Source organism: Ascaphus truei, chromosome 10 (assembly GCF_040206685.1).
Source record: "Ascaphus truei isolate aAscTru1 chromosome 10, aAscTru1.hap1, whole genome shotgun sequence".
Classification (NCBI taxonomy): Eukaryota; Metazoa; Chordata; class Amphibia; order Anura; family Ascaphidae; genus Ascaphus; species Ascaphus truei.
The window spans coordinates 31,864,900-31,936,988 of NC_134492.1; positions in this window are offsets into that span (position 1 = coordinate 31,864,900).

Sequence of the window (72,089 nt, forward strand, 5' to 3'; positions counted from 1 at the left end):
CACTGCCGCGGAGACTGTGACGTCATCACGTCACACCACGTGACGGAGTGGCATCGTGGCACGCTGAGTGAGCCCCTGCTAGCTGCGGTCTGGCGTCCGCACAGCGGAACTGTTTGCTGAGCCACTTCAACGGCTCTGGACTGCTTTGATATTTAAGTGGCCGTGAGGAGCAGTGAATCCTTACAGGAGAGATGGGTTATTCTAGGGGAAATTCCCCCAAAGGCGGCATATCGCCGGATGAGGAGCGGTCCCACTGAGCATTTGAACCTGCAGTGAAGCCAGGCTGCTTAAAGGGAACCCCCTTGAGAGTGACGTCCTGCCGGAGGGGAGTGAGGGAAGGATCCCATGCCCCAGAACCACCACGGAGGCTCCTGCAGAGAAAGCCAAGTACCAGACCTTCCTGCTTACAGCTGCGGAGTGGTAAACCAGTGTGATATACACTAAATGCACATATTTTATCAACTTGATGTACGCAGATTTATTACCCCTTTATTATTATAATATATATTAATACTTGCTTCACGATTTGGCGTTGTGCGCTGTTTTCTTTTTGTTTCCATTTCTTAGAGTGTGTGGGGTGCTGAGCCACCCCTAATGTTTATAGCAGCAGACGCCTTTAACAACCACACTGTTATGATATAATTTTATTATCTTATCACTTATTCACTGTGGTATTGTGGTTTATTTCTATATTCTATGGTTTAGTCACTGCACTGTATCCATATATATGTAAAAGTTAGATAGTAGCGCACAGTTTATTTTTGTTTTTTCACTATCTCCCTGTACCTCAGGCACCGAAAACATAGTTTATAAGCTCCACATGGTAGGGACTGCGTCTGCAAAATATCTCTGTTAAGTGCTATGTAAAACTATCAGCGCTATACAAAAACAAGCAATTATTATTATTAATACTTCACAAACTCCTTTTTCAATTCTAAGGAAAATAATCCTTACAATGGTTGCTGTTGAATATTTCAAGAGAATCTAAAAAAAAATCTGGAGAATGTTGACAACGAATCTGTACAGTATGGAAATGTAACTTATTGATTATTTTATTTTTTTCTAGGTCCACCATGTTCTTCACTCATGGGCTTTCTTGCTGGAGAAAAAAAGTTGCCATTTACAGGAAGAAAACAAAAATAAATATAAGTAAAATAAAAAAACGTACTTTACCCATTGTTCTACTATTCACTGAAAATGATAGTGTTTATAAATATTGAGGGAGAAACCTACATTCAAACTGATCTTGAAAGTTTTTGGAATGCATTAGATTGTATAGTCAGGAATAGGATACATTTTCTATTATTGTCATTTTCACTCATCTATAAGGTACCAGCATATTTCACAGGCAATGGACAAAAGGGGGAAATAAAGTGATTTAAAAGTAACATAATATAATAGCTTTTTACAAATAAATATGAATGGATACAATAGACAGGCCCCTGCTCATGCTATCTTGCAATCTTAACAGGGCATAGTCTTGTTGCTCCACAGAGTCATAGATAGATTGTTCAGATGCGAGGAAGATGAGACTATTGTAGTCAGCATTGTATTTACTGCAGCCTCTGTAATATCATTATGTCAGTCCCTTAGAAGGCATCACAATATTGAAAGCATCGAGAGACATAAAAAACAGGGTAATATTGTGCAAAGTTTTTTAATCTAAAAGTAACCTAACTGTGGAGTTCTACTAACATTGCTATAAAAGGTATAAATATGCTTTAAAACACAGAGATTGAGAAATACATCAATAACTTCCCTTCTCTTGGTTTAAACACATGCACACATGAGAGATAAGACCACCAGAAAATTATAGTGAGGGGGTACAACCAGGCCTCATAAATGTTGCTGGGTGTTTCCTTTCTTAGTTTTATTTTGGGCATTTTATTCAATGAATTTTCTTTGGGTTACCTTCCCTTGGGATACTATTCCCTCTGACCACCTCCCTCCTCCCCATCTGGGTACCACTTGGGTTTGATTTTTTTTTTGCACAATTGTGTGATATTCTGGAAAATGTTGATGCTCATTTTGTATCGCTGCAGCAACTCACACAGCTGCAGTATGGTTGGGTTAGATGGAACCTCATTAAAAGGCTAGGTCACTAGGGATCTAGATGATTTTAAGTTATGTTAGGACATATTGAATTAGTGATTAAGTTTCCTTTGTTTTTCCTAACTTTATTTAGTGCATTTGCGGTTTGTTTATTTGGTGACTCACTGGTCCATTGGGCCGGCAATAGAGCAGCAATAATGACTTATGGCTCGTACATGGGGAGAGAGAGAGAGAGAGAGAGCGCGAGAGCGAGAGAGAGAGAGAGAGAGAGAGAGAGAGAGAGAGAGAGAGATCACAAATAGGTATGTTGGGTGCATACCATCCGAAGAATAAGTATAAAGGCAAGAGTGAGGACAGGTACTCCAAAATAGCAAAAACGGTGTGGATTAATACTCAATTTTATGGCTCTTGCATGACCCTTTTGTAAGTGCTCTTGCAAATGTGCTATGCGGCATGCAATATGTATAAGAGAAAAAGGAAAAGATCCCCCAATAATAAGCACTCAGGATATATCAATAAATAGAAAAGGTTTATTAGACAGACTAAATAAAAAACACATAATTAAACTAACGTCCTCTGAATGACAGGGAAGCAGAAAATACAAAACCCATAGATTTGATCCAATCAAAGTAGCAATAAAAATCAACGTAAAGATGCAAATAAAGGCTAAAGATATGTATCCCAAAAATGTAATGCTTCTGAAGGAAAATTCCTCCACAAATTCCTAGACCAGCTGGTCCATTGATTAACAGATAAACCAATTTATATACACCTTCAAATGTACTCCTAGCTGAGCTAAATTAAAGAGTACATGAACAGATTTATTCACATGCACGGAATACAATAATAAAATGTAGACCTATGAAGAAAATTTGGGGTTCATAGGACGAGTACCATAGGACGAGAAAGCATGGAAACGTCCTTAAGTAAGGGCTGCTGGTGAAGTGATTAGTCATTTGGTTAAAAAAGTTATTTTGCCAAAATTTGGAACAAACAGAACTGCTTGTTTGGGATAAAGTGCCAGCATGCAAGCTGATATGCTGTAGGTCACACATTACCCAAGTCAGAGAGGGCATGATTTAGACCCGCCTCAATGCCCATTTCTCAACGGCTTCTTCCGGGGGCTTGAGTGGCAGCTGAGGGGACCAATCTTCTGTTCACTTCGGAGTGAGTGAGAGCATCCTAGGACAGGGGAGCGCAATCTTTTTTCCCTGTGCCCCATGCCATCTGTCCCCCTCTCCTCGCGCCCCCCCCTGCTTACCTTGCTTCAGACGTCCTGGCGTTATGACGTCACATTGCCACAGCAATGCGACGTCACATGATGCCGCATTGCCATGGCGAGGCGTGACCAGGAGCATCTAAAACAAGGTAAGTAGACGTTTACAGAGGCCCTGCAGCTCCCCCGGCATTAATTTAAATGTATTCAGGAAGCGTGCAGGGGCCTCTGTAAACCCCACGCCCCCCGCAGCGAGTCTCGCGCGCCCCCCACTTTGCGCACTGCTGTCTTAGGATACACTGCTGACATCACAACATTGGAAAATGGCAGATGTCTGAAATACAAGAGATACATATAAGGATCAATATACAGCAGATTCAGTCATATACAATAACCTTTGAAACATACCGTTAGTCATTATAAAAACATCGAATAGTTCAGAGCTTCATTTAGACCCACTGAAATAAGTTGGCCAAATTTGAAAATCCATTCACATTCTTAATTTGACAATCATGTGAAGATGGGATGTGAGGAAGGTGGAGGTCACCCAGGTGTGTGTCAAGTCACAAGGCTCATAAGTCAGGCACAGGATCACAGCAGCCATTTTGTCTGTAAAAATTCTAGTTTACCCAGCGGAATATATTGGCTTTGTGGAAAATGGGCCTACAGAGTATTACCATGTGGTTGGACAGGATCATGCTATTTACCCACTGGCAGAATCAGGAACAGGAGAGATACACCTAATACACAAGAGTTAAAAAGTAGTGTATGGAAGGAACAATTTTGGGTTAGCCTATTCCCAAATGTAGGAGTTGGGTTACTATATGACAGGCTCAATGTACTTATGGATGTACTAGATTATGTCCTCAATCATACAACCACAGCAATTAACTCACTAAACCAGGCACAGGTTCAGATAAGATTAATGTCCCTACCGAATAGAATGGCTCTAGACTATATTTTGGCCTCAAAGTGGGGTGTATTTCCCCTAGTTAAAGAACAATATTGTGTATTCATCCAAGATAAGAGTGGTAAGGTTGCACATGAATTAGAGAAAATAGGTGAGATACAGGAAAGACTGAGGAAAGGATGAGATGAAAGTTGGGATCCTCTGGGACTTGGTGGTTCGGTTGGTTCACTGGGAGCAAAGCTTGTGAATGCTCTTGTACAGTATGTGTTAGTCCTACTCATTACTCTCTATGTATGTGTTTTGTGCAGCAAAACTTTGATCCAGAAGTGCATTGCACCCCCACCGATGCTATGCCTCTTTTCGGTGATGAAGATGTCGGCAGTCCCCCAGAAGAAGAGGCCGAAGAAGAAATCAACTTGGCCGATATAATGGCTGGAAGTGAATCAAGCTATCTAAGTTATGCACAATTGGACCATTCCTTGGTCCAGCAGGACTATGGAATTATCAACAGTTATCCTGATATAGACTGTCTCTATGAGTAGTATATAAAGTAGGTGTTAGGCCACAGAGAAGAATGTAGTTGGGAGAGGGAGAGATCTTTGTTTGTGCTTTGTCTCACCTCTATGCAGACTCAGTCCTGCAGATGTTCACCCTTCTATGGGCAGGTTTTTGGAGCTTCTCCTGCTCTGCATATATCACTTCCCCTCGATCCTGGCTACACACCAGAGGGCGTATTTACTCCCCCCTTGACTGGGGTACGCAAGGGCAGATTAGCTGTCTCGGGGCCCGCATTCTTCACCTCTTGTTGTTGGAGGCAATGAGCAGCCCTCCCGCAGCCAGGTTAAAGTTCTCAAGATGGCCGCCAACCTCCCTTTTGTAGGGCCACCCCATGTCCTCCCAAGTATGCCCTCCATCTCACAAGAGGACTCTCCCATCCGGGACGGGTCCTCTCCCCTCACCAGAAGCAGCGAGGACCTCAGATCCTGTGGCGCGTCCATCAGGGGAACCCGGCACTTTACATGCGTCTCGGCGGTATCTGACACTCCCGGCTCAGCGTGAGTTTGATTGGAGCTGCTATGGAAGGGGGGCCCGACTACCCCTCTGCTTTCTATGGGGTTTAGCTTCCCACCAGCTACCGTATGTTTCAGGGCTCCCCCTTACCTTCCTCCGGTTGGTGTAACTCAGGGATCCAATTAGCTGCACCGCACGAGTCCGGCGGCCATCTTAGGTCTCCTGGGAGGCAAGGGGGGACCAACAGCTCCCGTTCTTTGGTTAGAATTGATTTTGGAGGTGCCAAGTGTCCTCTGTGCCTTTGTCTTTTTAAATGTTTGTCCCCGGTTTTTGGGGTGTCTGGGTTGGCTTTTCCCCTGCGATCTGCGGATCTGGATCTGCGACCAACCTGTTCAACCTCCTGGCCGCACCCTTTCCCATTTAGTTTTAACGTTATCATCCATAATTTAAAATGCTGAAAATATTTGGATTTTCAAACCTCTGGGAACCAGTCCATTTTGTATATGCATATCTGTCCAAAGCAGTCGTATTCCACCATGTACGTATCCCTTTTTTGTAACAAGAACGTATTCTCCTTTAGAATTTCTGGCCCTTTGCTAATTGGTCTAATCTGACTAACCTCAGCAAGCTGCTCAGACACTGAAAAGATATCATCAGCATTAACTAACCAACGCTGTTCACTTAAATTAAAATCCATAATAAACAATCAATATTCACCGTTACCGAGCAGGTCTCAGAAACTACCAAAGGGCTGTACTTATATATATATGAAGCAAACAAGAAAGAAACAACACAGGAAACTGATTATAACAGAACCCAAACAAATCAGAGAAATACTAATACTATACACCTAATATTCACAATATCAACTCCAATGGTGCTGTGGGGTATACAATATGTATAAGAGAAAAAGGACAAGAGCCCCCAATGATAAGCACTAGGGGTATACCAAAAAATAAAAAAAGTTTATTAGACAGACTAAATAAAAAACATAATACAACTACTTCTTCTCAATGACAGGGTAATGGGAAACGCACAACACGCAGATTGCATTGTGATTGCCACTTGTGATGTGGAATCATTATATACCAGCATTCATCACAATGATGGAATTGAGGATGCTAAGCATGATCTATTTATGCAGAATTTGGGTTCGAATAGGATTAATTTTTTGATTGAACTTTTGGAATTTGTTCTTACACATAATTATTTTTTGTTCAAAAATAGATTTTATTTACAAATTAGGGGGATGGTGATGGGTCCCACATGTTCACCTTCAGTGCACATTCTTTTTTTCATATTAAGGGTGTTCCTTTCAGCGAATTCCTCCGATTAAGACGCAATTGCTCTGCACCAGAGATGTTTTAATATAGGGCTACAGAGCTTAAAAAATGTTTCCTGTCACAAGGCAACAGCAAAAGAAATATTGATCAAGATCTTCGTAGAAGCAGGGCCCAAGATAGAGAATCTCTATTGATCCCAAAAACTTGTCATGAACAAGGGAACAAGAGAGAGAAAAAATCATAAGGTTCATTGGTACTTACAATGATCAATGGTCCAAGATGCGGAATTTACTTCAAAAACACTGGCATATCTTGTTAATAGACAGGGATTTGAGAGATGTATTGGGCAGCCATATAAGTCTTATACGGTATGTTTCAAAAGTTATTGTATATGACTGAATCTGCTGTACATTGATCCTTACATATGTTTCTTGTATCTCAGACATTTGACGATTCTCAATGTTACTGTAAGTGATGTCAGCAGTGGTTGGCACTCTCACTCACTCCAAAGCAAATTAAATATTGGTCCCCTTAGCTGTCACTCAATCCCCCGGAAGAAGCCTTGGCAAAACGCACGTTGGGGCGCCCCAAGCCTCAGAAGCTGCTACAAAATAAGTCTTAAAGATCAAAATCTGAAATTTTATTACTATAAAGGTGTAATAGAGACATTTGTGGTCTTAACAATAAATATGCTACAATGCTTAAGAATAATATAAGTCGTCTTCAATTAAGTTTGGTTGACTAATGCTACATAAAATGCTAATATGCGGTTAAATTATTTACGTACATTATTTTATTTATCGTTTCATGGGCTTGTTATTCACCATGGTTATTTTTTATTACCATTCCATTTTTTAGGGCAAGGCTTTAGTGACTACTGAAATATAATAGCAGCTTTCTGTCTCGGTACACAATTTGACAGCATTTATTCTTTCCTTCCGTGAACATAATTACTTCACATATGGAACCTGCGATAGCCCACAGGCTTTGAAGAGAAACTAGAATCATACAATCTGTCCCCCTTGTGAGCTTAATTTACATTCAGAAGTGTCATTATGACAGCGCTTGCAATATGTACGATTCAAATTACAGGTCAGTTGCAACATGACGCAAGGAACTGTGTTTAACTAAATAAAAGGGTAGTATTACATTCTAAATAATTCTACAAGGTTGATTTCACATGGGTGTTTTGACCTGTATATATTACCTTAACTTTTTTTCTCCCCTCAAATTGTCATTCATTTAGAATTGAATGCTGTACAAAGCTACAAAGAAAGGAACATATCTGGTATAGGCTAGCTAATATTTGTTGTGCATGTCATATCCTTCAGTATAATCTGTGTAAATTCACATACGGCCATCACAAGTATGACATGTTCTAAAGATTACACTGTAAATTGTTATTAGTGTTTTCTTTTGATTTGTGTAATCAAAATGCCACGAGTCATAGGTTCCTGCCCTTTAATTTTGCTGTATGTGACAGTTGAGCTTTGAAACATTTCATGGCTGACCAATTTCATCTTTACCTATTTGCTTAACATTTTTTTTTTATTCAAAAGCCTCCAGTTACGAAATGCAAAGAGTGAGCAATTCTGGCTGCTTGACTATCTATCTATTATAACTACAGCATTTCTGTAGGACATTATCTTCCTGCATATTACCATGTCAAGAGGAAACACCAAGAATATGAAGTCTTGATTTAAACAGCATTTCTTATTCAAGTGGAAAATTATGCTGAGTATCTAAATATATACAGTCACCCAATGAAGCACAGACCTTTTTCAGGTATGCCGTTTATTATTGTATTGACTCCTAATAAGAAATGGGCGGAACAGTCCAAATCCATTTCCCGAAATTCCACAGATCGTTTGGACAAAATCCGTCCAGCCCACTAAAATCCGTCTGCAGATTAGATACTAAAAAATTTGGATGGATTCTTTCAAACCCGTCATTGAACACAATCCAGATGGATTTTTAAAAATCCAGATTGTTAAAAAAAAAGGAACACACAGAGATATTTTTCAAATGTAGCAAGTTTCGACAGTTGTATATATATATATCCCCTCAAACGTCTCCAAATAAATTAGGGAGACATGCCTCTGCTGAAAAAGGAGCACAGCTGAGCAATATGCTAATGGTTATGAAAAGTATATTTAAATGAGTCTCATCCAACTGTTCCTAAATGGATTTTCATACCAACTACAGTATATAGAGTTGATAAGCGTAAGGCACCAATCTAATGATTGGAATGGTGTCCGACCCAACAGGACTAGAACCCACAACCACTGCTTTTCTAGCATTATACAAATATAATCCGGCGCATTCGTTGGAAGCCTGCCATACACGATAGAGACTATCCTTAACGCTTTTTGGAATCCTGCTGGTTGTAAGTAGGATTCCAATTTTTCTCACTTGATGAGCATCATCTAAGTCATTTACTACCTGTGATCAAGACATTTGTCTGTTTCATAGTAAGGGTGTTGTCTAGTGGTTTGTTTGTTTGTTTGTCTGTCAGTGTCTGTATTGTTTTACCAAATTGTTATCAGCAGTTACACACTATGGTAATCTGATGTGTTTATTTTCACATATTGTGAGACCGCCTCCAAGGCACACCTGAAGGTTCCCAGACCATTCAGACTGGACATTATTATATGGTCAGATCTCATTGTTTGATGTTTGGACATTTTTCCAGGCGCTGGATTATATCTGTTTTATGCTATTCTGTCTGATTGGCATCGGTCAGTCTTTCCTGGCAGCCTTGCTTATATTGATAAGATTCTGGTATTCACCATAGTGTTATAGTAACACTAAGTATATTTCACAGCATTAGCGCTATTAGAACACTTCTTTTTTTGCATGGCGTTTCTAGGCATCAGCTCTAGCTGTGTGAGCTAAACCAGCGAAAGTGTAGTGCCACTGTCACATTCTACTTTTAGGCTGCTCATACATGTGGCTAATATAGCTATTAGAATATCTCACATGTATTTCAGGTGTGCTCCACATGGAACATTAAACTGTTAACCAGGAAGTGGAAGTGGACTGCTTTTACAGGAAGCCAGGGGGAGGGAACTATTACAGGTATTATATGAGCACTCATTTTGGTGTTATATGAAGGACATGCACACAGGTGGCTGTGGTATAACAGAGCAGGGACAAAAATACTGTGCCATCTGCCAGTGTGCCAGGCAATTACTGAATTGAAATACTTTATTTTTAAATATATACAACTCTATAAACTGCAGGAAGTGATTTCACTTGCTTCCCACAGCACACAAAAAACGTTATTGGGTTGACAAGTCTAAGACAATTTAGGTGTGGGGTATGGTGTCAGGATCAGAATTTGAACCTACACAATGTCTGTTATTAAAAACAACAGTTCTAACAGTGTGAACTAAACCAGCTGATGGCTAACCCCACTGTCACAGTATACTTAGTTTTGAGCTTTAGTTCACATTTAGTGCTTATACCTTCATAAAGCACTATACCCCCTTCAGGGATAGAGCATATTGAATGAGCAGTCTTCTGCCATGGAAAAAATACCTTACAGTCCATTTATTTGAATAGACTTATGTATTCCAGCACCAAAGGTGCTTTATTGCAGAACACTGCTTAGTAAATATGGCCCATTGTCTTTCTCCTTTATAAGATTAGAAGTACTAACTCAAGTCACAAGCTCAATTTCTTATAATGTACTACTTTCTCTCTGCATCTGTTTTATTTGCTGTGCTTCACCTTGTTGTTACTTGTGTCAGAAAGCGTGTTTTAGTTCATCTCTATTAGAATATAAAGAGATAGAAAATGCAATCCTTTATAGGAGATGTACTCATAAATTCTCCAAGTGGGCAAAATACCCATGGGAGATGTATAATGATCTTGACAAAGTAACTTTTAATACATTCACAATTAAAAATAATGAGAAAGAACCTCCAAAGAGCTGGAAAATGGAGGATACATTAACGTAATACACTGTATCTGTGATGTATTAACTTAACTTAAAAAGTTAGACATTTGTTAAGCGACAGAATGGTGAATAATAAAAAAAAACTAATTAGCACAAGATTTGAGGGAGAAAAAACCCCACAATATACTGGTCCTAGCTATGAGACCTTGTACTTAGTGGTAATTTAAGCAAACTAATAAGCAATGAACAAAGCCTGTATGTTTATATTTGCAGAACAAAAGACTCCTGATTTAGAGATTGTTTGATAATGCAGATTGAAAATTAAAAATGCATTAAATCACAGGTTGACTTCGTCAGAGGTGCAATCACACTGCATCCTGCAGCCATTCGGTGGTGCTGTGTGGCTCAGGCAGCTCCTCTCCCTGGCTGCAGTGTGTTGCATTAATGATCAGGTTTGTTTGTGTGAGTGCAAGTGTAGAGGGGGAGAGAGGATGGAAATGGGGAAAGCGTGGGAGAGGGGGAGATTGAGGCGGAAGGATGGAGAGGTGTCCATGCAAAACAACTGTCTGCTGGGAATGGAGGGTTCTGCTTTATTTGAGGTTTATTAATTGGGACTCCAACCTCACATGCTGAACTGAGGAAGGGGTGGGCTATTTTACTGTGGCTGGATCTTTTGTAGTTTAATTGGATACAGGGAAATCCGGTGACCAGCTTGAACGCAATACAGGTAAAGTCTAATTTTTAGACCATGATTTCTCTCAGTGCTAGACAGAAGTTTGGGTGCCGTGGACTTGCATTTGAAAGAATGGGCATGTGTGTAGAAGCTTACCTTTCTCTCTCTCAATGTTATTCAGAAACACGTTGGTCAATCCTAATACACAAATAATTAATGTAGCTAAACTGGATGGATCAACCCATGCTTATTCATTCCCAATATCTATGACTTATCCCTCTCTGAAGTGGAATTGCAGTGCAGAGAAGGCTCATTCCAGATAAAATCAGCAGCCAACTACTGAAAGTCAGATACTGTACATACAAAACATGCAATCGACCTTGTGTAAATGTCACTAATGCAACTTTACCCACTTGGCTCTTGTCTGGCTCCACGAAGATCTGTGACATGCTTACAAGAAAATGTTCTGCACATCTCATTGTGTAAAAACTGGTTTAACAATATGAAAGTATTAAATTGTAAATTTAATGTATGAAATAGGGCATTTTGTATGCTTTGTTTCTCAGCTGTCTATTGGCAGAGAAAAGTGTACAGCTATGACTGCAAATTTCTGTCTCCTGCTCCCATTGGGTAAAGTTTGGAACATTTGTAACATTACTGTCAATTAAGCTGCAGGGGACAGATGATACACTTACTAGATGAACACAGTTTTATTATATACATACTATATACAGTATATCAATCTAATTGATGGGCATAGAAACTCAGATAAATGCTTACTAAAGCAGTGTGTGAATATAATTAGTACCCATTTAGGCTAAGACCCCGCTTTTTGCGAGCGGGGGGGTTGCCAAATGGGTCGGGGGGCGTGGCCATGACAGGGGGGCGTGGCCAAAGCCACAACAAAGCAGGGCTCACAGCCCTAGCTGGCTTGCCATTGGTTGATGGGAGCCAGTCTGTGATTGGCCCCTTCGCGTACCATGTGACGCGTCGCCGCACGGGAACACAATTCTCTTGTATCCCCTGCTGGCTGATGCATCACAGTACGTAGTCAGTTGGCAGTGAGGAGGGACTGGGACCGGATCGTGAGGCTACAAGGCAATGGTGAGTAGCGCTCACGTGGCCGCCCGCGCCGCCGGGCGCAGCGGGTCCCAGCCCTTAGTTTACTATAAATATAATTGTCTGAAAGATTTGGAAGAGATTTATCGATTTGATTTTGTGAAATCTGATTTGTAATCCATTTGTGAGAATTTGCAAAGTCGTCCATAGGAAGGGATTTTTGCTTTGTTCATATTATGTATCATTGTGGCTTATGTTGTGGTTTGCATGGGGACAAAAAACGACATGTAAATCAATAAGAAAAGCTTAATTGAACCTGTAGATGGTACACTATGTAGAAACTAGTATATCTTGTTACTGCTGGCTATTGTCCCACATTAAACAGTGTAACATGTAAAACATTCCATACTGTATAAGGTTAATGAATATAAAATTGGGACTTTAAATAATCTTTGAAAAAATTCTCGTCAATTAAACTAAAGATCAGCAGCAAAACAGTACTACTGACTTGTTTACAAACCGTTTAATGTCTTTCTTTTTGATCTGATCCAGCTGTAACTTTCACTTTAAGGAAGAAATTATTGTGGTTGAATGTCAATGAAAATGAGATGCCTAATCAAAGTGAAAGTCAGGTGTGACACACAAGAGTGCTGTACATTTCAATTCCTTCTGATCACTCGAGACACACAAGATTTCACAACCTCGCCTTTGAACAAGATGTCTCTAACTTTGTTCTTTTCAATTTTGCTTCATTTCACAGAACCAGTAGTTGCTGAAACTTGCAATCGTTTAGATGTTATAAGAACAGGACATTTAGAACAGTACACACTTGAAAACGAGCGGTAACTCTCAATGTGTTATTTCCTGGTAAAACATGCTATAACTAAAAGGAATGACTACAGTGCACAACAATCTGTAGATATTACGATGCCTAAAATAAAAACAGACAATTTTTTTTTACATGTAGTTACATACATAATGTAAAAAGTGAAAATGCAGATGTCTTCTGAATTCCATTTAAATAGTATCCCATTGGTATTTCCATAAAAGTTCTTTGATGCCTTGGGAAGAAAGACCTCAGGACTTGGAAGTGAGTGTGGACATCCTGAGGGGAAACAGGGAATCCATGATCTTCATTGGCAAGAGTTTCCTAGGAGTCTGATGGAAAGAATGGACCCTATTTGTATTATTCTGTTTGGGTATGGATAATATATGAATAAAATATAATACTCAAAAAACATTCCCATTTGCATGACAGAAATGTACCAATTTAAAATATTTAGAAATAACACTGCTCAAATATTTTTTAACATGCAGGCAGATTAGAAGGCATGAAATGACATGGATCACTAAATGAGTACTGTAACTAGGATCATTCAAAATAATTGAAATCTATTTCTAGATACATGTATAAACATAGTGACATGGAATTGGAATTGTTGATATGATAATCAGGCCTTTATACCCATGCCTTAACTCATGACAGCTGCCTTAACTCATCAGATATCACACAACAGCGCGGGCGTGGGATATCAACTGAGAACCACCCACACCTGTGATCTTTTTTGTTTTCTTGGGACTATATAAAGGACACTTGTATGTTTGTTACTAATGCCACTTCACTTGAAAAAGGCCAATAGAAAGGCCGAAACGTTGTATATTAATGGCACAATAAAGTTTAAATCTGTTCAAAAATCCATATGCCTTGATTCACCTTTTTATTGGATCTATACTGGATTGTTCACAGGTTTTCCCTTGAATCTGGAGCACTGGTAATTGCATCTCTTTTTTCCCCTTTTTTATGGTGTGCAGCATAATCCTTTTACCTTGATTAACTCATCAGAAGTCATGTCCAGGTAAATAAATATACAGTAAAAAGATGTTTTTTTATTGACCACCCTAATACATACTAATACATTCTGCAGAAATAAAACACTCTATCCAAACGGAAGTTATTATTCACAATATATATTTATAATGCAATTTTTTTATTTTTTTTATTTAACAATGTCTAAATCTGAGTATGTTCTCAAAACTGGCATTGCACTCACATTAGCTGTTCGTGGAAATATTACCCCATGCCAGTACCAATATCAAGTGCAATATAATCCTAAACTGCTATGTTTCTTTTAACACAAATGCATAGTTTGTATTACCACAATACTAATATGTAATTCATTTAGTAAGGCACCAGGGTAACTCCATGTACTATCAATCCTATTAGCAAATAATCTTTTGCATTATTTATTAATGTTGGCATTTATAGGTGTGCTGAGCCTCATTGCTACATCAAATCTTCAGTTCTACATGACAACATATTTTGTATCTGCCAGAAAGTGAAAGTACATGTAACACCTTGTCTTTAAATTACACAGAATATACAATACATTTTACTTTTGTTAATGGTTAGCACTGTGATGGAAAGGGCAGTGGAGTCCAGCATACTAAAGGTTAAGCCTGCTCATTGCCCCTATCAGTCAAGATGGTGACCCAGTTACAGGGTCAGAGTGGCCATCTTAAGCTACAAAATAGCTGACAGCTCTGTTAATACGTGACACCAAGTAAGATATCTGTGTGTAGCATTTATTATGTCTCTCTGTGATTTCTATGTGTTTCTGTGTGACTCATTATGTACTTGATACATTATCACGGGTTAAGTGGTTAGAATACAATCATTTGTGTAGGGCCAGGTGCAGTTTCTCCAGATAATGGTAAGGTGGGGGAAGGGCAGTCCCTCCTGCTGGGAAGGTACACTCTCCAAAAGTGGAGCATTATTCTCTCTCTGGTAGTCAGATGTCTACCCTGCAGAAGGTATGGAGTTGTAATTGGGAACTGAAGCCTGGGTCCTTGGCCCAGCGGCTGGATTCCCATTGATCAGTTCCAATTTCCCACACTCACCAAGCCCTGCCCCCTGGGACTGTTTTTACCAATCCCCGGTTCTGATTGGTCTGTTCAGTTGAGCCCCCGACTCCTGATTGGCTCAGTGGCTGACAGATCTCTACTGATTGTCAGCACCCTGGTTTCCATGTTTACAGATCAAGGCCGAGGTCCTATACAAGCCGATGTCAATCAGGGCTCCACAGTTGTTCATGGTTGTTCTCGTGACTAGAGACCGACCTGAAAGTGAACTGTGGACCACCCTTGTTACTGGAATTGAAGAGCGGACGGTTCAAGGTGGCATACTGGGTAAGCTTGCTCTGGCGGTTCCCAGCACTTAGTGAGCTAGGAGTCCACTGTACCCCGAGCTTGTGGTGATCTATTACCTTGCTTGTTCCCTGTGTTGCTCCCTGTTAGCTCCTGCTAGAATAAACATGTGATATTTAACTCTCTCTTTCTGCCTGGTCTTTGCAATCCCTGTTACAACCCCCTCCTTTTTTCTCTTCTATCCTCAGACCTAAGTCAGGTTTGAGCCTGGCAGGGCCCAGCTTTGCATTGGCCCAATCCAACCTATCTCAGTTGAAATTATATGCACATTTCATTCTAGTAAATAGTCAAAGTTGTATTCTAATTAGACAACTCAGAAACTGGTGTAGTGATGTGTAAATCTGCTTCAATTAATTTAGCGATCCAGAATGACAAATTTGTTAAATTAAACCATTTGCCAGATGTGAAAATGATCGGAAATTGAAGACTGAAAATAGAAACAATATGGTGCCATATCTGGGTCAGCAACTACAATCCAATGGGATTTTTTTGCTGTCATATTCCATTTACCTCGGAATACTAAATAGATTTGTAGATAAAGCTGTGCTGCTGTATCTTGGAAATACTTCATTTAGTAAAAGCGTGTGTCTGACACTCCCATAATTTCATGTTCCTAACAAAATATTAAGTGATTGATGTTGAGTAATTGAAATGAGTGTCAGTCAAGTTTCACTTGTGGTGGGAATCCTTAACACTTTATCAGCAAGGTGATAACGTGTGTTGGTGTGTGATTACCTTCAATAAATATTACAATTCAGGGCACACTGACTGTGTGTTACAGGATATTCAAGTTGTTAGGTTTAGGAAATATGACAAATGTATTACCAGGCAGGAGGTGTAAAATAGTGGGTATGGTGTTGTCTTTGTCAATATAAACTATTGGATCAACCCCAATGAAGAGGTGGAACCTTACCCTAATGCACCCTGACTGCCACTCTGGTTAAATGGGAGGACACTCTTCTAAAGGTTCAATTCCATCCTCGGCTACATTGGGTTGCTTTATGTACCTTGCCACAAGCACAACAATTCTCCATCTGACTCATTGTGCATCTTAATGTTAAGAGCTATATTTGCTAGTAGAGCTATATACATTTGTACAGTACAGTATGTTTGCGGAATACATAGTGATTAAGAGTAACACACATACTGTACAAGATTTTGAAAGCTCCCTAGATCTTATCTTTATCCATTTTGTTCTCTTTTAGCAATTCATAATGAATTCAGAAGAAATCTATTTGTATTTTTTTGATTCTGCTCCATGAACAACCCGATGAACACATTAGTCAAAATTAGCCCATGCTTTTACAGTTTATATTTCAATAGAATGAAGAGATTTGTTTTTCTGATCAGAATAAATTAACAATCGTTTGCAGTAAGTGTGACTGGTCTGGGAGTTTGGTGTGCTTAATTTTACCAATTTCATCTTATATGTGCCGTGTGTACAATCTGTCCTGGATAGGTTTAAAGCCTGTAGATAAAATAGTTGCACCAATTAAGCAATTATTGCTGCTAGAAAGGCCAACAATGCTTACAGTGAAAAGGTTAATCTTAACTAGTCTCAAGTACTTTGGCTCTGGGACACTGCTTCCCAGTGCTTGAGAAGATTGTAGTCCCATATAATTGAATGTAGGTGACCTCTCCTTCTGCACTAGGAAGCAGCTTCATAACAAATTAAATAGAGATCTCTGTGTCTAAAATCCCTAAAGAAACTGTAATAGAGCAATATCATACATTTCACTGAAAGAACACTTTTATTGAATCCAGTGTCGACTATGCTACATAATAAACCTAAATGATCCCTGGATATCATCCCTTACCCAGAGAGACTGCTATTTTTACAATTCTACTCACATCCTTACAAATCCTTGCAAATGATTTTTCTTTTGCTTGCGGTTAAATGAACATTTTCAGAGGCAGATTATAAATCATCATGGACGCCTAGGTTAGTAATTATTTATTGCTAATGAATACATTAAATGATGTGCTCTGAAAGAAAACCTTCCAATTTTGAGTGCAGACTGGCTTACGCATATTGGGAGCACATTATTGCAGTACAAATATAGTTATTCAGCTTCTACATCAGTAGAGATGGTTAAAAAAAAGGATTTTCTACAACAGGAAATAATTCAGATACATTGGGTAAGCATCACAAAACCGGGTTGGGACATGCAGAATCAAAGCAAGGAATTCTTGTTGCTGACTCCAGGAAGGGGTCTACAAGATGAGTCAGAATGGTGTTGTAAACTCCGATGACCGAGGACTGAAGAACAGCCACACCATATTCCCATTTCCTCAACATACTTCTGTTTATTGTGATTTTTCTCTGTGAACACTGGGCGAATCATAATTTAAAGTTTACTAAATACACTTAGGACAAATACATTTGAGATTAACTCCTCTCCACCATGGGGAAGGTGTCTTTTTCATAGCATATTGAGAAAAGACATAGAAGTGATTCATTGTAGTATCAATTTAAATAATCATTATGGATACCATGAATTAAAAAAATTTATTTCTTGACTTTACAGTCATGTCAGTGAGACTAATATTATGCTTCAACTATTTAGCATCAATATATATATATATATATATATATCCAAATAATCCACAGCACTCACTAGTCAGTTGTAAAATAGGGTTTAATTCATCTCACAATCATCAGGGGTAAATACAAGAAAGAAAGGGGGCGACGTTTCTGACCTCCTGGTCCTTTATCTAGCTCCTACACCAGTGTACATCACACTGGGTCTACATATAGTGTACTAATCAGTATAATTTGGTGCCAAGCCGTTGCTAGCCCACCTCCCTAAGCTAGCTCAGAGAGGTCAATCCTCATAGCTTTTGTGCATGTGCAAACGCATATCTCCAACAGAGCAGGGGAGATAACCAAAAACACTGCCGGCTGAAAGTGTGACTGTACGCAAATGCAGGTGTCTGCGCCCCACATAGCTGATCTAATATACATCCTACCTGTCAGGAAATAGCCCTGACATTTATTTTCCTAGATCTCCCTGTGACGGTGAAGGGGTTAACCAGGTTCATCAATAAAGGTCAAGCCCACCTGGTTACCCCTGATCCGTGTGTTGGGGTCCTAGAGTGTCAGCTCTTGGACCCAGATGTCCTAAATGCATTACTGTGACTGTGTGCAAATTATACGGCATTAAAGATTTCAGTGTGTTTTGCCTTTCCTGGAATGCTGGGACCAGGAGATTTCTAGGCTGTGAGTTTCAGGGTAGGTTTGAAGGAGAAACTTCTTTCAGATTGCATCTCTTTAGCGGGGTTCCAAAGTTACTGGAGACCCCAAAAATGTACCCCGGATTCAGGTTAGATTTCCGGCTACATTGAAGTACAGTGCTCCGGTCAAAACCCTACCATGAAAAGCGTTCTTGCAACTCACCGCCAAGATCCCTGCTGCGGCATCGTCCAGACAAGGTAAATGGGTATGAAGGAGTTAAAAGATATCTGCAGGTATACACGGAGTCCTTAGTATAGCAGAGGTACTAAATATATGCTCAGGTACCCTGAGCCGAGTATAGTGGTTCAATGGGTGCTCCAGCTAGGTGATAAAGCTGAGCCTGTTTGCGGTGTGTAAAAGTTTTAAAAGTTATTTTTCTAATGTGTGCCAAGAATGAGGCTAGTGAGGATAGGTGAATTATACTCTCACTCCATCCCTGACACCAGAACAAAGACTTATATATTTTATCAGACATAAGACAGGACACAGTATATTTTATTAAATAAATATATTTAATAGGTGTACAGTATGTACTGGAAACCTGTAAATGAACTGTGGGATTTCCAAGTCATGGCTACCAGACTCGGTGCCTATGCGTCTGGGAGAAAGCAAGGACTTGAAAGCCTCAGAGATTCTAGAAGTGTGAACCATTTGTTATCAAGGAGGGCTAAATGGAGCACCGACATCCTCAGCTCCAAGGGTCCAGTGGCCAAGCCCAGACTTAGTGGCATTGAGCCGGTGGGGGGTTTTAAATAGTGAGTGGGCAAGATGGCGTTTTGTGCACATGCTCTCTCACTGTTCTGAAGCCAGAGATGCCAGCTTTCACAAACCTGGCAAAATGTGTGAGTGGCCAGGGATGACATTCCCATGCCAACGGTTGGAGGGCAAGCTGTCCCAAAGTCTATAAGACAGGTAGTCGCCCTCCAGAACTCTCTCTGCTGTTGTTCTTTCTTGTGTGTTCCATGTGTTCCTATGTGGTTCTATGTTGTGCCAAGATTCCAGAAGTCCAATTTGCCATAAGGGCAAGAACGGGTTGGACCGGGCCAAGAGACGCCTTGCTCCGATTGCAAGGAGGATGGCTGCATGACTTTTTAAACCGGAATGTATTCTAAGTCCCCACTTCAGCACTGGACTGTTTGAAAGACTTTGTTTCAACTAGGAAAGTCAGTTTGTCAACCCCAGATCTCCAGTAAGTGTATATTTTTTTGTCTATTGTAATTCAATGTGTGTTTGCCTGTTTATATGGAATAAATTACAATTTATTTTACTTATTGGCTTTGCTCAATTATATGATCCCGGTATAAAGGTGTATTTTGCCTGGTCTCCCATGACACTCCCTCTCTCCAAGTTCCTTCCTCTGTCCTCTGGATGTGCTGTTGTTTTCCGTCTGCTCTGGGGTTCCTCTGTCTGTCTGTATCCTCTTATTGCTCCTCTCCTCTGTCCTTATAGTTTCCTGTTTCCTGTTCCTCCCTTGCCTTTGTTTTGTGGCCAGACTCCGTATGCCCATGCTTCCGTTCCATGTGGAGTCCTGTACTGATTATAGGCCCTTGCTAGTAGTCTGCCTTGTCCCCATTTGTTTCCTGCTCCCTACTCCCTAGTCTCAGTTCCTGCTGCCCTGCCCTGCTCCTGCCTTCCGGTTGCTGACCCCTGCCTGGACCCCGACTATCCTTGTTTGCCACCTGTCACTGCTGTTTTCTGTCTGCTCTGGAGTTCCTCTGTCTGTCTGTCTCCTCTTGTTGCTCCTGTCCTCTGTCCTTATAGTTTCCTGTTCCTCCCTTTGTTTTGTGTCCAGACTCCTTATGCCCATGCTTCTGTTTCTGTTCTGTGTGGAGTCCTGCACTGATTAAAGGCCCTTGCTAGTAATCTGCCTTGTCCCAGTTTGTTTCCTGCTCCATAGTCTCAGTTTTCCTGCTCCCCTGCCCTGCTCCTGCCTTCCTGTTGCCGACCCTGCCTAGACCCAGATGATCCTTGCTTGCTGCCTGCCACCGAACCCTGCCTGTGACCCAATGATCCTGCTTGCTGCCTGCCACCGAACACTGTCTGTGACCCCGATGATCCTGCTTGCCGCCTGCCACTGACCTCAGCCCATGATCAACTATCCACGCTCCCTGCTGTTCCGGCCACCGAGATCCTACCCACTCCAGGAGTGCCAATACCCATGTTTCTGCCATGGTTCTCTTTGTATGCACTGGCTGAAGCATGGTCCATTAGGTTACTACACCTGCGCATTTGCAGTGAGTCCAGGCTCCAGTCCATCAATTCCCCTGGTTACTGTCAACAAAGCAAGGCTGTGCGCATGCGCATTGGATCACCAGCCCAAGCGTGAAACAAAAGTCTCAACTGAAGCCACAGAGCACTGTCGATCAGGGGGGCGGGAAATGGGGGGATAGGATGGGCACAGGGGGGCAGGGGGCAAAGGGAAAAAACAGGGGGGATGGGAGGAAGGTTAGAACAAGGAGCTGGAGATAGTATATATGCTCAATAACCAGCATCTGTTTCCCAGGATTTAGCCAACAATGTAATAGTTCCAAAAAAGCACACCCCCTGCAAAAAAGGGGGAATAAGCGTCTCAAGCATCATTCTAATCAAAATATGTAAAACATATACAGCATTTATTAGAAAATAAGATAGCAATAGCGGTATTAACAATCCTAATACAGATCTCTAAAGCCACAACAGTACTACATAATCATCTACATCATAGAGAAAAATACAGTAGTCTGTATTATCTAATCCGCTAAAAGAAAGAGACCATGAGATGTCAACATGTTATAACCATAATGTATAGAACATATCATCATACCAACTTGTCATGTATTGAGGGAGCATGTAGAAACCCACATTTAGAACCCATGTAGCCGTCATAGTTCAGGATAGAAACAGACATGGGACAAGTAAAATTCTATAGTAGGTACCCAGCGACGTCAGATTAGGTCAAGGTAAATGTGTTAATATAGCGTTGAAGATCAGCTCCTATATTATCCTACTTCAATCACTCACCCCCATGTCAGACAGGTAACAGATGAATCCATGGCAGTCCAACTTCCACTGTCTGCACATTCCAGTATTTCATGGGTTATCTGCTGCAGCAAAGTGTGGCAATAAAATAGGTGATGAACTTCCATAATGCAGAGGGATCAAATAGGGAGGCCACTGTAAAAGAGTTGAGTAATTATAAGACCTAGGTCTCAGTAATAAAGATACCAACAGTGCCAGGACTGAGTTGAAAAGCTTCCTATGGCACTTGCCACTCACCCTGGATGTCACTCTCCATCCAATGGATTATGTTAATCCTGGGCCAGGTCGCTACCAAAAAGAAATAAATCACACTATATTAGTGAGGTCACATTGTTTGCTAGGGCCACGTGGATGTAATGTGCCCAGTTCCCGAATCCAGAAAGCCTCCCTTTTCCATAATAGGTGTAACCTATCGCCACCTTTCCAAGGTTTAAGAACCACCTCATTGATCTGGAATCGGAGCTGACATACGCTACGCCCAGCCTGCTGGAAATGTGCAGACACGGGTTGGTCCAGCCCTTTACAGCGAATCGTAGACTTGTGCTGGCTGATCCATTCTTTGGCTAAACGTATTGTTTCACCTATATATTCCAACTCTCAAGGACATGTAAGGAGATATACCACGAAATCCAAATTAGAAGTAGCATAATCTTTAATCCAGTATTTTTTACCTGTCCATGGGTCAGTAAATGACAGACCCTTTTCTACATTCCCACATTGTGCGCATGAGAGGCAGGGAAAGGTACATTTGATGGCCACCCCTTTGAAGCGTGACCCCAAGGACTTTGCTTTGATATTCAGAGCAAACTAAATATGAGCAAACAATATCCTATTGTATTGCTAAAGCACAGTGCAGGTAGGTAGGCAATTAGCTACAGCATAAGCATTCTGTGCTTTGGAAAACAGTAGTAAAGTTGGGGGGCCAGTTAGCACAAATCTAGAAAAGTGTTAGACTTCTACCTGCACTATTCTTTTGTGTCACTAAACACTCAATCTAACCCTCTTATAATAATTTCATATACTGTATGTTGTTTTTACAACCGACTGCACTAAGAGCTCTATAGTATTAATTAAGCATTGAGAGGACCATGTAGCCTATATGGAATCTTAAGGAATTATGACTGCTGTGATATTTACTGTGCAGTAATCTAAGAGAGAAATGTGTGGAACGTCTCAGACACCCCCAGAGAGAAGGCTCGATATGTTTCCAAGATATAAAGCTTTTCTCTGATTTTGTAGTCTGTGACTGCACACATCCCAAACCTATTGATGTGTATGACCCAAGCAGAGAGAGAATAATGTCATTGTTCCTGAAATGGAAACTGTAAGTTATTTGTCTATGATTAATGTGTCTGTTGTCAAAATGTTATATGAAAGAAACTGTCAGACTGAACAAAAGGAAAAGATAAGTAGATCCCTGTTTTATATAACACTTGTGCCCAATAAAAAAGAACTTCAATCATCTTCTCCTGGTAACGTATTGTAGCAAATCTAGGGTTGACAAAGAAACCATATCACCTTCTTGTTGTCATCATATAGTTAAAGTGATATCCATGACAGTATTACAGTATTAGCGTTACCTCTTCTATTTTAGGTAATACTAGTTCCCCAATTGGCCATGTTACAGGGCATGCTATTTACAATGAAATACCAGCTTGCTTATTTCATCTTGCACAGTAATCCAAAAGCATTGTGCCTTGGTACCTTTAGGTTACCTATGAGTATTCACTGGATACTTAAATAACATAGTCAGACTCCTAAAAATTCTTCATCACAACACAGGCTTCGGTTATTAGTCTTCAATCAGGTTAACCTATATTCATGCTTTGGTCATTGGCTGTGTTAACAATTTATTTCAGGTAAGGTTCTGAGGTCCATAAGTCCTGATATTCTCCATAGCATCCAGTGAACTTTATGGGAATTTCCTCTACTAGCAAGCTATGGAAAAGACCTCTCCAACTACTCTACGCCATTATTTTAACTTGGCTACTTCCAGTGCAAATGGTGATGTTTATTCTTGTGCAGACATACAAACTGACCTAGTTGTATTGTTGCATAGCACACCCTAAGTTAGACCCAAGTCAATGGAAGTAGCATACATCACCTTTATTATAAGATACTTGAATCCTAGTTGGTCTATATTTATATATTTATCTATTTAGGAAAAAATGAAGTTGTGCGGTGCACTACCAATTGCAAAAAAGGAAGATCGAGAGGTGAACTCCAATAAAAAACTAATTTATTAGAAACCTGAATAAAAAGAGAAGGTATGTAAGTGGATACCACCAACGCATTTTGCGCATCCGCGCTTTATCAAGTTGTACATATAAAGTCTTCCTGTTGATGACGTCACGCACCAACGGTGCTGTTTGTTTGCTGTTTTTTTTTACGCATTTGTACACCTTGATAAAGAGCGGATGCGTGAAACGCGTAGGTGATATCCACTTATCTTTGTTCTCTTGTTATCCATGTTTCTAATAGATTAGTCTTTTATTGTAGGTCACCTGTCTATCTTCCTTTTTTCTAATTGGTAGTGCACTGCAGCACTTCATTTTTTTTCGTATTACAGCAACAGTGGCTATTGTACACCTAGGAGCTTCACAAGAAATTTCAAGAACGGACGTCAGATACTAGTGAGCATGTGAGATTACTGCTTTTTGGATTTACTCAATTTGCAATATTTTGGTTTTAAGGCAATCTGTATGCATTTAGTAAGGATTATGCACATAATATGGAAGGCACTTTTATGTCTGGTCACCGCACTTGGGAGTAAAACACAATTCAACATCAATTATTTCCAGTAGATGCTATATTCACCTAAAAAGACAGATTGCCCATTCAAAATCATTTTGTACATTAAGGGAGCTCCATCAAGTTTCATCTTGAGTTATTTTCCCATGCCTGGATACCTCTGAGCACTAAAATCCTATTGGACGTTGTGATATTTCTACATTTATATGTTGGATTTATTGCTCTCTCTCTGTAATTAAAATATTAAAAACTTGAAATAAATGTGAAAATTAAAAGATGAGATTTTCTTAAATGATTGTGCAACAGAGCGAGGATCCATTACTATAACAAAAACATTGTAAAACAATCAGAGCTAATAAGCAATGCTAATACAGGAAGAAATGCCAGCACATGTGTGAGATTATACATTTCTGTTACACTAGTGGTTTATGTGTTTCTCTCCAAGTGAGACACATTTCACTGTCTGCCCTACACCTCTGAAGCACAGATGGTGTGCATATGCAGATTAGAGATTTTCTCATCAATACAGTGTCACTTGGGAATATCTTTAAGTATTGTAATAATGCATTAATAAGGAGTGATGTTGTAGCACGCTGAGATCATGCACATAAAGCTGGAGTATCATCTAGACACTTCAGGGGAGATGGCATACTATGGGCTGAAGCAGCCATTAGGGAATGCAATGTATCAAACATAATGGCAAAATAATAAAAAATTCACTCTTTCATAGAACCATTACATAAGGAGTTTAAAGTAGAGGTACTGTACAACCTCTGTTCAAATACTCACATCCTTATGTGTCCCTGGAAGAAAATAAAAAAATATTTGAAAGTACTATCTGATGCAAACTTCGGGAGCAATAACATTTGTAATATATAGATTTTAAGAATTATCCTTGCATACGGAAAAGTCTTTGAAGCCTATTCTAGCAGCTTCGATGTTATCACTGCCAAATCGAACACTCAATGCTTGAGATTGTATTAATTACATTTATGGACTACAACTATAGCCTATTGAAGGAAGATTATGATGATAGTGAGGTTAGATATGGAACCTGCCTCAAACATTTACCTGTTGAAGATCTAGAACCTAAAGAATCGTCAATGTACATCAATTCACATTACAACCTACTGTACATGTTTTATTGTCTTGAATTACATTTGAGATTGTGTGCATAACAAACAACAAAGAGCCCTAGAAAAACCTAATTTTGTTTTCAACTATATACTGTACCTGCAGGACCAAGTTTGATCAAAATCCAAGGATTTTTTTGCAGGTCAAAATGTATTTGCCCATTTCTATTTACTGATGCTGCTCACAAGGCTTGAAGAAGATCTCTATTTTTGACAGTTAATAACTAGTCATTATGTATGTATCATAAATATCCTACATGATGCTACCAAAGCTGCAATAAAAGTGTCCGCTTTTTTGTCTTTCCAGGTTTGACAGGAATATGGATGCCAGACAAAGATAAGCTACTGAATAAAGACAATGCAGTAGTTAAGGTCTTTGACAGTAATACTCCATTTGAAAGTTTGCATTGTTTTCAAAATGCATTATACAGCTGGTCCTAAGCACCAATGCTCAGCTCTCAAGAAAATACTAAGGGATTGTGTTACCGTTGTGCATACAGTATATGTTAGAAGAATATACAAGAGTGTTTGCAACAATAACTTCATTTTTAACTTACAGTACTGTGTACATTACGTTAATTTGACTTCTTATTCATTGCCCCAGTAGGAAAACCTCTTCCAGAAAACTGTGGGCTTCCTCCCCCCCCCAAAGTGAGAAGTACAAACAGTAAGGGGGCTAATAAAGTAAGTAAGTACTATAGTAAGTAACCAAGCAATACTAGCTGTTTTCCTGTGTATTGTATTTGTGACACAAAGTTTCATAAAATACAATGCAAACAACACCCTCAAACAGAATGAAACTCCTTTATTTATGGATGCAGATGCAACACCTTGCTTGCAATGAATAATTCCCACGGGATGAGTAAGTACAGTATTGTGATACCCTGTTTCAGATCCTACATTTGGCTAGCACCATATCTGACAAATCCAGTTTGTATGAGTTAACCAAAAAACTGAACCTTGGATAAATAATAAATTAACCATATGATATAAAGTGTATGTATGTGTATATATATATATATATTGTATGTATAGGTAATAATGGCGAAAAGCAGGGTTGCTGCAGACCTGTCTAAAACATGTGAATGTGCTCACAAGCAATTATAATTATATATATATATATATATACACACAGTATATAGTGTCAAAACCACCTAAAACTGTCTTAAGGCCATAAACTCAGTGTGAATTATAATTTTTATCTTTATTTTCCACACAAATATTAGAGAGTGCATATATATATATGCACTCTCTAATATTTGTGTGGAAAATAAAGATAAAAATTATAATTCACACTGAGTTTATGGCCTTAGAGGTATATGACAGTTTTAGGTGGTTTTGATATTTAGATATGAAAGTTTACATGGTTGTGTATGAACTATGTTTTTACAAAAAAGCAGGCAATGGCAGAGAGGAAAAACTACTTTGAAGGGTAATATTAACTTTTCACACATCCCTAAACATTTCAAGAAACTCAGTAATGATGCCAAACACAGTAATAGTTTTTTTTCCTTTTCAGGTAATGACCCATATGGCAATACATTTTCATATTCTAGTAACATTAGTGGTTTGTATGCACAGTTACTTTATATTTGTAACATTTACACTTGATCATGAAAAGTTGTCATTTTTTTGTCATGCTATCTGGTTCATAAACTGCTTTACAAGCCATTAAGATACTAAGGATATTAAAGGAATCAATGTGTGCATCACCAATATCTAAAATCTTCCCCTTACTTGAGCTACACATACAAGACTTCAATTAACACTTGAAATGCTCCAAGTACTTAGGGCTAGACATAGAGGAGGACGTGAAGCAGAGGGGAAGGGGAGGGGCCAGGGCATCGTCCCTCTCCTCACCCCGGCTCTCCAACCCCCCTGCCACCCAAAACTGCCAGATTCCTAGATTCAATTTTTTCTTATTTTTGTATCGCAGGTCTCTTCTCTTTTTCTTGCTTATTTTGTGATGTTTCTAGGTGTGTGGCCATCGCTCCCAAATTTTATAAAATTGTTCCAAATTTTGATTTAATTGGGCCGACAGTTTCTCCATTAGCCTGACCTTGTTCACTCTTTTGATTACAGTGCACCTGAATGGAGCATTTATTTTCTTCCAAGCTGCGGCTATAGGCCAGCGTGCTTCTGTTAGGACAAAAGAGACCAGTTTTCTCATGGGGGTCTGTAGGTCTTCTATGGGCTTAGCCAGCAAAAAGGTGAGCGGATCTAATGGAACTCTCAGTTCTGTGATCTCCTGGATCATTCTTTGGACCATAATCCAAAAGTTCTGTATCTGTGGACAGGTCCACCAAATATGTGCCATATCTCCTCTCAGACCGCACCCTCCCCAACATAGATCAGGTGTTCCTGGGAAGATCTGGCTCAGCCTACTTGGAGTTAAGTACCATTGAAATAAAATGTTATATATGTTTTCCTTTGTTGTCGTGCAAATTGAAGTTTTAGCTGCCGATTCCCAGATATCCTCCCAGTCATCTCAATCTATTTCTATATTGAGGTCTTCCGCCTATTTCAACATATAATTATGATTTTGGGCCGCCGTTGATTATGCTATTCCCGTGTATATTCCCGAGATCAGACCTCTCTGATAGGTGCCTTTTTTGCATAACTTTTCAAATTTTGCTGTTAGGGATACTTGCTTTCTATGAAATTGTCTGCAAAAAATGTCTAACCTGGAGATAGCTGAAGGGCTGCAGATCCTGTGTTTGATATTTCTTTTGTAGGTAGGTCCTGATAGGATCTTCCCTTCTCCCATCAGGTCAGCTGCTATTTTGATATTTAATTCCCTCAGTTGCGTGCCATATTTTTGTGAGCAACCAGGGGGGAACTCTGGGTTTTCAAATATAGGGGTTAATAGAGATGGAGATGAGGACAAAAAATATTTCCTCTTGTTTTTTGACCATATCCTCTAGGTAAACTTCATCGATCCCAGGTCTAGCCTTCCTGCAAGCTCTTCTCCTCGCTAGGACCATATTGCCGTCGCGAGAGAAAGAGGACTCACATAGAAGGACTCAATCCCCAACCAGCAGCAATGTTCTGAATTATTATTCCACACCACTACTTGTTTCAGTTGGGCCACCTGGCAATATTTTATAATGACCGGTACCCCAATTGCCTCCACTTGCTCTTCGGGCTAGCATTATCGACCTTGCCACTCTCGGTCTGCTATCTTTCCATATAAATTGGAAAACCCGTTTCTGAATATTTTCAAGCTAAGGAAGAGGAACAATTATCAGGAGGGTTTGGAAGAGATACACAAGTCTTGGGAGTTCATTTTGACTGAGGCAATCTTCCCAAACAGGATGTCTGGTATTTGTTCCAAATCTTCAGATCTTTTTTGATTTTTTCAAAAAGGGGCGGGAAGTTACTTTGGTAAAGAGATTGATATGAACTCGCTAGCTGGATTCCTAGATATTTGATATGTGTGGAGCTCCATTTATAATTAAAATTTGCTTGCAGAAGCTTAATTTCTGGGGCTGGGAATGTTAAATTTAGAGCTTCCGATTTATAGTTGTTAATTTTATAAACTGAGACTTTGCCAAACTGGTCTAATTGAGATGGCAGATTAGGAAGTGATGTCAACGGGTTGGCTAGTGTTAATATTATATCATCTGCAAATAAGGACATTGTATAACTTGTCCCCCCAATTTGAATTCCCTGTTTGTTGACTTCATCTCTGACTATTGCCGCTAGGGGCTCAATTGACAATGTGAAGAGAAGCGGAGACAGGGGACAGCCCTGTCTGGTACCATTTTTTATTTTTATGGGGCTTGAGTTACCTCCTGGAAGCCTGACATAAGCTGTGGGCATCCAGTAAAGGGCTCTAGCACCCTCCAGGAATGGGACAGAAAATCCAAATTTTAGCATTGTTTGAGCCAGAAAGGCCCACTTTATTCTGTCAAACGCTTTTTCCGCGTCTAAATTTAATAGGATAGCCTTCATACCGGTCTGGTGTACATGATCAATGATATTTATGATCTTTCGGGTGTTGTCTGAGGCTTGTCTGCCCGAGACCAAGCGTACTTGATCTATATGAATCAGGCTTGGGAGAATCGGGTTCAGCCTATTCGCCAGAATTTTACTATACATGTTTAGGTCTGAATTGAGCAGGGATATAGACCTGTAGTTGCCACATTGGAGCTGGTCCCTTTCCTCCTTGTGAATAATGGTCAAGTGGGCCATGGACATTGGGATTGGAATAGCTGCACCCTCCAGGAATGAGTTGAATGTTTCGAGAATGAACAGAAAGAGCACCGCCTTCAATTTTTTATAGTACAGGTTGGAAAAAACGTCCGGGCCTGGTGTTTTATTTCATTTGAGTAGTTTTATAGCATCTGAAAAATCTTCTTGCGTAATTCTCTTATTTAATGCTTGTGAGTCCTACTTCATTAAAACAGGTAGGTTACACTTTTTAAGATATTCAGAAATTGCCTCGGACCCTGTATGGAAGCATTGTGTCAGGTTTAAATTATATAATTTAGCATAGAAGTTTGAGAATTCCTGGCTATTTCTTTCTTGTTGAATGCTGTTAGCCCTGATTTAGTTCAAATCGTTGGGATTTGAGATTTAACTCTCAAACCTCTAAGTTTGTTAGCCAACAACCGGTCTGCTTTATTGCCCTTATTATAGTAGCGTTGGTTTGTCCATCTTAGTTCTCTCTCTACTTCATCTAGTTGGATCTGTTTAAGTTCAGTTCTGGTTTTGTCTAAGAGTTTGAGAAGTTTTTTTGAGAGGTTAATTTTGTGTTGTTGTTCCAATGAGATAAGTTTGTCAGATATTTCTTTATATTGTTTTTGTTTAGCTTTTTTCTTATATGCCACTATGGATATGAGGTGCCCTCTAATTGAGCCTTTGTGGGCTTCCAACAGCATTGTTGGGGAAGCTACCGAGACCTTGTTTATTGAGAAATAATCTATACATTTTTGCTTAATTGTGCTCTCTATATCCGGCGAATTCAATAGAGAGTCATTTAGCTTCCAACTATCACAATTGTTTTTACCGAAGGGAAGAGAGAGCACCAACTTGATAAGGGCGTGGTCTGACCAGGTTATTAGTCCTATGTTCAACTGGGAGGATGCCTGAAGAATATCCTTGGTACCCAGAAAAGAATCAATCCTTGAGTAGGTCTGATGTGGAGCTGAGAAAAAAGTATAATCACGTTGACACTGATCTTGTGCTCTCCAGATATTTATAAGGGAGAGGTCTTTTATTATCTCCCTAAATTTTTGGCCGGTTCTCTGGGCTAACCCTGAGTGGGGGATGCCTGGGGTGCTGGACTTATCTTCGTCAGGGACACTTACTATATTCATATCCCGGGCTATGATTATAGAGGACAGGGACTGCTGTTCCGTGGACTCCAGTACTTCCCTCAGGAAGACTGTTTGGTTTTCATTAGGGGTGTAGATATTGATAAGGGATATCGGAACTCCTGATAGGGACTGCTGTATAATTAGGAATCTGCCCACCAAGTCAGCTGTCACCTTACTGAGAGCTAAGGGAATTTTGTTTTTGATTAGGATAGCCCCCCCCCCCCCTCTTTTTTTAGCGGAGAAATATGTGAAGTATGCCTGGGGGAATGTTTTCCTGAACGTGTTTGGGGGGGAAGTAGTATTAAAGTGAGTTTCTTGTAAGAAAAAGATATCCCCTTTAGTTTTTTTAAGTTCCTGTAGGGCTAGTCTCCTTTTCCTAGCTGAGTTCAATCCTTTAACGTTCAATGATAATAGTTTAATTGAGGTCGTATTTGACATGGTTTTGTTTTAAGGAGAGGGTTGTTGTTCCTAACCACTTTCCCAAGGTGGTAGTCTTTGTTTGCTATATGTTTCTTTATAGCACGATAGGTCAGGCATGAACACTTACCCTTTACGGGCAGGCCACGGGGGGGGGGGGTAGGGCCAGAGGGGATGGGAGAGAGTGAGGATTGGGGGGGGAGAGAGGGAGGATTGGGGGGGGGAGGGGTACCTGAGAAAAGGGAGACAGAGAGAGGAGAGAAAGAGAGTGGGCTACTTGGTAGCCCTGGAGTGGTATCCTTCATCACCTTGGTGATAAGGAGTGCGGGCCTACTGCCCTTGGGAGACATCCCTGAACACCCTGCATGAATGTCGCGCAGAGAGAGAGAGCATAGAGCCCTCCGGAATTTTAAATTACATCAACCAATTTTCATATAATTGAAGCAAAGATCCACAAAATAAAAGAACAAAAAAACAAAAACATTTCAAACATATTAGCAACTTGCTTTAAATTTGGGTTTCCTTTGAACTTGGGAACTTGGTCTAATATTGGCTCTGGCAGGGGAAGAGGAGGTGGGGGGGAAGGGGGAAGAGGGGATAGGTGGAAGGAGGGGGGAAAGAGAGGGGGAGAAGGAGCAGGGGAGGGAGAGAGTGTGGGAAGAGGAGGAGGGGGAGGGTGGGAGAGGGGGAAGGGGGGAGAAGGGGATGGGGGAGGGTGGAAGAGGGAGAGGGGTTATGGAACCACCTGAGGACCCCCGGACAACTGCGAGGATCACCTGAGGGCCCCCGTACACCCATGGGGACCACCTGCGAACCCCAGACACCCAAGGGACCACCCGTGGGGATCACCCAAGGGCCCCCAGACACCCATGGGGACAACCCAAGAGCCCTCAGACATCCTAAGGGACCACCCAAGGGCCCCAAGACACCCATGGGGACCACCCAGGGACCCCTGTGGGGCCACCAGACACACGCAGGGACTACATGGAGGTCCATGGACACTGCGGGGACCACCCAGGGACTCCCGCCAGCCTCTGGCATCAATCCTGTGCAGATTTTTTTAATGATTTTATGTGGGGGCACAGGGGGTGGGTGTGTTGTGTATTGGTGATTAGTACATTTTGTAATGTTTATTGGGGGAAGAGAGGGTGAGTGAAGGGACAAGTACTTGCTTCACTCACCCCCTCTGCCCTCAATAAACCTGCTATTGTGCCTTAACCCCTTCATTGCCTTAGCGGCTATCCGCTAAGGTAATGAAGCTGCTTTAATGTAATTTTTATTAATAGTATGCGGGAGAAGGGGGTCTCCGGAGCTGAACCACTTTGATTTCTGCCTCAGGGATCCCCTGCTTCCCAAGTTACAGATCTGAATAATAGCTCATTTGCCAGCATAAAGAATATAAAAGTTCTACTTGAATAATGTTCTACTTGAAGAATGAATGAGGTTGTTCAAAAAGTATTCCAATAGAGGATCTCTATTACCTTTTTATTTTATTTGTTAGAAATACCAATAATTAAATCAGGTGATGCCTACAGAATCAACCACTAACTGTTCATCAAAAGTACACAAATTATAACAATGTATGTCAGTTTCCCTGGTAGCTCTTGTCAGCTCTCTTTAGCTGTGACCTTCAAGGAGCCCCACAATGCATTATATCATGTTTTAAAGCAACAATCCAAGCTAAACAGATTTTACCTGACACGGAGGTACCCCAATGTCCAGGGACACAGTCTGGTTCTAGAGCAGCGAGCCCACAGTGGACAGGGTGTTCACTAGGATAACTGGGGAAACAATATGGCTTCCAGGGTCACAGTTCACTCCAACTGCCAACAGTTTTGGGACACCAGTTGTCAGGTTTATAGTCCAATGCCATATTTGTACTTTTTTTTTTGTATTACCACCAGCACAAAAAATAAAAGTTAAGCCTCTCTAGAAACGCAGGCTTTCCAAACCTCAGGGGACCTGTAGTTCAGTAAATTGAAAAAAATAAAACGTTCCCATGCGGGATTGCTGCTTCCAAAAAAAAAGGTTTTACTTTTCATCCACTTTCTTTTATACTCAACTAATATATATTTTGCTGTTTTCTAATATGTACTCTGATTTAGAAGGTCCTACACCTGTGACAGGTTTTCTTTCCATAGAGGGATGTGTTTTTATAGGAATTCTTCTTAGCAGGATGATAGGTCAAAATAAACATTTTCACCTGTTCGTCATTAAAGCCCATGTCTTCTGTGTTAAGGCTAGAGATGAAACTGGATTCAAGGTTTCCTGTTCAAAGTATCTGCTGGATGTGAGCAGTTTCTTGAACACCAAATGGAAAGAGAGCAAACGCATCCAAGAAGAGGGTTGGCTTTTAGGCCAGTGGTAAAAGATACTTAGCATGGAGCTTACCGGGGTCCAATATACAGTAGCTCAAACAAATTGCAGGCCAATGTTTTGAATCACAGTTTCTGACAGATACTTACAAGGTACAATTTCCAAAGAATACATGGTCTTGTGAGACTTTATTGTCTAATCGGCAGTGAAGCAGCATTGCAGTACCACACCATACCATACACATTTAGCTGCTCTTTTTCCTTAATCAGTCAAATCAAAATGGATTGGTAACAGAGATGTTACAAAAAACTTTGAATGAAAGATTTAAAATACCCCAAGAAGCATGGATTGTGCCGTTCGAGATTCGGTCTTTAAGTGAGCGGCAGAAATGTTATGCCTTGATTTGTTGGCTGTATACTGTACTTAAAGCATTGCACTGAAAATAAATAGAACTGAAATAACCCACATCTTGGTACATAATATAGGAAAGAGAAACTGATTAATTGTCTAACTTCATCCCTTACAATATATCTGAATAATTATATTTAACATGCCTGAGGCTCTAGAACATGCTGTTCCCGTTAATGTAATCAGTAAATGCCAAAGAGTATCCTGTAGATAACATGACGGCCTCATAGAAACTAGCCAGAGGAAATCATGGCTATGCTGCTTACCATAACTGCACCTGCTTTTTACACATGCTATTCAAATTAAATTGCATAAACATGTAATCTTACATTTATTAAATTGAGATTAATTAACATTTTCAAATCCTTTTGGATACTGGGGTGGCTGACTGACACTGCAAGGGCAATATGCAAAATGTTAGGCTTAATAAGAACGGATTTCTGGGGCTGCAAATAAATTTGAAATAAAAAAATGCCCACCAAAGAGATATATTGCTGTTCATGTTTTTAGTAAAAAAAAACATATTTATCTACTGGAAACAAGACAACTACCCATGATGCTAATGTGCCAACAAATGTGTTTTCTTTTCAATAACGTAGCATTGAGAGACTATTCTACCATTTTTCCTGACAATTCCACTCGTAATGCATGACCGGAAACAAAGTGAGGCAGACAGGACTGGAACAAACAAATGAGAATTCAAGGAAAGAGCGCAAACCTCCCATAGCACATAACAACCAAATGTAGACCTTTTGCATAGTCACCAAGCTGTTCTCAATCTTCTTTAGCTCACTGCTACAATACGTGTTTTGCTGCAGGTCAGTCCCAGTATTATTTTGCTTTAGGTTGGCATTACTGTAGGCTACTCAGCCTGACTAATATCTCTTCTATCCAAACTTTCTGGCACCAAGCACATACCCTCCTTCTTTCTTGTCTAGTCTGACTTTGGGCTGGTTGACCTCTGTTCTGGTTCTCCTACTGTATTACACATTTGGCTTGCTGCTTGCCTTTCACTGGCCAAGGGAGAATATTTGCATGCCGAGACTCCACTCATGCAACGCCAAAATATAGCTGCCAATATTTGATGAAAGCTGCAGCATTACAGTGAAATGCCATAGTAAGCAATGTGACAAGAACAACTAAGCTGCAAAAATCAGGTATTCTACTATATTGCACATACAGTTGAGGAATATATATATATATATATATATATATATATATATATATATATATATAATCAGTATATATATCCCCCTTTCCCTATGCCTAAGGGAAACTATGTGTTTTGCTATATCTGTTTGCCTGCCACTGGGAGCCTGGTGTGAGCTCTTCCTCCTTATCAGTGCAGTGCCTCCACCTATGAGGGATCTCAGCGTTGGCAGGATAACCCCTCACAGGAACCAATCACAGTAATGAATGATACACACACAAAGTATATAACTAATGTTTACTGAACACACATATAATAACAATAATAACTGTAACTTTCAAGGAACACTCAATATCCCAACACGTGGTAGTTCCCCCAAAGTACTGGGGGTGCGGTGGCACCAATACCCCTGGTTTCCTTCCCAGTCAATCCCACCCAATGTGAGATAGCGCTACCCCTGTGAACCGTTGGTGCACTTATACCTTTCCTGGGTACTCCTGTACCCAGGTGCAGCTGTCAGATAAGGATCAGTCAGGTCCCATGCCGTGGGGCCTCCGACACCAATCTCCTCACTCCTTAGGATCCTGATCCACCTCGTGGGTGAACTCCAGCTGGAGTGTCCCACTTGAATGTCCCGAATCCTGTGACCTAGTCCCAGGCCGCAGGGTACTGCGTGGCCGTCCGGTCACCGGTACAACAGTACTACTAAGTACTAGGGGGGAGAGTCCCTATCTGGGGCCTTCCCTGCCACACTTCGCTGGGGTGACTCAGGGCCTAGCTGGGCCTAAGGGGGGCGGGTGGGCAACTCTAGGTCTAGTCCAGGTGCATTGCTCCCTGGACACTACCTGCTCTCTTGCCGCCCTCCGTCAGAATGATTCACGGGCTCTCAGCCCATGGAGGATATCCTGTCTCTCCTACTCACATTATCCCTATTGGCTGGGACTGCTCATTGTGATTTCCCTCCCCCAAGAGGATCCTGGGACTTGTAGTCCCGTGGCCGCATGTGCAGAGCTATGCAAGATGGCCACCGCACTTCTATCTCTGCGCATGCGCATCTCTTCGTTCTGTACATGCGTGAAGCATTATATGACTACCCCTGCACTCCCGATACAACGCGGATCTCCGGCAGCAACCCAGCAGCTTCCCCCTCACCAGAGGTAAGGAGGGGGGGGGGGAATATCTGCAGCATACATACATACATACATACATACATGCAATAAGTGAGTGAGATCGCAGTCACCATTCTTAGGTAGTTTTATGTAGTAAATGACAGGTGCTCTAAAGGGAATAGACGCAATAGAATCAGTGTTGATCAGAAGCTTTGATCAAAAAGAAACCCTTTTTGTAAAGCACTCAGGTGTCACACTTATTATAATGGACCCAGTGGTCCCACAGTATAATACTGTTATTCTGTCAGGTACTCCCGAGGCACCGAGGGTATCAAAAAAATAATAAAATTTTATTTAAGTCTTAATAGAACATTAAAAACACAGATACATTATTAAAAATCCCTATAAGTCCGTGGTTGATAGATACAGGTAAAGTAAGGTATGTACTATTGACAAATCAATACACTGTAGTATCTTGACATCCCAAAATCAAAGCTGTTATCGTAATTAACTAGTAAAAATATCACCTCGCAGCTTGCAGAAAAATGATACTAAGCTAGTATCAATACATTATGATCACCCATTCATAAGGTATTACTGAAAATGTATACCTAATATTCAGGAAATATTGAGCAGTGTGCTATTAAATCAAGTAGATGCTGAGATGTGTAAATTAGTGGTATATGACTCTATACACCTCATGAGCCTTCACAGAGAAAAATATATGCATATAAATCCCATTTGCTGATCATCTCCGAATATAGGTTGACTCTATAGTGTCCAAATAAAACACAACTGCACATGTGAATCTAAATCGTCACTGCTGTTAAATCAGTGTGCATATATGTAACGCGACCATATCCGTCTGGCGCTACTCAGGCTAAAATTGCCCGTTGTTATCAGGTAAATAAAGCACAACCATCAAATGGCATATGATGGTTGTGCTTTATTTACCTGATAACAACGGGCAATTTTAGCCTGAGTAGCGCCAGACGGATATGGTCGCGTTACATATATGCACACTGATTTAACAGCAGTGACGATTTAGATTCACATGTGCAGTTGTGTTTTATTTGGACACTATAAAGTCAACCTATATTCGGAGATGATCAGCAAATGGGATTTATATGCATATATTTTTCTCTGTGAAGGCTCATGAGGTGTATAGAGTCATATACCACTAATATACACATCTCAGCATCTACTTGATTTAATAGCACACTGCTCAATATTTCCTGAATATTAGGTATACATTTTCAGTAATACCTTATGAATGGGTGATCATAATGTATTGATACTAGCTTAGTATCATTTTTCTGCAAGCTGCGAGGTGATATTTTTACTAGTTAATTACGATAACAGCTTTGATTTTGGGATGTCAAGATACTACAGTGTATTGATTTGTCAATAGTACATACCTTACTTTACCTGTATCTATCAACCACGGACTTATAGGGATTTTTAAAAATGTATCTGTGTTTTTAATGTTCTATTAAGACTTAAATAAAATTTTATTATTTTTTTGATACCCTCGGTGCCTCGGGAGTACCTGACAGAATAACAGTATTATACTGTGGGACCACTGGGTCCATTATAATAAGTGTGACACCTGAGTGCTTTACAAAAAGGGTTTATTTTTGATCAAAGCTTCTGATCAACACTGATTCTATACATACATACATACCTACATACATACATACATAAAATATATATTTATATATATTTAGTATATATATATATTAAAGTCCATGTGCAAAAACTTCAATTTACAATTTGTATGTTAGTCAATTAAAATGCACCAAGACTTTTAGAGAATCCAGTACTGATTTCTAACAGCTTCTCAATCATAATCATGAACATATTTTAATACAGCCATCAAGAGAAAATGTTCCAGCAACACTAATTTAAGTACTACAACAAACATGCAAATGAGTTTTCTTAATTATGGTTAGTTAATGCTTTTCCTAAACAAAGCTCTTCAATTTCAAACATGTCGAAGAACTGTTCTCATTATGAAGGTTTTAGCTCGTATATTAATAAGTACTAACTACAATCAAACTTGTTACAGAAATGTCAACCTTCATTAAATTACATACTCAACATTGACGTCTGGCACTTTTGCTGGCATCAGTAGCCTGTTGCCAAGTGGAAAATATGACATAAAGGAAATACTAAAGAAATATAACTGTTTGAGAATCCAATTAATCATATCTACATTTTATTTAGTAGAACACAAAGGGGGCGGAGGGTGGGGGGTCGGGTTGTAAATAAATAGCTAAAGCTCCAGTTTCAAACAAATAATCAGCAGGAAAATATTATGAGTTATTAATTTGAAATAAAGGCAATTAGGTTTTTAAGCCATTAAAAAAAAAATTAAGAGAATGATCTATTTTGAGTCAACTGTTAACACAGTGGTCTTAACATCAACTGGCCCACACACCACTTGCCACTCCTGTCCTTTTTTTTCTCCCCAATCACAATGTGGTAGGAGGTAGGATCAATGGAGCCCTGGATTAGAGCTAGAGATGGGCGAATTTCATTGGTGAATTTGGGTCCGCAGTTGATCAGCCGGTTCTGCATCAATCTCAAAAAGGGCAATTCGCGTTTTGCGGAATTTTTATTATTATTACCAATACACTCCGCGGATTCCACAACCCGTAGATGGATTTGTAGACTCCAATTTGTGGATTCAGCAATCCATTGCCGGATACAAATTCATCCACGGGTTGTATCCAATGGCGGTTTTTGATGAATCCACATGGATTAAAACCGACCAAATGCGTTTGCGGATTTTACACCGCGAAACGGATTTTGGGTTAAAAATGTGAGAAGATCCAGGAAATGGATTTGAGCGGATTTGCCCATCTCTAATTAGAGCTCCTATCTGCTACCTTCGATCAGTTGCTGACTTCTCAGGTGCTACTTAAACCGTCCCTGCTCTCGTCTATGGCTGCGCTTATACTGCCTGTTGGGTCTGAGGAAGGGACACATTAGTCCTGAAACGTTATCTGTAATAAAGCTCTGATGCTGTGAACACCTTATTGAAGTTTTTCAAAACTCAAATCAAGTCTCCTGTGTGCTCCTCCTTTCCTTCATTTTTGTGCTTATACTGCCGGCAACGCAACCTCGCAGCAAAACAAATGTATTGCCGCCGTCGCGTGTGCTTATAGTAGAAGCGAAGCGACGGCGCGACGGCTTGGTAGCGATCGCTGGAAGTCAAGTCAATTTGATTTTTCCAGTGACCGCAGCGTGATGTCACCGTCGCAATTGCGGCGCTGTCGCCGGCGATGGCACTATAAGTGCAGCCTTAATCAGAAATAATCTGTAGCAGAGGAGAGGAACACAGAAATTATAAGCAGCTCTTTATCATGATCCGGATAATGAAAGAGGAAACATCCCAACCTTTGCTCTAATAAAACTACATCAGACTGGTGGATTTTGCTGGCCAATACAAAGCTCAGAAAGGGGCAATGTTCTTTGCTGCTTGCAAACCCAGGGTGTTCCATTCCTCCTCAACATTATGAAGATACTCCCTTCCTCTATTCCTAAGCAGCTAAAAATCTTAATGCATGCCTTCGTTCTCTCCTGTATTAATTACTCCAAGATTCTTGAATCTGGCCTCCCTGCCTTACAACTATCTCCCTTTCTAATATATATATAAAAAAAATGCTACTGCTAGAATCATCTCCTGCTCTTCTAGACTCACATCTGCTTCTGCCCACTTGAAATCTTTCTGCTGGATTCTAATTAATCTCTGTATAAATTACAACATCCTCATTCTTCTTCCTTCCTTTAAGGCTCTACACTCCTTTGTACCTCTCTACATTTCAACTCTAAAATGTCTAATCTTTGCCCATGTTACCTCTATAGCCCTCTCTCATCTTAAAACGTTTCCCTCGTCTCTTCCGACCTTTGGAGCACTATGTAAATAAAATGATTCATTCGTACATACCTGGACTGTCTCTTCCCAAAATACAGGCAAATAGAACAATAAACCAGATCTTGGCATATTTTTTGCAAATTATGGCAATTCCACAGTGTTTATTATGCAAAGTATGCAAACAACAGGAGTGTATATGTTTAAGAAAAATGTCAGGAATATTTGAAGCATTTCACAAGCCTAGTACAGACATATTAGCCCATCTCTAATTTCAATATATATGCTACTGGTCCATTAATTCTCCAAATTTAAACCAGAAAGCTTGTCTTCTGAATTTCTAAAGGTTTTGCCTACATTAGATTATCAACTATATTTGTCTACCTTAGGCTGCGCTTATAGTGCCGGTGACGGCGATGCGACGTCGCGGCAAAACAAATGTATTGCCGCCATCGCTTGCGCTTATAATAAGCGTGATGGGAGCAACGTGGCGGCGCGAAATTTGGAAGCCGGTCAAATTTGATTTTTCAGAGGCTGTTGCCACATGTGAGAGCCTCTGAACCAATCAATGGCCAGGTCGCTTGCGACGTCGCTGCAAAGCGAAATACAACTTTCGCGGGAGGCGACGGCGACAGGTGACGTCATCCGTTCCGTCGCCGTCGCGCGCACTATAAGCGCGGCCTTAGCTTTTTCCTATAATGTAAGCAGTTTATCCCTAAAACTTCCTACGCTTCTACAATTTCTAATTGTTGCTACAAGCTAACACACTATCTAATCATATCCATTTTGACACAGCATACAATCATTGAGTTTATTGTTTTTTTTTAAAGACTGTAGAGTAAACTTTAAAGAACTGACCATCAGCAAGTTAATGCTCTTGAAGCTAGAAATACTGATTCACCCATCTTCGCAGTGAAATATTGATGCGAATAGTGAGGCTTCAATGATGTTATTTAAATTATTGGCTGACACCTATGTAACTTCTCTACATGAGAGAATAAAAAAATGATAATGAGAAAGAAAACAACTGGCATGTTAACAGGAAAATGTCCAGTTTATTTATAAGATCTTTATTTTAGATTAATGTATTACATGAATGTACTTTTTTTTATATATATATGCTGTATATATAATCAGAGGGAGGATGAACACTGCAAAGCTTTTCTGTTGCGCTCAATGCTGTACTCACCTAGCGAGTGTTTTTCCTTGGTAGAGTAGCACAATGTAATATCTTCATGTTTAATAATCTCTTCCACAATCTGTATTTTCTGTAATAAGAGATCCTTAGTTTGTGAAGTGCCACTCATTACTAAAATACGAAACAAAGGTACCACTCACTTATGATGATCACTACATATTTTATGAATTCATGTAAGACTATGTAATTAGTAAAAACCTACAAAATTAGAATCCATTCATAAAATGAACTCTAGTTTTTAAAGCTTACTGATTGTAGCAGGAGAATCAAAAGTGACTAATTTGCTTTGTAGCTAATTTCAGACATGCACCTTTAATTTAGCTTTTTACTGTTAAATTGTATTAAAGTTCAACATTTAATACCTACCTCTATATGAAAAAATAGGGGAGCCCTGGTGCTGCCACGGAAGTGATAGTGAGCGGTGCTCTTGGGCAATATTATATATAAGAGGCTGGTAGAAAAGGAACCCAAGTGTAGCACTCAGGCTCCCCCTCTGGTGATAAATGTAGTAGTTAAAACGTAATCTTTATTATGCAACCACAAGTAAAATAATGGGTGTTAAAACGACGAGCTGAAGGTGTACACGGGATCCGAATGCTGATAGCCGTATTGGCTCAGGATCCTAAAGTAATAGTGTGTCAATAGACCAATGCTAATACTATACTAGATAACAGTCCTTGTAAAGGATCTGTAGGTAGGTGGAGACGTGCAGGGAATTCTCGTGAGCAAGATATCATATACTATAAATCAATTTAACAGACAGACTGATAAACCAAAATGTGATAAATAAGACGGTTTGATTTACAGTAGCCGGTATGATTCCTGTGGTGTCCAGTTTATATTATATTGGGTGGACCACAGTTCAACCAGCAAATAAAATGTTTGAAAGGAGCTTAACTGGGTCCTCCACATGTGACTGTTAATAATGATGTAGGTAAATCCACACCATTACTATTGCTGACATGACCTCAAATAACCTTTCAAGGAGTGTGCAGCAATGATCTAGGTAGATCTGTATGATACCTAGACCATGTTTGCTAGATATAGCTGCTTAGTAGATGCCGAGGTGAGTAGTGTGGACCGATAATAGTATATAAGGTCCTTTGGATTTAAACCCCTGAGCATTAATAAGTATGTGGCTAGCTCTGCAGCCACACCAGTGATCATTACTCACCAATCTGCCTTGAAAAAGCGTCTCTCTCGAAACGCGCGCGTCTGCTCTGTTTTCAGACGTGCACGCGCAGAGTCTGATCGCCACCGCACCTGACTGTCTCGCACTGCGAGCTGGTGCGGCTCTCTGCCCCTGCACAATATAGGTTTTCTAAGTGCCCCGACGGACACACAAAACCTCCTTCAGACATACAGGGATACTATTCTCTCAATATCTATGTACTCCTGATAAGTTGAGAGATACTGTATCTCAATAGCCTGCAACGTTATACACTCCTGCTAACATACTCACCACAGTATAAAAGTCTCTCTACAATAGCAGTGCCCGTGGGCTACTTATCAGTACATTACCTTTGATCACTAGCATCTGCCTCATCTGTGATCTATTTCCCCTCAGCTGACTTACGATTTATAAGTGTATGGTTCTCCTGATAATAAAAGAACCTATACTTTACCACCTCTAACCACACAGGGTGAATAGAGGACACTCTCTGAACATAAGATTAACCCCAAGGTTACTTGAGGTCAAAACTACTGGTGTGGCTGCAGAGCTAGCCACATACTTATTAATGCTCAGTGGTTTAAATCCAAAGGACCTTATATACTATTATCGGTCCACACTACTCACCTCGGCATCTACTAAGCAGCTATATCTAGCAAACATGGTCTAGGTATCATACAGATCTACCTAGATCATTGCTGCACACTCCTTGAAAGGTTATTTGAGGTCATGTCAGCAATAGTAATGGTGTGGATTTACCTACATCATTATTAACAGTCACATGTGGAGGACCCAGTTAAGCTCTGATCAAACATTTTATTTGCTGGTTGAACTGTGGTCCATCCAATATATTATAAACTGGACACCACAGGAATCATACCGGCTACTGTAAATCAAACCGTCTTATTTATCACATTTTGGTTTATCAGTCTGTCTGTTAAATTGATTTACAGTATATGATATCTTGCTCACGAGAATTCCCTGCACATCTCCACCTACCTACAGATCCTTTACACGGACTGTTATCTAGTGTAGTATTAGCATTGGTCTATTGACACACTATTACTTTAGGATCCTGAGCCAATACGGCTATCACGATTTGGATCCAGTGTACACCTTCAGCTCGTCGTTTTAACACCCATTATTTTACTTGTGGTTGCATAATAAAGATTACGTTTTAACTACTACATTTATCACCAGAGGGTGAGCCTGAGTGCTACACTTGGGTTCCTTTTCTACCAGCCTCCTACCTCAATATGATGCATTTTAAAAAGATTGCAGTGGTATTTGTCTGAAAAATATTTTCTGAATGACCAGAGTAAGCTTACATATAAACAACTGCAACAATAACCTGCAAATTCTCCCTGTTGTACTAAACAATATGAATCTAAGTAAAAATGTTATCTTATAATGTCTAGAATAAAGATACAAACAACATCTGTTATGTACAGGTGCACCGACGAGTAGTCTAAAACTTGCCTTAAACTTGCCTTGGAAAATCTGGGGCTATCACCAACAAGATCCATGTACATGCTGGGTACATGCTGCAACATTTCAGTGACATTTCTGCAGAGACTAATGACCCATTGGATTAACACAGCAGGGGACCCTGGCAGTCCCATTCAGTTTGAATGGGACTGCCAGGGACCCCCGCTGTTAATCCAATGGGCCATTAGTTGTCTGCAGAAATGTCACTGAAATTTTGCAGCATGTACCCAGCATGTACTTGGGTGTTGTTGGTGATAGCGCCAGATTTTTTTTAGAATACTCGTCGGCACCACAGTAACTGAATGTCTCAGATTATTAATGAAATACAGATTTCAAAACATAGTATTAATACCAAAACAGAAAACAAAATACACAATGCCAGACTTCATCATTTTACTCACCTCTCTGCAAGTATCATAATTTATACTTATACTGTACTTGTTACTTGTAACACTTCTAAGTTACATCAACAATTACATTCTTAATATAAATATATGGCATATGTCATAAAGATTATGGCATTTGCTCAAGTCCTGGAAAGATAAAAGATGTAATTGATTGTATAAAAATCCAAACTTTGATGACCTTAGATGGGTAGTCTAGGATAACGTACACAAACCTGCTGTTTAGTATTTGCATCTGCTGTCACAGTTTGCTACCATTTTTTTCTCTCTCCAAGACAAACAGACAAGCTGTTTCTATTTAAAACTTGTTAAAAGCTATTTTATGTCTGATTCCAGCAGAGATTACCTTCTAGACTTACAGCTCCGGCATCAACGGCTCATTTTAAAAATTACCATCATTTTTTAAATTGCCATTTCGTATCATGTATACTGAGTTCTTTTTCTTTTTACTACTTTTTTTTTAACTACTTTTCTTTTTACTACTTAGCTGTTACACATTTCCCCCAGATGTAGGAGATCCAGCTGCCAAGCCATGCAAGCATTCATGCTACACTACATTTATGCAACGAGTTAGACACACCTTGGAACCACTATTTTAAGACCAAAGCACCTGTGAATGTCTCATAAAAATTGTTGTTCCAAGGAAATACTTTAACAAGTTCCTGCATAATGTTGCTGATCATACATTTCAAAAGAAAATACCTCAGGTTATCTAGTGGCAAGATTAAGTACAACTTTCAACAGTTCTGCAGTTGAATCCACCAAATTCACAGCTTCTGCTAACTTGTTGTTTATACTAAAAGATAAATGGTGTCACCCCAAGTGGATTATGGTTAGTGCTGTACTTTTAACTTATTATTATATAGTGGCTGATTATCAATTTATTCCCATTGCAAAAGTGATATAAATCTTGGGTAAAAAAAACTATACACATTATATCAAATATAATCCCAATGAAAGTAACTGGATTTTTTTTTTTCTTTGATAAATCAGTTCAGTTTTTGCTCCAGTTTTGCGGCCAGGAGACATTGATTCACGATCCTAGTGTGTCTTTATTCCACACATATCCAGTTTTCCATTCATGCTGATTTAATACAATTAAGTTTGCCTTTCACAGCCTAGAAATGATGTGACTTCTAGAGTTTTTCCTAAAAAGAAAATCTTGAAATTATCTTTGAGTATTGTTAGGGCAAAAGTAGAACAGCTTGGAAAATATTTGTACTGTGTAACTTGGGGCCACAGGTTATTCAAATTAGACATAACAATAGAACATTCTTATTTACAGATGTGACGGCTGGGTTCTGTTATCTATCTTTCTCTGTGAAAAAGCTTCCCAACTGTCTGTGAATGTTATGAATGTCAAAATTATGCCGTATACTGTTTTGCACTGTTTCTGATGTTCCCCATTCATATACCGTATTCCTTAGCATGTAACTCATGATCCTATGTCCCAGATAGGATGCCCTTACTAGGGCACATCATCTTGAGCTTCCTGGCTCACCTTCAACCCCAGTAATATCGTCAACTAAGCCTGTGAGCATGTGCCCAGGGACCTGGATGTATTGTAACATCAAAGTGAAATACTTTTCAATTATAATCTGCTACATTTGATCGTGCTATCAATCCTTTTCAAGTGTACCTTGTAATTTACCATATACAGCTTTCCCAATCTCTTTAAGAAATATATAAGAGCCAAGGCACAGCTGTTATATGCCTTCCACTCCTTTAAGCATTTGTTGTTGGAAATACTTTGATATTGCTCATATTAATGTAAATTACAAACTAGATGTCTTTCTGCGTATATTTGTTTTTTTGCGTCCTCCATTGACTCACACAAATACTGTATAAAGTATCAGCTATAATTAAAAAGTTCAGTACACAACTTTGTCTCATAGCTCACTTTAAAAATTTCAAAAGACCAGGACAAATGTAACAATGAAGTCCACAAACACTTTGTAATGAGCCATAAACACTGCACAACATGGGACACCAAGAGAACATAAGTAACTTTCTTACACAATTTCTCTCCCCTATTATTCTCGCACACTTTTACTCTTCCCGTCTTCCTACATGGACTGCACTATGTGGCTAACTGACTTATCGGCATACAGCATATAATATTAAAGACAAAAGGGGCGGGAATGCACTACAACCCTGCTAGTTACTCAGGCAATGACTATTAAATAGCATACCATTCCTTGTCCTAATGAAAACGGAGGGTGCTCCCATGGAGAGGATGGGATCCCCTAAACAGGGGGTGGTCCCAGAAACTCCAAAAAGCTGTGGACAAAACTTAGATCATAAAACTCTAAAAAATACAGAAAACATACACAGTGAGTAGAAGCAAGGGGCTTCTCACTGTATATGTATATACTCACTGTATATACTCACTGTGTATGTTTTGTGTATTTTTTAGAGTTGTATGATGTAAGTCTTGTCCACTGTCCATCCAATAAATTGTTCTTTAATATTTGTCCACACTTCCGTGAGTGCCTCCATTTTTTGCAGTTTCTGGGACCACCCCCTGTTTAGGGGATACCATCCTCTTTTGCATAATATTAGTTAAACAAATTCTAGCATGTCATTTGTGAATAAAGTGCAAGAAATCCATTGAACTTCAGTTGCTTAATAAGGCAAAGTATTCCCTGATTCAAACGTTCCTGTTTGCACTGGTGAATAGAAAAGAGCGAGAAGAATGTGATAATGTGCATCAAGTAACTTCTCTCTAACCCCGTACAGTACACAAATGAAGTTATGGTGAGTACAAAAAGTGACAAAAGCCCTCCACCATACATCAAGTAAAAATACCCCTTATGAGCACATTCACATGACTCAGATACACATCCCCATACTCACTCAGAATACAATGCTCCACTGTAACCAAGGATTCTGGGTAATGACATGCAAATGAGCACACACAGTATGCCACTTTCTGCTTCTAATCCATTTTAACATAGATCCCCATATGTTTATACCTGCCGTTTTACACAGCTTTCTGTTACGCCGGTGCTGCCCGCAGACCAGACCCGTTTCTTTCACTGAGGTGAGGAACGTATAGAAGCACGCACCCGCAGCAAAGGGAGCGTGTCCGGAGTGTGGTGATATTGGCGTTGCCAGGCCAGGTGTATTTCGCTAGCAATACTTGCCGGTACCGGTGTAGAAATGCCGTTATCGTTGCCGTTAACCAAGGTCTGGGATTGGAGAATACGGGAAGGTCGTTTGTCCAAGCAGGGGTCTAGAGCCAGAGAGAGACGTCCGCCAAGCCAAGTCGTAACCTGAGTGAATGAGAGAGAAAACGCCAGAGTAGTAATCCAAGTGAAAACTATGTCGAGCAATGAATGATAGGAAGGACTGGCATTATAAAGTGTGGCTGACCAATCAGAAGTGAAGGCAGACCTGGAGGACTGCGTGGAGCCATCCTGGATAGGTTCCCTTGATTGGCAGGCAGGTGAGGACTCTTGTCTTGACAGGAGATCATATTACTGTGTTGGGGGCGGGTCTTCACTGCCAGAGCAGTGAATAAATTAACTTCGCCCGGCGCGCGCTGTTCCGGCGCGCGCCCGAGCAACATGGCGGCCGCGTGAGGTACTGCAGGAAACCGGGGACGCCGAGGACGACGGGGAGCCCCCAGAACCGACGGAGGTGAGTAGCGCTGGCGAGGGGTGCGCGCCACGGCAGCGGGAGGGAATCCATCAGCAGAGGAACCGGGGCGCGGGCGCCGCGATCCCTGATTCCTCACACTTTCATAGTAAAAGCTTGGGTTAAGGGAGTACATGGTCAGCGAATCAACTCGCAGACAGCTGTTTCGACCTTTTGGCCTCATCCATTGTGAGTCTGGTTATACAGGTTTGCAATGTGAAGCTGGTAACCCCTCCATTGTAGGTGTAACGGTATTTCTGGCCCGGCCTGACCCACCCAATCTCACATTGGCCCCTGTGGTCTAACCGGACCCCATTACAGTGTAGATATGCCTGATGGTGCACCTGTTGGCTACAGGACTCCTGAGCCTCCCGCATGATGGTGTGTGGGGAGGACCCGTCAGACAGGCAGCTGAGGTAGTGTGCTGAGTCTCACCTAGTTCCAGTGCAGCGCCTCCACCTCACCAGGGCCCCTGCGTCCGCATGGGGATGATCCTGACGAGGAACTCCTCGGTGGTGCAACCTCCTGTATAATCATGGGACTCTCACACACAGGGGTTTCTCTGATCAGCTCCATCTTTATTGTCACGGTGGGCATAGCTGCCCTCCACAATGGGTATATTCAGCCGATCATCTCGCCCGTGCTCCCTTTAGATAGGTATCTCACCTAGATCAGGGATTCGCTTATTCCCGCAGGAATCACTGTCCTGTGCCAGGTCCCTGGACACAACCTCCCATGGAGTTACTATAACATAACTGACACTCTGATAGAACTTGAACTCCTTCCTCAGCTCTGACAAGAGCTGGAACTCCTTCCTCCTCTCAGCAGAACTACTAACTTTTAAACACAGTGCTGTGCCTTATGTAAGCTTCTGAGGCTGACACACCTCTGACATCACTAACCATGGAGTCAGAGCATGTGACCAGTCCCAGCCATACACAGGGCACCCCACCAGGGTGTGAGGGGAAACCTCCATAATTACTGCTGGCATGCCCACACTTACCAGGCCTTACTGCCAACAGGAGAGATGACTGTAGGCATTTTACATGACCGCTACATAGGTAATCACTTATCAAAACACATGCAAGCAATAGATGCTTTGTCCCTTCAAAAATGTGAAAATTATCGCCGAACTCAGAAGGAAAGAGGCGGGAAAACTGGCAAAGCCGAAACCAAATGCCAAGAAAAGTGCTCACATTTCTGTTTTTTTTTAAATATTTTGTATACCAAAGATGCCAGGTGTACATTATATGGATATGTAATATATACCTGGTATAATCGATACCTTAATTAATTAATTAAGCATTAATCATACATACCTTCATGTCCACTATAGTACCCAAAAGGGTAATACTCATATATATTGTAAGTGGTATCTAAAGGGTAATAGCTCATAAATGCAAGGCATTGCCATGCTATGCCATACAGATGCAGTGCTATTTAAGTTTGTTTGGGGGCGTGAGGAAACTGCTGATGAACGGAGCCTGTCCGCTGCCTGATCGCAGCCTGATCGCTGCTTCCCTGCCCCAAAAAGCCTAGAAAACTGGCTGCCTGAAGGAATTAACGCAGCGGAAGTCCCTGCTTCTGAATAGGACTCCCGCTGCATTAATCCAATATGTTGGTATTTTTTATTTCAACTAGTTCAAGGTTTCTAATTAGGTTTTTTATAAGGCTAACGCCGTATAGATTGCTGAATTGCACCTCGGACTAAAATAAAATACTGGAAAAAAACTCCAGATATTTTACCTGATAAACTTCCTTTAGAGATAATTGAATATGGGGAGAATTGATCATGTTGCAAAACCCACACCTTTAAATGGTGATTTGTCATTCAAACAAAAATAGGGGGAGGGGAAAACGGGGAGGTTTTAAGGAGGGAAGGGGGGCAAAGGGAGGAACTACTTCAGGTATCCATTAACCCTTTATTGAATTAGGAGAAGAGGGCTTTCAAATTAAATTCATAGTTTTTTGCTTGGAAAAAAAATGCTTTTTGAATAGTACTCAGCATTTCTACGTGTATTTTCTCTTTCAATCTCACTTTCTTTTTTTTTGTTTATTTAATTCTCGTTATGAATTTCATATCCACCGACTCTTTTTATAGCTTTTATCCAATATGGTGTGCAGTCACAGCTAAGGATGTGCAAAACCTTTGCCCAACATTGCAAACTAGTCACATTTTGATCTTTTTTCACCACAATTAATTTTTTGCAGCCGAGTCAAAGTTCGCAAACGATTTGTCAAGTCTTTGTAAGACAGATTCCGCACCTTAATTCAAGGCTTTTGAGAGAGACAGAGAGAAAGGGAAAGCCCAACTGAGATACCTGAAATAAGCAAATTTGATTATACAGAATATTTTTTAATGGATTTAACTCACATATTTCCCAGGTACCTCTCCACGTGTTGTATAGATGAGGATTTTAGGAAGGTATACAAGTCCTTTGAGGCTTGGCAAAACGGTTAGCAAGAGAACGTATTGGGAACTTAAAAAGTGTGACTGTATTTTGGATCGTTTTGCACATCCCAAGTCAATGGAGAAGGGATCTGCTTCATTCAAAATGCTCTATTTAAATCAATAGGGCTAATCATTTTCTCCAGCAGTGGAAGCATATTGAACATGAGTCTTTGTTTCTCACAGTTTTCTTACACAGGCATATTTATTGATTTCGTTTATGGTAACATATGAGAGGTATCTTCTAGCTTCAAGCAGTGTATGATCAAAAATATTCCTCAATTATATTATATGTGCCTCTGACACCTTGCCTTCAAGAGATGGTTATACTAGGTTTTGAATGGAGCAAGTACTGAAACCAAAATAATATATTGTGTTGTGCTTTTAACCTCACTCCTTTGGTTGTGAATATCATCAGGCACTATCACAAACAAAAGCTTCAAGATTCTTTTTAACAGTTGCAGTGCACCTTCAAGCTCTGTTGACAAAGAATTGCAGAAGGAATTCGAATTTGGTATTTACATTGCTTTGTTTTATCTAGAGGAAAGTGATTTTTGCCCTAAGCCAATGATGACAGCAAAGATAGGGAAGAGGGGAAAGAAGGGATAGAACTCTCACTTCAGCTTAAACTAATAAATGAGTAAATGTAGGCACGGTTCAATAGGGATAAGGGATAAGCAGCATATGAAAGGAAAGATTCCCTGTAGAATGCACTCATGGTGTCAAATGTGAAATGAGTGAAAATTAAAATCCTTTTAATTAATAATAATGTAAAAAATATATACCTCATTGGTAAGGTGAAATCTATGGCCAATCAGTGAACTATATACATAAAAGCAACCGGATACTAATTGTTTCCTAGTATGTCCACCTGTGGGGTTTTATAGTATAGCTTATACCTTATTCTAATGCTATACTACTGTAAATAGATGATAATGAAACAAATCTAGTGACTATCAATATTACTCCATATCTAGTAATTAGAACTTGAGCATTTACAAAAAACCTGTCAGATGTATTCCCTATTAAGTCCACTTTATAAACTGTTGTGGTTTTCAAATTGTCTTCCAAACCACTTAATCCACTGTGAAGAAACAGTATATTGTATCACTAGATATGTTACCAAACAGATGTCCCCAGACCTATTGATTAGGTTGGATCATATGACAGCCCAAAGACCTGTCAGGGTAGGTACATAATATGGACTGGGATAACAGTTATACCTGTAGGGGACAGAAGGGCTGGGTTGCAAGACAGGGATGTCTGGGCCTACAGGGGCAAACCCAAGTGCCTCTCCATACGACGCAGATAAATAACAGTGTATTGAATAGTAACCAAATTATTAATCTCTCCACCAAAACACTATCTGTAGATTAAATTAAGGCTTTAAACGAGGGTCTATCTGTTTCTCCATCAGAGGATTTCTGTTACCCAGCCCACTCCCTCTACCCATTATAATTTATAGGGGATTTTTTTGTAAATGCTCAAATTCTAATTACTAGATATGGAGTAATATTGATAGTCACTAGATTTGTTTGATTATCATCTATTTAGTATAGCATTAGATCAAGGTATAAGCTATCCTACAATACCCCACAGGTGGACATACTAGGGAACCATTAGTGTCCTGTTGCGTTTATGTATATAGTTCACCGATTGGCCATAGATTTCACCTTACCAATCTGGTATATATTTTTTACATTATTATTAATTAAAAGGATTTCAATTTTCACTCAATTCACATTTGACACCCTGAGTGCATTCTACAGGGAATCTTTCATTTTGTATGCCAATGATAATAATGCAGAAGCAACAGTATCACACAGTTTTATTGTCTCTCGGTCTCTATCAAATGTAATCACTTAACTCAGGGGTCCTCAACTCCAGTCCTCAAGACCTCCCAACAGGTCAGGTTTTAAGGATATTCCTGCTTCAACACAGGTGGCTCAATCAGTGGCTCAGTCAAAGACTGAGCCACTGATTGAGCCACCTGTGCTGAAGCAGGGACTGGTTGAGCCACCTGTGCTGAAGCAGGGATATACTGAAATCCTGACCTGTTGGGGGGTGGGTCTTGAGGACTGGAGTTGAGAACCCTTGACTTAAGTATATCTGTTATACATTTAAAAAGCAGTCACAGGCCATTTCAAGAGGAACTAACATTTTGCTTTGCCAGCGGTGGGAGTAATGCAACTGTTTAAATGCCAAATTCCAGACTGGTCTTATGGATTGTAGAAAAAAACAAATTAGCTGCAGTTCCATATTGGTTGAAGTTAATATTGTTCCAGATTACACTTATGCTCATTTGAGAGAAGCAAGCTAATTTGTTGGTTATTATTCACCCAGCAGAATATTCACCAACATGAATTCACAACTATCGATAGTTAATTCGTTAAAGACCATTTACTTGAAAGGCTTTAATAACAATATGCATGTCAGTCCCTACTACTGGCAAAAGAGATTCATAGATGCACTGGAGTCTTATCTTACTCTATTTGAAAAGGACAAGAAAAATAAAATGACAAAATGGGTATTTTATTAAACCAACAGATAGTTTGCATTATACAAGTTTACAAAGCTCACGGGATTGCTCTTTAGGAAATGGTAGGGAAATTGTGTCAGTCAGTGTGCCATACATACAGCTAAAATACATACTATAATATCTGAGCCAGTCCTGAATTTCCAGACTACTGTAAGGTGCAGATTGACAGTGCCGATCCAGAGCTCTCCCTTCCCTGGTTAGGAGCCGGACTTATTTGTAAAGTTCTGTTCAGGGAAGATGAGTCAATGGGGCCGATTCACTAAACTCCGTTAAGTGGCTTTAAGAGCGCAAAATACCCTTTAAGCTCGATAAGGCTGCAGTGAGATTCACTAAGCAGTGATAACTGTGCTTTATCGGTCTTAAAAGGGCTTTTTTTAGCCTCGGCGCAAAATGCACACGATCAGGCTATTGCGCTGCTTTTTGCCAATACTAGAGATTCCCTAAGCAGCGCTAAGTGAATAGGCCTTAAAAAACACGCCAAACAAACGCGCCAGCTAAAGGCAGGCGCAAAAGAAGCTGGACTTTGAAAAAAATTCTTTGTTTACCTTTTTGCAGGCACACCATCCATAGAACAGGCCCAAGGGGGTGCCCGTGTGATCTTTAAAGCTCCCGCGGGACATTTAAATTCTGCAGGGGATACCGGCACCCCATAACGGGGCCTGTATCTCCTGAAGTAGGGGGTCCTCGGACCTGAAACCAATCTGGTTCAGCTCAGGAGACCCCCTGCACGTGTACACTAGTATTAAAAATCATATTTGGACAGCACGATCGCCTGTAAGAGCCATGCATTGAGACGCAGCGTCTCCATGCAGTTCTTAAAGGCTGCTTTGTTTATAATAGTTATCTTGCTAAATAACTTTAAGCACGATATCAGGGGGGGAAGAAGGTGATCGCACACTATGGCCCTTTTGGGCATGGCAGGCCGTAAACGCGCCAAACAGCCTTAGTGAATAGCGCTTATGGCTTCAGCCTTTTGCGGCCGAGCGATATAACCCATTTCAGCGCTAATTAACGCTTAGTGCATAGGCCCCATTGAGTCTTATCTATAAATGCACAATTTTCTGCACCATACTATGTAAAAAACAGTTAAATGTAATTGTGATCAAATAGATTTATGCCACTTTAGATCTGCCGGATGTTTTACACAGAAAAGAACAAAGAAAACAATATGCTCAGAGGCAGACAATTTAATACATCTCACTATAATATGTTCCTCATATAACTCCTCCATAAACCCTTCTATTGATACCTCCTAAATCATAAGCTGTGCAAAACTGGAAATAGTACTGTACTTTGATACACTGATCTTAAAGCAGCAGTTCCTTCTACTCTTTTTTGTAACCATTTTCTTTTTCTTTAACAGGGTGGGAACTGGGGCCAAATACAACTATTTTCACAGTTCCAGAGGTTCTTACCAGTGAGGTTACCGGGTTTAAATTTCCCTGAAGGGAAACAAAATGGCTGCTAAATCTCGACGCAATGGGAAGTTGCAACATCATTGGTTGTGGCTTCATACTGGATGGCCTTTTAAATCGCTTTAAAAAAACAGAAAGTAGTAACAGTAACTTCAAGTATCTCGGGTATTGGGGGTCCCCAGAGCTGAAAATAGTGCAGTGCCGCCCTTTGTTCCAATCCTGTAACAAAATTGAGGTTAGTTGGAGTGGATTACTCATTTAAGAGGTGCAAGATGAAAATGATGATACGATGTCAACTCATGAGTGTTATTTATTTATGAGTCTCCCGGCTTCCTACAGCATGTGGAGAAAGCTGGCGCATACGAATTTTCAATTCTTTAATAAAACTGGTGCAATTTATTGGTCGTTAATTGAAGGCTATAAAGTAACACCTTCTTGTTTCTCTATTTTGTCCTCTGAGTAAAAGTAGATTCATTTAAAAAAACGGTTTACTGACCCTCTCCATTACAAACACTCCTTCCCCTAGTTAGGAGAGAATGGCTTTTCAAGAGGATACAGTTGGGTGAAAGTAGTGTATGAAAGTGGTGAATGATCATATAAGAAAGAATTCGAAAAAATTGGAAGCACGCAATGTGTTTGCATGTGAAACTCAAATTTTTGATGGCAAATCTTTGCCATACTTTCACAAAGCGGTCCAGTACACACTTTTATTCTAGTTACTAAAGGTGGGCATTTTAACATGTGTTTTGGTCCTAAAAACATTTGCACTTTGGTCCTGGTTTTGGATGTTTGTAGAATGATGGGTAGGGATCTATTTTTAAAAGTAATGATGGAAACTGGAAACGTTTGGCCATCTTATTTTAAGGTAAAAAAAGCACTACAACAAACACAAACAAAATTAAATTAGCTGCAGTTCCATATTGGTTGAAGTTAATATTGTTCCAGATTACACTTATGCTCATTTGAGAGAAGCAAGCTAATTTGTTGGTTATTATTCACCCAGCAGAATATTCACCAACATGAATTCACAACTATCGATAGTTAATTCGTTAAAGACCATTTACTTGAAAGGCTTTAATAACAATATGCATGTCAGTCCCTACTACTGGCAAAAGAGATTCATAGATGCACTGGAGTCTTATCTTACTCTATTTGAAAAGGACAAGAAAAATAAAATGACAAAATGGGTATTTTATTAAACCAACAGATAGTTTGCATTATACAAGTTTACAAAGCTCACGGGATTGCTCTTTAGGAAATGGTAGGGAAATTGTGTCAGTCAGTGTGCCATACATACAGCTAAAATACATACTATAATATCTGAGCCAGTCCTGAATTTCCAGACTACTGTAAGGTGCAGATTGACAGTGCCGATCCAGAGCTCTCCCTTCCCTGGTTAGGAGCCGGACTTATTTGTAAAGTTCTGTTCAGGGAAGATGAGTCAATGGGGCCGATTCACTAAACTCCGTTAAGTGGCTTTAAGAGCGCAAAATACCCTTTAAGCTCGATAAGGCTGCAGTGAGATTCACTAAGCAGTGATAACTGTGCTTTATCGGTCTTAAAAGGGCTTTTTTTAGCCTCGGCGCAAAATGCACACGATCAGGCTATTGCGCTGCTTTTTGCCAATACTAGAGATTCCCTAAGCAGCGCTAAGTGAATAGGCCTTAAAAAACACGCCAAACAAACGCGCCAGCTAAAGGCAGGCGCAAAAGAAGCTGGACTTTGAAAAAAATTCTTTGTTTACCTTTTTGCAGGCACACCATCCATAGAACAGGCCCAAGGGGGTGCCCGTGTGATCTTTAAAGCTCCCGCGGGACATTTAAATTCTGCAGGGGATACCGGCACCCCATAACGGGGCCTGTATCTCCTGAAGTAGGGGGTCCTCGGACCTGAAACCAATCTGGTTCAGCTCAGGATACCCCCTGCACGTGTACACTAGTATTAAAAATCATATTTGGACAGCACGATCGCCTGTAAGAGCCATGCATTGAGACGCAGCGTCTCCATGCAGTTCTTAAAGGCTGCTTTGTTTATAATAGTTATCTTGCTAAATAACTTTAAGCACGATATCAGGGGGGGAAGAAGGTGATCGCACACTATGGCCCTTTTGGGCATGGCAGGCCGTAAACGCGCCAAACAGCCTTAGTGAATAGCGCTTATGGCTTCAGCCTTTTGCGGCCGAGCGATATAACCCATTTCAGCGCTAATTAACGCTTAGTGCATAGGCCCCATTGAGTCTTATCTATAAATGCACAATTTTCTGCACCATACTATGTAAAAAACAGTTAAATGTAATTGTGATCAAATAGATTTATGCCACTTTAGATCTGCCGGATGTTTTACACAGAAAAGAACAAAGAAAACAATATGCTCAGAGGCAGACAATTTAATACATCTCACTATAATATGTTCCTCATATAACTCCTCCATAAACCCTTCTATTGATACCTCCTAAATCCTAAGCTGTGCAAAACTGGAAATAGTACTGTACTTTGATACACTGATCTTAAAGCAGCAGTTCCTTCTACTCTTTTTTGTAACCATTTTCTTTTTCTTTAACAGGGTGGGAACTGGGGCCAAATACAACTATTTTCACAGTTCCAGAGGTTCTTACCAGTGAGGTTACCGGGTTTAAATTTCCCTGAAGGGAAACAAAATGGCTGCTAAATCTCGACGCAATGGGAAGTTGCAACATCATTGGTTGTGGCTTCATACTGGATGGCCTTTTAAATCGCTTTAAAAAAACAGAAAGTAGTAACAGTAACTTCAAGTATCTCGGGTATTGGGGGTCCCCAGAGCTGAAAATAGTGCAGTGCCGCCCTTTGTTCCAATCCTGTAACAAAATTGAGGTTAGTTGGAGTGGATTACTCATTTAAGAGGTGCAAGATGAAAATGATGATACGATGTCAACTCATGAGTGTTATTTATTTATGAGTCTCCCGGCTTCCTACAGCATGTGGAGAAAGCTGGCGCATACGAATTTTCAATTCTTTAATAAAACTGGTGCAATTTATTGGTCGTTAATTGAAGGCTATAAAGTAACACCTTCTTGTTTCTCTATTTTGTCCTCTGAGTAAAAGTAGATTCATTTAAAAAAACGGTTTACTGACCCTCTCCATTACAAACACTCCTTCCCCTAGTTAGGAGAGAATGGCTTTTCAAGAGGATACAGTTGGGTGAAAGTAGTGTATGAAAGTGGTGAATGATCATATAAGAAAGAATTCGAAAAAATTGGAAGCACGCAATGTGTTTGCATGTGAAACTCAAATTTTTGATGGCAAATCTTTGCCATACTTTCACAAAGCGGTCCAGTACACACTTTTATTCTAGTTACTAAAGGTGGGCATTTTAACATGTGTTTTGGTCCTAAAAACATTTGCACTTTGGTCCTGGTTTTGGATGTTTGTAGAATGATGGGTAGGGATCTATTTTTAAAAGTAATGATGGAAACTGGAAACGTTTGGCCATCTTATTTTAAGGTAAAAAAAAAACACAAGAAAAAGCACTACAACAAACACAAACAAAATTAAATTAAATAAAAAAGAAACATCCAAAAATTAGCCTTTTGGAGGTTTGGGTATAATTTTGCTCAGGTTTGAATATTCATTCCGAAGTTTGACTTGGAGTTTGAATTGAATGTCGAATTCTTGAACTGCTCAACTCAAAAATCCAATTGAATGTTGAATCCGCAAATTTCGGATTTTTAACCTGCGAACGATATATTCATGTAAACTAATCCAGTTTGGTAACTGTTACAAGTAGTCTTTACGGCAACTTTACAAATGCTATGCTACTCTTTTCTATTAACAATGAACGCTTGTGCTACTGTAACTATACTAAGAGAGAGCAGTATGCATTGTACAATACTGGACATTCAAAAGTTGTTGCTTGGAGTTAGCTTTTCAGGATGAAATTAAAAGTATGTATATAACAAATCTACAGTACATTTTGTTTAATTGTATTGCAACTTGATGGTACATTGATGTTGCATCCTGGAACCTGCTGCATGGTGCAGGCCTATTTTTTCGATTAATCAAATTACCCCAAATAAGATTGTAAGCTCTTCGGGGCAGGGACTCCTTTTCCTAATGTTACTTTGATGTCTGAAGCACTTATTCCCATTATGTGTTATATTATTATGTCCCATGTATTACTATTGTGAAGCGCTTATTCTCATGATGTGTTATTTGTACAGTATTATTTGTTATACTGTATTACTGCTGTGACGTGCTATGTACATTAATGGCATTATATAAATAAAGATATATATACATACACCTATGGGGGCCTAGTCATTATAGTATGATGACCTTTGTCACTCATTATTACCAGGCATTTGCTTGGCTTAGCTTTAACTAACCATAGTTGTTAAACACCTCATTAAATTAATCCTTAGTCTAACTTTCAATATTTCTAAGAATAGTCACTTTCCAGTATTTTGCGTGGTTTATATTATCACTAACAATCCAGTTGCTGCTCTTACCCACCATCTCATTCTACACCATTCTACAGAAATTGCATACAGTATCTGTACTGTAGGTATTTAGCGGTTTCACTCCCATCATCAGTCCCTTTACTCTTCCTACTTTTACTATGATACATGCAACAAATGGAACAACATGTCCCAAGATGATGTCTTGCACATTGGAGCTGTCTGTCTCTTCCTAAAACCTATTAAACTTATGTTAAACGTTTAATGCAACTAATAGGGAGACTGCATAATCAAATTTCAAGCAACTCACAGATTCGAAAGAACTTTGCACGTAATTTATGGAGGATCGTTAAATTCAGTACACGTCATTTTTTTTTCATATTGATAAGGGTACCTGATTTAAATAGGCACATATGGAAAATATCTGCAGTTGCAAACGCAGGGATATTTATAAGTATTATTTTTTTACCCAGACCTTTAATTATGATAGAGACCAAATGCACTGCGGAGAGCACGCACGCTATAACATGAGAGAATAACATTGATGAATGTAGTTTTTCATTTAATTGAACAAATGACTATTATAGCATGGCGAAAGTGAAAGCAAGTGATTAAAAACTAAATAAGAAATGTATTTAAAATGATTACACCTAACGTTCGTTCAGGCATACCGTGGAAAGAAAACAAACTGCATGTTGTTGTAGGGGATTCTGAAGTTGGCGCTTCTTCATAATTATTATTAGATTAATTTGTAGCCAGACAATATTTATAAAAACGATAGTGTACAGCAAATAAAAATACAACTTGTGAGCCCAACTTGTCTCGGACAGGTCCACAACCCAGCCTTTCCCTATGATCTCTTAGCATACAGTGTTTCCATTGCAGCCAGGAATTCTGGGTAATGACATCCAAATGAGCACTCACCGGGTGTCACTTTTCACTTCTTACCCGTTTTAACATTGATCCCTATAAGCTTACTTTATGCCACAGCCTTTCAGCACAGCCTGAGTTAAAGAAGTGCATTGCCAGTAACCTTACTCACAGACAGCTTTTTTCGACCCTTTGGGTCTCATCATCATTAGATGACCCAGGGCTGTGCTGAAAAGCTGTATAATGCGGCAGGCTTAAGCTTATAGGGATCCATCTTAAAATGGGTAGGAAGCAAAAAGTGACGTCCTGTGAGTGCACATTTGCATGTTATTTCCCAGAATTCCTGGCTGCAGTGCAAGCGTTGTATGCTTAGAGATGATGCGGGAAGGCAGGTTTGTGGACCTGTCTGACACATGTGAATGTGCACATTAAACTGATATATTTATATGCTTTACACTGTACAGTGGCAGCTCTTTGCAACATTTTTTGCTCACCTTAACGTTTTGTATCTGGTTAAAAACTAACTTGAAACCACTGGGTATTTCTTTGTGAATTTAAAGTGTAGTCACTGTTCTATGGAAGAATAACAGAGTATATATATATATATATATATATATATATATATATATATATATATATATATATCAACTTAAGCAGGGCTGCACAAACTTTTTCTTTGTGCCCCCCCCCCTTAACTTCTCTCCAGCATCGGTGGCGTCATTTGACGTCACAACGTCATGTGACGTTGCGTTGCCATTTGACCCAGCGGCATCATTCAATGCCGGAGAGCAGGTAAGAGGACGTTACAGAGGCCTCACGCCCCTGGCATGTTATTTAAATGTTGTGGGGAAGATCGTGGGGCCTCTGTAAGTGCCAGCCCCATCCTCAGAAAATGTTGCGCCCCCCAGTTTGCGCACGCCGGAACTGAATCATGAAAACTCATGGCTGAATTGATGGATCTGATCTGTGTTGCCTTATCTCTGGAGACTAATCTCCAGAGCTGCTGCCTTTTGCTTTTTCAGCCGTGGATCTGCAGTCAGTGAATCTGGCCCCATCTGTACTGTATGTCGCTTTTAGGTACAACAACGCTACAAAGAAATTACAACAAACCCTCAAACCACTTAAATTCAGTGCTGACATTAACATTTATACAGTATGCCCTCCGTTTGGCTTTGTTAAGGTGAAGGTACATCTATAAATATGTGCATTTATATTTGGCTAATTTCAGTAAGAATGGTATGTTAGCCAAATGTTATTTATAAAGGTATTTGGACTAATGAGTATAAATCAGATAACTATAACATTTGCATTAAAATGTGACTTTGGTTCTTCACATTTCTTAACCTTTCCTTAAAAAATTAGTTCTAACAGGAATACTACTTGATAATCACTGTTAAAATGCTTGCCAGAAATATCTAACACATGCTGAGAAAATTGTCTTTAAAGGTTAACGCAGAAAGGCTTAAGTTAAAATGTCAAAGGACGGCTGTAACAGGGACTTATCACTGTTTGAGAGAAACTGTCTCTAAATCCAGCAGTGCGCTGGTTAATTGCACACGGGCAATCAACCAGACTCCACCTGGCTGATTAGAACTCTTAGAAAAAGCCTGATGTGAGAAAAAAAGAGAGAGATTCCTTAGCTCACAACTGGGCTGACCTGAGGAAAATATGATGTCTTGATGCACACAAAAGGACTGTATGCTGCCAGCAAGACAAGGGGACAAGACCTCTATACCTGGACTCAGAGAGTGCCATAGCACACACGGATGCTGACCCAGGAGAGACCTTCCCCTACAGCTACAACAACAGAAACAGATAAGAGACTTACATATATATATGAAAGAACAAAAATTGTAGCGCCAGAGTAGGACTGCAAGTGTTATAACCTATTGGGTGACTATAGTTAATAAAATTAATGATGTGTTTATAGTGCAAAAAATATACAATGAATATGATATGATTAAAATTAAAAATATAGATGAAAATACATATACATATCAATTAGCTAAATAGTGAAACACAAATAACTTAAGTGAAAAAAAAGGGTACAAAGGTGCAAAAAAGGAAAATAAAGTCCAACCAGTCCTTTAAATGTTAGTCCATGAATAGAGGTGAATGATGCTGACAAAGGGGTTCTCCGGCTGCTCTCACATGGGATAAACCACATCCAGGAATATCTACAAACAGAAAAAGAGAGAGAGCGCACGCCCCATAGCATAACACTGTGTATTTATTATGAAAAAGGAAAGGGAGGGAGGGGGGGGAGGAATCACACTGACAAGAATAAAATGGTTAAAAGGCAATTTGTGATTATTTCACCACCATCCGGTTCTGTGCTGCGGTATTTCGTCTCTGTGGGCTCCTTCAGGACTGCCTGTGGAAGTCACAGCTCGCCGGATTCCTGGGGTGCCATTTGCCGTCAGATTGCCGTACAAGAACTTAGCTCTCCACTCCGAATGACCGCCGTATGGATCCCACGCTGGATGTGGCCTCGTGCGCGTGCGCAGCGTCGTAGTGACGTAATCAGAGTCCCTGACGCGTTTCGTCACCGCTGGGCGACTTTCTCAAAGGGCTGATAGTAAACGGAATGAAGTCCTGCACATTTACAGCCAGTCCATCGCTTAGCAACACACAATAGGATAATTGTTTAACCCATGGTAAGCTGGTGAAGTTGGGCGTAACTAGGTGTGCTGCACCCTCATTAAACCCTCATTAAACACATGAATAAACGACTGACTTGCTGAATGGCAGATCGTAGAAAAAATATATAGACACATACTGTGGGAAAGATCTACAAAAACATTATACACATATATATATAACACAATAGATACTCAAATTCATTGCTGATATTATATAAAATCATTAAAAATGATTCAAATAGATGATCTGAACCAATGGATAAAATGGAAAAGCAAAAGTAAAAGTAAAATTAAGATAATTATCCCCTGTTGTATACTAATTGTTGTATAATGAAATACATAGAAAATTATTTAAAATAAAATTGCACACATAAAAAAACACAGGGGTGGCAGTACATTGAGATCTAATAATCATATGTTAAATAAAACATAGTAAGAACTATTAATTCCTCATCAGAACACCATGCACATATAAACAAAATAATGTACACATACATAATGAGCAACTGAAAATTCAATAGATCTACACTACTAAGCAAGTAAAAGTATATAGATATTGCACGTACTTTTTACTTGAAAAATTATATATATGTATAGAACATAAGCAAAGAACAACCTTATGACTCAAATGGGCTTATATACTACCCAAATATTTGTATATATTTATATATATATATATATATATATATATATATACAAATATATATTTGCTAATGTGTATCAAATTATTTAACTATTATAAAATAGGTTATATATTTCTCTCATGCAGATATAGAGATAAAAATAAAACATGATGAGTCATGTAAATATATTTTCACAGAGACAATAATATTTAGATATTAAAGAACAGTGTTTAGTTTATCAATCAATACATAAGTATATTGAATGATTTGACCAACGTTTGTGTTATAAATAACCTCAAGGTAGGAATCTAATGAACAGGGAGAGGAGAGAGAAAAAGTAACAAGGGCTTGAAGTGAGGGAAGAATTGTTTACAAAAATAGGTAAAGAGTGGTAATGGAAATAACTAATCAAATGAAACTATTATTCTAATCTAAGATAAAAAATATATAAATAAAAAATAAAATAAATGAAAAAATGAAAAATAAAAATTAAAAAATAATGATAATAATGATAATAATGGAAAATGAAATTTGAAAATATATAAAATAGAAAAATGAAATTTGAAAATAAAAATAAAAATAACAATGAAAAATGATAAAAACAATTATGTCAATCGTTTATAATGGGATGAGGGGATGGACCAAGGATGGGAGGGGGAAGGATAGGGCTGGGGAAAGAGGGAAGGGGGGGATGGGGAAAAGGGGAAAAGGATGGGGAGGAAGGAAGTGGGGGAAGGGATAGAGGGATGGGGATAAACTGCTTGCTGATGTGGGAGTGAAGGAAAAAGAGTATTATGGGGAATTGGCAGACATACTGTTCTCCCTAAATTAGAGCGACGAGAGTCCGAGAGAGCAGGATTTCAGACTAGTGTACTAGCATCCAGACACTCATTGAGTCCACTAGGGGTGAGGGTCCCCAACTGGTGGATCCAATAGGTCTCCTGTCTGCACAAGATCTTAAAACGATCGCCTCCCAGAGCACAGGGTGAAATATGTTCCAGGCCCATTACCGTCATACATTTAGGGTCCTGATTATGTATGGCTTTATAGTGTCGGGAAATACTATTAGCAATCATTCCCTTTATGACACTCCTCCTATGCTCCAGGAAACGAGTGCAGAGAGGTCGTGTGGTGCGTCCAATATAGCGTAGCCCGCAACCACACTGGATGCAGTACACCACAAATGAACTTTGACAATTTATAAAATTCCTAACCTGATAGATAATATCTCTATTGGGAGAACTGAACTCGGATCGGGTCCTCAAATGTCTACAGGTAATACATCTACTTCGTCCACATCTGTGATTCCCATTTAGACCATTTAACGCTGATTTTTTGGACACATTCCCTGATCTCAATTTGGTTGGAGCTATAATGCTCTTCATACTTCTGTCCTTTCTGTAGACAATCGAGGCCCGGTCCGGAAGAATGCCCTTCAATTAAGGATCACAACTGAGAACTCTCCAGTGATTGCTAACTATCTTCTGGATGGCTCTAAAAGACTGGTTATAAATCTTAGACTAGAATTTCCAGCACTACCAGCAATCACTGGTGAGTTATATCCCAGACGAGATCCTTCCTGTCTGTTCCTAGATGCCTGAATCATTTTTGACCTATCTAAGGAACTCACTTTCTTGAAGGATTCAGAGACTAATTTATTGTCATAGCCCTTATGGATAAATTTTAGGCTGAGCTGTTCCGACTGCTGGACAAAGTCAATGTCTCTGGAGCAGTTTCTCCAGATCCGGTGAAACTGCCAGAGAGGAATATTATGTAACCACTGCTTCTGGTGGTTACTGGACGCATGTACGTAATTGTTTACAGAGACTTCTTTAAAATGAGTGGATGTAATGATGTTGAGATCTTCATCAGACGTGAGTAATAAATCCAGAAAGACTATGGAGGCTGCGTCTATATTGAATGTAAATTTCAATCCCAAGGGATTGTCATCCAATGATTTAAGGATCTCAAATAATTCAGCCTCCTCTCCGTCCCAGATCAAAATAATATCATCTATGAAACGGCCACACAAATCTCTCCTCCCAAAAGCCCATGAAGAGATTTGCATAGCTGGGAGCAAACCTCGTGCCCATGGCCGTTCCACAGATCTGCAGATAAAAAATCTCCTCAAACAAAAAATAATTGTGGTTTAAAATGAATTTAACACAATCCAAAATAAATTCTTTGTGTTTCTTAGGGATGCACAAGTCCTTGTCAAGCCAATATTTCAGTGCTTCAATGCCCCTGGCATGGTCAATGCAAGTGTACAATGAGGCCAAATCACATGTGGCCCATAAATAGGTGGATTTCCACTTGATATTCGAGGTGGAATCAATGACGTGGAGCATATCCCTAATATGTGACCTGAGCTTTGCTACAAAGGGTTGAAGATGGTAATCTACATACTGGGATAGGCTCGACGTCATCGACTCCACCCCGGACACAATGGGCCTGCCAGGGGGATTGACCAAGGACTTGTGCACCTTCTGCAAATGATAAAAAATAGGTGTGCGTGGATGAGGGTTAAACAAAAATTTAAACTCCATTTTGGAAATGATACCTTGTGTAAGTGCTATAAGAAGAAGCTCTTTTAGGTCATTCTGATAGCCCATTACCGGGTCAGACTCAAGGGTTATATAGGAGGCCGGGTCACCCAGGAGTCTGCGTGCTTCATGAAGATACGCAGAGGTGTCCTGGATGACCACACCCCCTCCCTTGTCAGCCTGCCTGATCACTATTAAAATCATTATAAACGATCATTATAAACGATTGACATAATTGTTTTTATCATTTTTCATTGTTATTTTTATTTATTTTTTCAAATTTCATTTTTCTATTTTATATATTTTCAAATTTCATTTTCCATTATTATCATTATTATCATTATTTTTTAATTTTTATTTTTCATTTTTTCATTTATTTTATTTTTTATTTATATATTTTTTATCTTAGATTAGAATAATAGTTTAATTTGATTAGTTATTTCCATTACCACTCTTTACCTATTTTTGTAAACAATTCTTCCCTCAGTTCAAGCCCTTGTTACTTTTTCTCTCTCCTCTCCCTGTTCATTAGATTCCTACCTTGAGGTTATTTATAACACAAACGTTGGTCAAATCATTCAATATACTTATGTATTGATTGATAAACTAAACACTGTTCTTTAATATCTAAATATTATTGTCTCTGTGAAAATATATTTACATGACTCATCATGTTTTATTTTTATCTCTATATCTGCATGAGAGAAATATATACCCTATTTTATAATAGTTAAATAATTTGATACACATTAGCAAATATATATTTGTATATATATATATATATATATATATATATATATATATATATATATATATTTGGGTAGTATATAAGCCCATTTGAGTCATAAGGTTGTTCTTTGCTTATGTTCTATACATATATATAATTTTTCTAGTAAAAATTTCGTGCAATATCTATATACTTTTACTTGCTTAGTAGTGTAGATCTATTGAATTTTCAGTTGCTCATTATGTATGTGTACATTATTTTGTTTATATGTGCATGGTGTTCTGATGAGGAATTAATAGTTCTTACTATTTTTTATTTAACATATGATTATTAGATCTCAATGTACTGCCACCCCTGTGTTTTTTTATGTGTGCAATTTTATTTTAAATAATTTTCTATGTATTTCATTATACAACAATTAGTATACAACAGGGGATAATTATCTTAATTTTACTTTTAATTTTGCTTTTCCGTTTTATCCATTGGTTCAGATCATCTATTTGAATCATTTTTAATGATTTTATATAATATCAGCAATGAATTTGAGTATCTATTGTGTTATATATATATGTGTATAATGTTTTTGTAGATCTTTCCCACAGTATGTGTCTATATATTTTTTCTACGATCTGCCATTCAGCAGGTCAGTCGTTTATTCATGTGTTTAATGAGGGTGCAGCACCCCTAGTTACGCCCAACTTCACCAGCTTACCATGGGTTAAACAATTATCCTATTGTGGGTTGCTAAGCAATGGACTGGCTAAAAAAATGTGCAGGACTTCATTCCGTTTACTATCAGCCCTTTGAGAAAGTCGCCCAGCGGTGACGAAACGCGTCAGGGACTCTGATAGCGCGATTACGTCACTATGACGCTGCGCAGGCGCACGAGGCCACATCCAGCGTGGGATCCATACGGCGGCCATTCGGAGTGGAGAGCTAAGTTCTTGGACGGCAATCTGACGGCAAACGGCACCCCAGGAATCCGGCGAGCTGTGACTTCCACAGGCAGTCCTGAAGGAGCCTACATAGACGAAATACCGCAGCACAGAACCGGATGGTGGTGATATAATCACAAATTGCCTTTTAACCATTTTATTCTTGTGAGTGTGATTCCTCCCCCCCTCCCTTTCCTTGGTCATAATAAATACACAGTGTTATGCTATGGGGCGTGCGCTCTCTCTCTTTTTCTGTTTTTACATATATATATGTATATGTGTTTGGGGTGGTAATTAGTATAGCTACCCACCCAGTTAGAGAGGGCTGGAGTAAAGGTTTAGATATTCTCCAAAGCGGAGTAGGCCTTTATTTTGTTTATTTTGAATATTTTCTTACAGGCGCAATAAAGCCAGTATTTAATTTCACCCTAATCGGTCTCCATTAAATATACCTCTGCACACCTCTCTTACATATGGTCAGAAGTTGGGGGGAGAGGTGGCCCTTGAATTTAAAAGGGGCCCCGGAGATTGCCTGTGAAAAAAATTGTGCTTCTGCCTGCATACAGTTCCTGCAAAAAGCTTGAGCAACAAAACTAAGAATCCCGTGCAGAAGTGACCAGATTTAAAGGGCTACACATCCAGGCAGGAAAGCTACAACTGCACTGTAGAAAGCCACTACGCCACAGTTTGACTGGGAGGACTGCGACAGATGGTGACCCAAGCAAGGTACTGATGCTGTGACCAAAGTCTACCCCACCACTTATGTGAAGAAAAAAAAACCCAGGGATATTAAAATGGCCACCAGCTGAATTCAAATACAAACTCTGCAAGAATGGGGAAGAAAATGTGTTCCTAGTGTTAAGAGCCCAGCCACATGGAGCAATGTCCCTTCAGGACTTATTTGGATGACGAGGATGATCCCTATGTGGCCCAAGAAAAAGGGCAGCAGGCAGAGGAATATTTTTTTCAACGTGCCAAGGAACTGCAGCAGCAAGCAATGCACTGTGTGGTAACAAGGAAAATGCAGAAGTTTTTCTTAGCAAGTGCACATGCTGTATCACTGATGATAAATAATGTGTGCGCAGTACTACTGATGTCTCAGAATCTGCAAAAGTGAAGAAAAAGAAAAAGCCTACAGAGACGCCTGTGAGAGCTACGAACTCTGCAAGCAAAGTCTTCCCACCTGTAGGACTATTAGCTGATGTTCTAGTGAATACAGTGAAAACAGCAGCAATAGCGCCACCCGAGGTCAGAAAGAAAAATACACCTGATAGCCCCAAAATGGAGGACAAGATGTGGCGTTCCTGTGATGAACCCTACCCCATGGAAAAGTGGCCCTTCCGGTCCTATGAGGATACCGATAAGGATGACGATATCGCTTATGGGGAACCTGAACCGAGTCACACCCACAAACCACCCCAAGAATGGTGGAGGTGCCTAAACTCGGTACGCACCGAACAAACAGGTCTCCTTGACCCTGAATATTCCTGCCAGCTAACGCAACTGCAAGAAAAGCCTGGCGGATACAGTGAAGCTGCTGAAGTTTCAAATAAAAACGGAGACCCCAGTATTCCTGATGGAACAGAGTCGTCCAAAACAAAAAGGCGGGAAAAAAAGCGATTCTTCACTTACCGTGGAAGGAACAGAAATGTCCGCAGACCTCACTGAGCAAAAGGGGACCCGAGATGCCCTGCAGCCTAGAGAAAATGAACGATTTGTCACCCGGATGACAGAATATCCAGAGGGCTCAAGGCAGAAGTCGTGTAACCCAACGAAGTGTCTGTCCGGTGCCAACAGTGAGGAAACCTCAACCGACCATACCAGGGAAGCAGAGCTGGAACCAGTGAGTGACGATCCCTTGACCTGCCCTGAAGATGCACTGCAAGCTGCCAGGCATAACTTTGATCTGCTAGGTAAACTATTGAAATAGGAGATGGAAGATAATGCCAGCCTACAGAGTGATCTGTTCTCAATCTCCTTTGACTGTGGGACAGTGATGAACATGGAGCGTCGCTTATGTAGTGACTTAGAGAACCAGCTGACTGAGCTGAAGACAGCAAACGCTACTATTACCGCCATGGATAAAAAGCAGAGCCAATCTGATACAATAATTGCTAATCTGAAACAGAAGTATGAGGAGGCACTGAAAGAGATTAGTCTCTCTCACCAAGAGATTCGCAATTGGCAAAGAGAGTTGGAAGTTTCTCAGAATGAGGTTCATACTCACCGCATAGAACTGATGCATCACACCAGGAGGTCAACAGTGTCCGGACAGAGGTGGACATATCACAGAATGAGGTTCATACTTTCCGCGTAGATCTGGATGTCTCACACCAAGAGACCAGCAGTTGCCGCACTGAACTGGAAGTCTCTAAAAAGGAACTTCACAGTCTCGCTGAGGAGCTGGACATCTCTCAAAAAGCTGTCTACAGTCTTAGTATGGATCTGTCATGGAGTGCTCAACACAAACAAAGCGGGATCGCGGGGCCGAAGTGGGGATTAGATAAACACCAACCCACAGCCACGTGTGCACGTCTGGAGTGTAGATTGGTCGAGTTAGCCGGGTCGGTGTTAGAGAGGTACGAATAGTCTAGATACTTGCCGGGGTCTGGATTGGAGAGGTACGGATCATTGCAGGTACTTTTAGCCGAGGTCAGGGTTGGAGAGATGAGAATAGTCGTGGTATGTATGCCGAGGTTAGTGTTGGAGAAATTCGGATTGTCAATGGTAGCCGGGGTCAGGAGTACAGGAGAGCAGAGTCCAAGGGATAGCTGGGTCAGGAACTGAGATCAAGGAACGGGAGTGCAAGACAAGGCAGCAGGAACAAGGAGAGTGGTGAAACACTTTGCAGTGACAAAGGGTTATGCTCAGCCGATGAGCCAGTGGGCCGGCTGAGCTGTGATTGGTTGCAGTCACGCAGGAGACAGGTGAGAGTCATATAGCAGCTGCGGGTTGATGACACGAAGCAGGCACTTGTTGAGCGTGCATTACGTGTGCGCGCTGCGAGCTGACAAAACGACATGCGGGCGCAAACTAGAGGCGGGACCAGTATACTCTGTATTTATGTCTGCACGTGACGCGCACGCCCGTAGTCCGGCAGCTGGAGGAGGATGGACCTAGTAGTGCACTGCAGGGAGAAGGAGCAGCGGAGCACCCGATTGCACAGCGAGGCAGGTGGGAGGCGTGCCGAGGGTTGTGAGTCTCACGGATCCATCAGGATCTTAAAGTCTCTCAGAAGGAGCTTCACACCCTCAACCTAGAGATAAAAGTCTCACACCAGGAGACCGGGAGTCTCAACTAGTGCGTAAATGGAAGGAGGATTACAAAGAGGCCCTGAATCTTACAGAGACTGTAAAAAGAGAAAATACAAGTCTGAAAGAAGAAAATTCTGATTTGACTGACCACATCAATGAAAAGAACGAAAAGCTTCATGAGCTAGAAAAAATTATGAAACTATTTGAATATGAAAAGTTAGAAGCATTGGAGCAACTCACACAAGGAGAGTACCTACTGCAAAACCAACTGTAAGGTCTGTGTGCATACCTACAGATTACCGAAGAGAAGCAGCGATGTCTGCAGGAAGAAAATCTGCAGGCTGCTAAAGAAGTACAAGTGCTGCAGGATCGTCTGATTACCCAGTGTGTCCCCATGAGAAACTGAAGGCTACCCTGACCATCACCAAAGCATTGCTAGAGGCCAAGCTTAGAGGCCAGTTGACTCGGTACAAAAGGGAGCCCAGGAAGGTTCAGAAACTGAGGCAAGCAGCTGCGGCCCGAGCGAAGAAATCCACAGAGCTCCAAAATATAATGAAGAAGATGCGTTGATGCACACTCAGAGCAAGCTCCAGAAACAGGATTCTCTCGCTGATGAGCTAAACTTCTTCAAAAAGGGAGAAAAGCAGCGTAGTAATTCAGAAGTACTACAAAGCTCTTGTCCAAGCAAGGTTAGAAAGAGAAATATATCTGCGCAAACGCTCTGCAGCGCTCACCATACAGGCTGCCTGCAGAGGAATGAAAACTCATAAGTTAAATAGCCAGAATAAAGCTGGAGTAAAGGTTTACATATTTTCCAAAGCGGAGTAGGCCTTTATTTTGTTTATTTTGAATGTTTTGCCCTGTTAAAGGAACAAGTGCAATAAAGCCGGGATTTCATTTCACCCTAATCGGTCTCCATTAAATATACCTCTGCACACCTCTCTTTCAACGGCTTATATTTTTTTGTATATTAACTCTACAAAGCTTCAAATTTGACTTTTTGTGCACTGGAAGGTTCTTCCTCTGCAGTGCCACCTCCATGTTAAACTTGATAATGTTTTCACATATGTGGGGATATATCAATGTTAATGCACCTTTAAAAAAAATACCATTTAAAAATCAAACAGCACAGTCTTAACGAACCCTTATGATGTTGCTGCTACTATACTATATTTATAAGCATGTACTGTATACATATTGTATTCACTGTCAAAAAAATAAATATTTAATAATTGTCTTTGCTGTCTGGGAACTAGATTTAAGTAAGAAAAAATGTCCATTGTGCAGTGTCTCTATATATCAAGTTTAAAGATAGATATATCCTGATTAATTTACCAAGCTTGCAATTTTATGATCCTGCATGGCCATATGCAGCCTATGGTACAGCTACTGTATATCTCTATGCTATTTTGAAATTCAATCACATCATTGTTTGTAAATTTAACACCGCTCTTGTGGCTCTAAAAGTCATGGAAAACCTTGACCTTCTGTAGTAATAATGAGTATACTTAAAGGTCACAGGGAATGCATTAAGCCTGTAGCAGAAAAACATTAAGCATGTATCAAACCAAGATCTGAAGGCATTTGAAAAATGAAGTCCTTGCAATTTCTTTGCAATGGTCCATGTAATGTTGCTAACAGATATATTTACATTTTGAAAAACATTTACTAGGGATGTGGCTGTATATAGTCAACCAGTTTTCAGGGGACATTTAT